Below are 72089 nucleotides of genomic sequence, written 5' to 3' on the forward strand. Positions count from 1 at the left end.
TGTTCTTATCATAAAAGAGTGTTGAATTTTGTCAAATGCTTTTTCCGCATCTGTTGAGAAGATCATATGGTCTTTGTTTTTGCTTCAATTTATGTGGTGAATTCAGTAAAAGAAATGACAAGGGAACTAAAATGGAATACACTAGAAAACATCTATTTAAGACAAAAGAAGACAATGATGAGAAGTAGAGAAATGAAAAAGACATATAGAAAACAATAGCAAATTGGTAGATGTAAATCCCATCTTATAAATAATTACAATAAATTAAAATGGATTATTAAATCCTCCAATCAAAAGAGAGAGATTGGCAGAATGGATTAGAAGAATGGAAAGAAAAATGATCCAACTACATGGTATCTACAGGAGACTTTAGATTCACAGACAGATAGGTTGAAAGCAAAAAGATAGAAAAAATACATAATGCAAGTAATAACCAAAAGAGTCAGAATAGTTATCCTAATATCAGTCAAAATAGACTTTAAGATAAAAGTTGTTACCAGAGATAAAGGACATTTTATCCTTTAGAGGTCAATCCAACAAAAAGAGTAACAATTATGTACACCTGTGCACATAACAACAGCACCCACAAATACATGAGGTAAAAATGGACAGAATTAAATATAGAAATACACATTTCAACAATAAAAGTTGGAGACTTCAATACCCCACTTTCAGTAATGGGTAGAACAACCACGCAGAAGATGAACAAAGAAACAAAAGACTAGAACAACACCAAACACAAACCTAACAGACATCTATACAAGAGTTCACCTACCAACAGCTGAAAACATATTCTCCTCAAGAACACGTGAAACACTCCCCGGGATAAACCATATGTTAGGCCATTTAAAAAGTCTCAATAAATGTAAAAGGATTGAAATTATACAAAATATTCTCTGAATGCATAGTAGAATAAAATTAGAATCCACAACAGAATGAAATTTGGCAAATATGTGGAAATGAAATAACAAATGTGTCAAAGAAGAAACACAAGGAAAATGAGAAAATGCTTTGACATTAATGAAAATGAAAACACAACATACCAAAACTTATGGATGCAGCAAAAGTAATGTTTAGAGTGAAAATTTATAGCTACAAATGCTTATATTTAAAAAAAGAAAGATCGTGAAATAATCATATAGCCTTTCATTTTAAGACAACAGGAAAAAAGGAGCAAAATAAATTCAAAGCAACCAAATGAAGAAAATAATAAAGATTATAAATAAAAACAAATGCAGCAGAGAAGAGCAAACAATAGAGAAAATCAACAAAAGCAAAAGTTGGTTATTTGAAATGATTGATAAAAATTTCAGTCTAGTTAGACTGACCAGGAAAAAAGAGAGAAGACTCACATTACTAAAATCAGGAATAAAAACAAGAATGTTACTACTTACCTTACAGACAGAAAAATAATTATAATAGAATACTATGAACAGTTGTATGGAAAAACTTAGATAAGCCAGATGAAATGGGCAAATTCATGGAAAGAAATGGACTACTAAAACTGACTTAAGAAATAGAAATTCTTAATAGTCACATAACAAGTCATAATCATACACAGTGGAATACTATTTGCCATAAAAAAGAATAAAAATCATATCACTTGCAGGAACATGTATGGAACTGAAGATTATTATGTTAAACAAATTAAGCCAGGCACAGAAAGACAAATATTACCTGTTCTCACTTGTATGTGGAGCTAAAAATTTTGATCTCATGGAGGTAGAGAGTAGAATGATAGATACTAGAGGCTGGGAAGGGTGTGTGAGTGGGGATGGGGATGAAGAGGGATTGATTAATGTGCACATATAGTTATATAGAAGGAATAATTTCTAATGTTTGATAGCAGAGTAGGATAACTGCATTTAACAACAAAATGTATTGTATATTTCAAATTAGCTAGAAAAGAGGACTTGGAATGACCCTAACATATAGAAATGATAAATATTTGAGATGATGGATATCCTAAATACCCTGACTTGATCATTACACATTCTATGCCTGTAGCAAAATATCACATGTACCTCAGAAATATGTATTAACACAAATATGTATCAATTAAATAAATAAATATTAAGTGTTCAAATCCATGAAGACAGGGTGTCTACTTATTTAGATCTTATTTAATTTTTTCAATGATTTATAATTTTCTATATATAAGTCTTGTGCTTTGTTAAGTTTATCCCTAGGAAATTTATTCTTTTATGACATTGTAAATGAAATTATCTTCTTAAATTTATTTTCAGAATATTTATTATTAGTGTATAGAAATACAACTGATTTTTGTATGTTGATCTTTCATCCTGCAACTTTGCTGAACTTGTTTGTTAGCTTTAAAAGTTTTCTTGTGTATTCCTTAGTGTTTCTTTTTTTTCAACCTTCAAGCAGAAGCTAACTAGAGGGGCTGATAACCGCAGCTTAGTGTTTCTTATATGCAAAATCAAGTCCTCTACAAATGGAATAGTCTTACTTCTTCTTTCTAATCTGGATGATTTTTATTTCTTCTTCTTGTCTGATTGTGCTGACTAAAATCTCCAGCACAATGCTGAATAGAAATGGATAGAGCAGACATTATTGTCTTGTTCCTTATATTATGGGGAAGAGTTTCAGCCATAAAAAAAATGAAGTACAGCTATTACAACATGGATAATCTTTGAATACACGCTAAGTGAAAGAAGCCAGACATAAAAGGTCACATATTGTATGATTCCATTTATATAAAATTTCTAGAATAAGCAATTTCATAGAGACAGAAAGTAGATTAGTTGTTATCAGGGGCTGAGGGAAGAGAGGAATGTGTAGTGACTGCTCACGGGTGTAGGATCTTTTTGGAGGGTGATGAACTATCTGGATTAGGTAGTGGTAATGGTTGCAATCTTACAAATATAACAAAAACCTTGTGACTATACTAAAACCACTAAATTTCACACTTTAAAAGGGGGAATTATATGGTATGTGAATTATATGTCAATTACAAATTAACAAACAGTTACCATGCTTGTGTTAGCCTATTCCTGGACTCTATTCCATCAATTCATGTGTCTACTTATAGGTCAATATCACACTGTCTTGATTTACAGTAGCTATATATAATTTCTTAAAATTGGATACAATGATGCCTCCAACTTCATTATTCACTTTCAAAGCTTTCTTTTAAAAATAGCTATTCTAGTTCTTTTGCTTTTCCATATAAATTTTATAATCAGCTCGTCGACATCTACAGAAAATCCTGTAGTTATTTGGTTGATAGTGTTGTTCAGTTCCTCCACGATATTGCTGATTTTCTGTCTGGTGATTCTATCAATTACTGTGAGAAGAGTGTAAAAATCTCTGACTACAACTGGTGATGTATCTACTTCTCCTTTCAGTCCTGTCAGTTCTGTTGTTTGGTGCATACACATTTTGGATTATAGATTCTCAGTGAATCGACCCTTCTATCATTATAATAGCCTACTTTGGCACTGGTAATTTTCTTTGCTATGCAGTCTACTTTTTTGTATATTAATAGAGCCACTTGAGTATTTTTTATTAATGTTCTCATGGTATATGCTTTTTAAAGGAAACTTTTAACTTTTAGAATAGTTTTGCACTCACAGAAAAATTGCAAAAATCATATAGAGTTCCCATATATCCCACATCCAATATCTCTATTATTAACATTTTGTATCAGCATGGCACATCTGTCACATGAATCAGTATGATACACTATTATTAACTAAAGTCCATACTTTATTCAAATCTCCTAAGTTTTTACCTAATGTCTTTTTTGTGTTCCAGTATTCAATCCAACATGCTACATTACATTTAGTTTTTGGGTTTTTTTCTCTCCTTCCTCCCTCATCCCCCTCCTACATTTAGTTGTAATGTAATGTAATGTCTCTTTAGGCTCTTCTTGGCTGTGACAGTTTTTCAGAATTTCTTTGACAACTTTTAGGGGTACTAGTCAGATATTTTGTAGAATGTCCCTCAACTGGGATTTGTCTAATGTTTTTCTCATGATTAGATGGAAGTCACGGGATTTGGAGAGAAAAAGTACAGAGGTAACATGCTAGTCTCTTCACATGTCAATGATACGTACTATCAACATGACTCACCACTATCGATGTTGCCTTTGATCACCCGGCTGAGATAGCATTTTTTTAGGTTTGTTTACTACACAGTTAGTCTTTCTACTCCCTTTCCATACTGTATTCTTTGCAAGTAAGATACTATGTGCAGCCCACACATAAGGAGTGGGGAATTATGTTCCACCTCCAGAGGGCAGAGTATCTACATAAATTATTTGTAATTCTTCACAGCATGTTTTCTATTATCCTTCATTTTTTTATTCAATCATTTATATAAGTATGGACTCATGAATATATATTTTATACTTTGGGTAATAATTTAATACTACATTATTTATTTTCTTTGTCAAATTGTTCCAGCTTTGGCTATTGGGAGCTCTTTCAGTGGGTGCCTGTATCTCTATGACATACTCTCATCACTTCCTTTTTTATAATTTCTTACATTCTGTCACTATTTGATGTGCCAGGCTCATCTTGTTGGCATATCTTTTTTAACCCTTTTACTTTCAACGTATCCATATTGCTATATTTGAAGTGAGTTTCTCATTGGGTCATATTCTCTTTGGGTTTATTCCATTTGGGGTTCAGTCAGGTTTCTTTCTTTTTTAATTTTTTTTTTTTTTAGCAAAGTGAGACCCCCATCTCTACTAAAAATAGAAAAAATTAGCCGGGTGCAGTGGCATGTGCTGTAGTCCCAGCTACTCAGGAGGCTGAAGCAGGAGGATCACTTGAGCCCAGGAGTGTGAGGTTGCAGTGAGCTACAATGATGCCACTGCACTCTACTTAGGGCAACAGAGTGAGACTCTATCTCAAAAAAAAAAAAAAGGAAACTGAACCCCCTTCCTTACTCCCCGCCTTCATATTAAAAAATAAATAAGGCCGGGCGCGGTGGCCCACACCTGTAATCCTAGCACTCTAGGAGGCTGAGGCGGGTGGATCGCTCAAGGTCAGGAGTTCGAGACCAGCCTCAGCAAGAGCGAGACCCCTGTCTCTACTAAAAATAGAAAGAAATTATCTGGCCAACTAAAAAATATATATAGAAAAAATTAGCCAGGCATGGTGGCACATGCCTGTAGTCCCAGCTACTGGGGAGGCTGAGGCAGGAGGATCACTTAAGCCCAGGAGTTTGAGGTTGCTGTGACCTAGGCTGACGCCACGGCACTCACTCTAGCCCAGGCAACACAGCGAGACTCTGTCTCAAAATAAATAAATAAATAAAATAAAATAAAATAAAATAATAAATAAATAAATAAATAAATAAAAATAAAAGATAACACATGAGCACCCAGGGACTCAGCTGGACACACGCTGCTGAAATGGCTGAGGTCAGTACTAAAGGGGCACCTGCGAGGCTGTAAACTGAGCCCACCTGTCTGAGCCAAGAGGAAGCAGGGGTGAGGGGTGAGACTGCACCTTCAGTCTGGCACCATGGGACGCCAAGTGCTCCACCCTGGGCCTGGACCACAGCTGCATGCAGGAGGTGGAGGGCGTGCACAGGGGCAGCAGCAACAGCTGGCTGCCTGCTGCCGGGCCTCTGGGCCAGCTGCCCCTTCAGAAAGGTGTTTCCTCAGTCCACATCTGCCAGGCCCAGATCCATCTTCAGCTGTGGGAGATCCCCGCCTGTGCTCTGCTCCCAAGGGGCCCAGCCCTCTTACAAGGCCTTGGGCTTCTGGCGGTTTAGGAACAGAGACAGGTGAGCCCATCTGCCTGCTTCTTCCCCCAACAAAGCTAATAAAAAAAGTATGTAGTCTCCAGTTTTTACATGTTAGCTCAAATGGTTTTAAATACCACCATGCAGGCCACACTGTACCACATAGCCGCAGGCTGGACCAGGCCTGTGGGCCACCAGAGGCAACATCTAACACAAGAACAGGAGGGGCACCAAGAGAGGGAAACAACCCAAATGTCTCTCAAGTGATGACCAAATAATCAAATTGTGGCCTGTCCATACAACGGAATATTATTCGGCCACAAAAACAACTGAAGTACCAGTATGTGCTGTGACCTAGTGTTGGGAGCCAGCTTAGCCTTGTACAAGCGCCATCTTAGGTCTTCTTCTTCCTCCTAGCATAGAGATAGAGCGCGAAGAAAGCCCGCGTAAAGTCTGCAACACCCCTCCCACTCCCTCTCCTCATATCACATCACCACCCTTCCTCCTATCAGCAGCTGCCACGAGTCCTCATTCCTACCCTCCCCCCGTTACAGTGCATATAAGCAGCCACCCAGCAATAAAATTTCGAGGCTTGATCAGAACTTTGTCTTGCCTCCATTCTGTGTGTCTCCTGTCTCTTTTTTCTCACCAGCAGCAGGTAGTCCTCCTCGCGCCCCTGCGTTGTATGTCCCGCTGGTCGGGACAACCTAGGTGAATCGTGAGCACATTAGCCTAAGTGAAAGAAACCATTTGTAAGACTACATTGTACGATTGCATTTATATGAAACATCCAGCCAGGAAAATGAACAGATACAGAAAGCAGATCAGTGGTTGCTGGGGGGATGGGAGGATGGAGAGATGACAGATAAAGGATGTGGGGATTACAAAGTGATGCAAAGGTTCTAAAATTGTGATGATGATCTACAAACCTATTGCTATGCTAAAAATCACTGAACTGTTCACATTAAATGGGTGAATTGTATGCTATGTGACTTATAGCTCAACAAAGTTGTCACAAAACTCATCTTTTTAAAGAACAGGAGCGGCAGGCAGGCTGGCAGCTCTCCAGAGGGAGGTCCCACCACTGCCCCCTCCCAGGGACCTGCCATGGCCACCTGCCTCCCTCCCAGCCACAGCAACTTCCCAACCCCACCCCCAGCAGCCACTGGAAACACCAATGCAGCAGGAAAATGAACTAACTCCTGGGCTTCTGCCCCCCTACGAACAACTCTGAAGAACATTCTGATCTAGTCGCTCCACTGCCAGTGGGACAACGTCTGTACTGAGCCTGGCCTCCGGCGCTCAGTCTCCCACCTCTCTGCGCATCCCGGGCTCTCAGGCCAGGCCACACTGCTCTGAGTCCCCCCCCAACCCCCCGCACCCCACGCTTGTTTACCTGTGTCAGTCCCTCTCCCCTGCCAGCCCTTCCTCCTGGCTGCCCTGCCCGGGCTCTTCTGGGGCATTATCTGAACCCACCACCTGGTGCAGCAAGATGTCCAGTGTAACCTGAGTGCCCGCCTGACCACGCTGTTCCCCACAGAGAGCCAGAGAGGACGCCCTGGCACGTCCTGGCCAAGCTCTGCACCATCGTGGAGGGGGAGGAGGGGCATCTTACGCCTCCTGGCCTGACCGCACCAGGCACCAGAGGGACAGCACTGAGCAGCAAGAACAGGGTCGGGACCAGGCCTCGGCCACCGCTCCTGGTCACCAGGCTGGTACCCGAGGCCGAACTGGGGGCCCACTCCGGCCACCGCCCGCCTAGTGAGAAGCCGGAGCAGTCCCCACTCACTGTCCACCAGCCATCGCAGAGAAGGAAGGGGGTGACCACCCCCAGCCCGCAGGCTCGGCCGGAACAGGGCAGTCACCCGACTCAGCAGTGGCTCGCAGGGCCCCAGGGCCAGCTGCAGCCTTGGCTTCTGCCTCAGACTCAGGGCCGCCTCAGGCTCGGGGCTGAAGCAGAAGCTGAAGAGGTGGATGTCGCGCGCCGGGGTCCTCTTGCCCAGAAGGTAGGCCTTCACGGGGGGCGACGCCAGGACCTCCAGCTGGGGAGTAGCAGCGCCTCTCAGTCGGGTTTCTCAATCTCCCTTTCCCACGAACTGCCTTTTTACTCTGTTGATTGTGCCCTTTTTTGCACAGAAGCTTTTACTTTTGAAGAAATCCAACGTGTCTATTATTACTTTTGTTGTCTGTGGCAAGAGGTCATTGCCAAACCCAATATCATGAAGTTTTTCCATGTTTTCTTCTAACAGTTTTATACTTTTAGCTCCTACAGTTAGGTCTTTAATCCATTTTGAGTTAATTTTTTTATGCAGTGTAAGATAAGCATCCAACTTCATTCTTTTGCAGGTTTTCCCACCACCATTTATTTCAGAGATTGTCCTTTCCCCATGGAATGGCGGGTCATCCTTGTTGAAAATCATTTGACCGTGTATGTGAAGGTTTGTCTCTGTGCTCTCTGTTCCATTCCATTGGTCTGTCTTTGTGTCTGTGCCACACTGTTTTGATTACTGTAGCCTGTAGTAAGCTTTAAAATCTGGAAGAGTTAAGATCTTCAAATTTGTTCTTTTTCAAGATTGGTTTGGCTTCAAATTTCATATGAGTTTTATTTTTATTTTTATTTTTTGAGACAGTCTTGCTCTGCTACCCAGGCTGGACTGCAGTGGTGTGATCATAGCTCATTGCAGCCTCCAACTCCTGGGCTCCGGCAATTCTCCCTCCTACCTCAGCCTCCCAAATAGCTAGGACTACAGGCACATGTCACCACACCTGGCTAAATTTTTTTTTTTTTTTTTTTGTAGAGATGGGGTCTTGATACATTACCTTGGCTGGTCTTAAACTCCTGGCCTCAAGTGATCTTCCTGCCTCAGTTTCCTGAATTCCTGGGATCAGAAGCATGAGCCACCATGCCTGGCCTCATATGAATTTCAGAAACATATTTTTCTAATTCTTCCAAAAAAAAAAATCCATGGGTATTACATTAAATCTGTAGATTGTTTTCAATAATATTGACATCTTAACAATATTGTCTTTCAATCCATGAACATGGGATGTTTTTCCATTTATTTGTCTTTAATTTCTTTCAGCAACATTTTGTAGGTTTCAACAAACAAGTCTTTTGCCTCCTTGTTTATTTCTAAGTAGTTTACTCTTTTTGACATTATTGTAAATGGAATTATTTTCCTAATTTCTGTTTTAGATTGGTCATTGTTAGTGTATAAAACAACTGATTTTTACATGTTGATTTTGTATCCTGCTACTTTGCTGAATTTTTTTATTGGTTTTAACAGGTTTTTGTGGACTCTTTAGGGTTTTCTACATATAAGATTATGTTGTCTCTGAACAGAGATAATTTTCTTTCTTCCTTTCCAGTTTGGATGCTATTTGTTTATTGATTGCCTAACTGCTTTGGCTAGGATTTCCAGTACTATGTTAAATAAAAATGGCAAAAATAGGTATCCTTGAGTTTTCTTTTTTTAAGCTGCCCAGGGAAAGCTCAAAACTTGACTTGTTCTTGATCACAGAGGGAAAAATTTCAGCCTCTCACCATTGAATATGATGTTAGCTGTGGACTTTTCATATTTGGTCTTTATTATGTGAGGTAGTGTCCTTCCATTCTGTTGATTGCCTTCTTCATTAAAGGGTGTTGAATTTTGTCAAAGTCTTTTTCTGTGTCGATTGAGATGATGATCTCCTTCAAGCATTTCTTCATAGGACAGCGGAATAACTCTCATATTACCATAATCATACTAGGCTTTCTGTGTGATGTGACGCACAAAATAACACTTCATAAAGCATTTGATAATTGTACAATGGTCTTATGTGTGGGAAAGGGAGTAAATTTTAGCCAAGTGAAAGTAATTAGTCAATCAAAAAGGCATTTGCTTTGAAACTTTCCTGGGGCATCAAACTAGCTAGTAAAACTTGACTAAGTGGAAGCTGATTTTTATGCTTAAAGAAGGATTTAGTATTTTTTACTTATTAAAAGTGGTATATACACATTTTTTTTTGCAAAGGGAAAATGTATTCATATGTTGCATGTTTGATCATCTTTTTTAAGCATTATAAACACACAGAAAGGGCACAAGTTAGAAGTCTGTAGCTGCTACCAACTCCCCAAAGCCCCCTCATGCCCCTTTCCAGGCACTTCCCCAAGGTTTACTATGTTCCTGATTTTTTATACCATAGATTCATTTTGTATTTTATATAAATGATACAGTATGTATTCTTTTATGTCTGGTTTCTTCACTCAACATTGTATTTGACATTCATCCATGTTGTTGTCAGTAGTGATACTTTGTTTACTCTTATTACCGTACAGTACTTCATTGGGTGAATATTCCACAATTTATTTATCCATTCTACCATAGATAGACATTTGGGTTGTTTTCATATTCGGTCTATTACAAAGAATGCTGCTCTGAATATTCTTGTATGACTCTGGTGAACATATATACACTCCTGTCAGGTTAAATTCCCAGGAGTGGAATTACTAGGTCATAGAGTGTGTGTGTTTGTGTGTGTACACACATGTATGTTCATCTTCAGTAGAAAAAAATACCAGTTTTTCAGTCATTGTAAGAACACTCTTATCAGCATTTATGAGAGTTGCTCCACATCTTTGTCAGCATTTGGTATTATCTATCTTTTGATTTAAACCATTCTGGTGGTTACAGTAATATTTTGTGTTTTGTTTTTTGTATTACAGTTTTAATTTGAAATTTCCTGATGACTAGAGAAGTTAAATACAGACCTTTTCAAAAGTTTATTGACCATTTAGGTATTTCCTTTTGTGAAGTGTCTGTTCTAGGTTTTGCCCATTTTTTTTTTTTTGTTGCCTGATGCTTCTTCATTGTTTTATAAGAATTCTTTATAAATTCTGGGCATGAGTCCTTTGTCAGATATATGTATTACAGTTCTCTTCTCCCTTTCTGAGGCTTTCCTATTCACTCTTTAATGGCATCTTTTCATGAACAGACGTTTTTACTATTGATGAAGTCTAATTTCTCATATTTGTTTTCTTTTAGTGCATTCTGTAACCTACGAAGAATCTTTACCTAACCCAAAGTCATTAAGATATTCTGTTTTCTTCTAAAAGCTTCATTATTTACTGTTCATATTTAGATCTGCAGTCCATCTGAATCAATTTTGTATATGGTGTGAAGCTTGGGGTCAATATGCATTTTTCCCCCATATGACGTCTAATAACCCAGCAGGATTTTTTGAAGACCATCCTTTTCCCCCTCCACTACTGTTATCTATCCTCACCACTTTTAGTAGCTGTAAAGTATTCCATTGTATGGCACTGCCAACTTATTCAGCTATTCTTCCATTGGGCATTGGGGTTATTTTCTGGTCTACTATCATCAAACAGGGTGAATACTTTGTATGGACATCAAGCCATTCTGCAATTGTTAACACAGAAGTGAATGAATAACTGAGTGAATGACTGACTTACGTATGAATGATGGGGTCTGGCTCTGTTGCCCAGGCTGGATTGCAGTGGTGTGAGCACAGCTCACTACAGCCTCCAACTCCTGGGCTCAAGAGATTCTTCCGTGTCAGCCTCCCAAGGGGCTGGGACTACAGGTGCACAACACCACTGGGCTGAAATTGTAAATCTATCTTGCATTTGTTTTATTATGTGTGAGTCTGAGCAACTTTTCAGAAGTTTAAGGGCTACTTTCATTTTTTGCCCTTTTTGGGCCAGAGTATGCCCTTTTTAAAAGCTCTGGGTACACGCTGCCAGATGACCTCCCAAGACAAGAGGCCCAACCCCGGGCCGTCCCTCTTCATCCTCACTGGGCCTGGGCCTCATAGTTAGAACAAGGCCCTGCGTGGTGTCGCAGCCGGCACGCAAGTGCGGAGCTCCCGGCCTGCCCGGGAAAGGCGCCCGCCCCCGCCTGCTGCGCGCGGGAGCGCTACTCGTCACGTGACGTCAGGCCGGCACGGAGAGGACGTACCGGGGGCCATTACTGGGTGGCCCTCGCCGCTGGCGCGCTCTCGGAGCGCGGACGACCTGGGCTGAATGAAACACCCTGCTGCGTGTCGGCGAGGGGCTACGCAAACGCGCAGCCGAGCCCCGAGCGCCCGCCCCTGACCGAACGCCGCGCGTTCTCTCGGTCACGTGGCCCTCGCGGCCCCGCCCCAGCCCTAGCGATTGGCCGAGGGCTTCGTTGCTAGGCAGCCGCGGCGGCGCGAGCTCCGCAAGGCGGTGGCTGCGCGGTGGGATTCGGGAGCTCGGGGGGCGGACCCGCGCGCGGGCCGGCATGGACCAGTACTGCATTCTGGGCCGCATCGGGGAGGGCGCCCACGGCGTCGTCTTCAAGGCCAAGCACGTGGAGGTGAGTCGGGACCGGGGTCGGCAGCCCGCTGGCAGTGCGCTCCCTCGTCCCGCTGCCTAGCGCTGCAGACTGCTGCGGTTTCCTACCCTTTTTACATTCAACACGGTTTTTAAGACCGAGCCATTTCCTGGACCGCCGCCGGACACCGCCGCCTCCGCTCACGGCCCTGTTTGCCCGAGGGCGGGGCTCCTCTTAGGCCTGCGAGGAGTGCGGAGTGCCCTGGCCGAGCCCGGCCTGCGTTTCTCTCGCCCCCCGCCGCCTTTGTCTCCCCCTCGCTCTCTCTTTCCCAGCCGGGTGGGCTGGCAGTGTCTTAGTTCTTTCCTGCAGACTGGCGAGATAGTTGCCCTCAAGAAAGTGGCCCTGCGGCGGCTGGAGGATGGCATCCCCAACCAGGCCCTGCGGGAGATCAAGGCTCTGCAGGAGACCGAGGACAGTCCTTACGTGAGTGCGGAAGCGGCGTTGTGAGGCATCGGTTCTCGCCCTCCTTCCCGCTCCCTCATGCCTCTTTTACCCGCTTACCCTTCCCTCTGTCACTCACCCACTCTGCTCGTCCATCTGCCTCCTGACGCCGACTTTTGCCCTTTTTTGCCCACTTGTTCACCCTCATTAACCTAATTTCTTCATTCCTTACTTATTCACTCTCTCATTTACCCACTTATTTATGTACTCATTCATTCATTCACTAACTTAGTTTTTTCTTGAAATATTTAGTGATTTCTAATAATGATAAGTAGCACCTGTTGAGCTCCTAGTGTGTTCTGCAGGCCACGGTAAACGCTTTATGTAAGCATGTCACACTGACTCCTCTTTACTGATCTGAAGGCAGATTTCAGGATCTCCTTTTCTTAGGCAAGGGTAGGAGGTTAAGTCAACAGCTCAAGGGCCCTCAGCTGGCCAGTGGAGTCCTTGTCCCAGGTCTGATTGAGGAATCCAGACATTCTTCCCTTGGGGCCTCCAGTAGGCCCTACCTTGTGCAGGGCACTGGTGACACAGAGAGGAACCAGCTCCAGCCAGGCTCCTAAGAACTTAAGTGTGGTAATGTTGACAGAGACGTCAGGGCCAACCTAGTGTGGTTTGTGCTGTGACGGGGTACCAGGGGGGGCTGTGGGAACGAGGGACATCTTTCACTCCCAGCGTCAGTACTCTCTTATGGTGCTCGCTCTCTGATCCATGCCAGAGTAGGGAACATGTGCAACTCCCTGGAAAGTGACAAGGGTGGGTCTCTGCCATCCTCTGACTTACATTCCTTGTCTTCTGGAGATGTTCATGATATATTTGGTGACAAAACCATGTTATACAGCTCTGTGACATCTGGGTTCTGTTTGAAAATATTATCTACATGTGTATCTCTGTGTACCCCACCTGCTGTAAAGCTTCATGGAATACACTCTAAGACTGATTGTAGGTAGTGGGATTTTTCTTTTTTTCTTTCTTTCTTTATAATTTTGTGTCTTATCTGAACATAAGCTTGTGTTTTGATCTGTAAAATGATTGTGTACTACCTGAGAAATCAGAGCTAATTTTCAAGGAAAATAAAAGGGCTTCCAGATAGCATGTGTGGGATAGGTGGAGAGAGATCCATAAAGAGGCTGGTGACATGGTCCCCACATCTGGTGGATCAGATCAGTAATCCTGATCTTTAAAACATCCTCCACATTTGCCCCCAGCCCAGGTCATTGTCACCACTCATCAGAAAAACAGCAGCAGCCTCTCTGCTGCTCTCCCCAGCCACAGAGGGCTCTGTGAGAAATGTGAATAAAATCACCCACTCCCCTGCTCAAATAGCCCTGTTGACTTCTCTTCACACTTAGAGCACCATCACCGTGTGCCCACCTCCCACCAGCCTCTCATTTCTGTCATTCAACACAAATTCTTAGGCATCTCTCCAGTGCCCAGCACCGGGCTAGGCCCTGGGAGCACAGGACAGAGCAGACACATCCTTCCCCAAAAGGACCTCACATTCTGTGTCCCTCCGACTTCCTTCTGTGCTGACCTCAGGGCCTTGCACTTGCTGTTCCCCCTGCCCGTAGCTTCTTCCTATATTTCTACATAACTGGCTTCTTGTCTAGCCCTTCCCTGACCCCACTGCATCTAAATAAATTATCCATTTCTCCGCCCACTCAGAATCGCACTACTCTCTTGTATTTCTATCCTGTGCTTATCAGAACCTGAACATATCCCATTCATTCATGTATTTGTGAATCATTTGTTCCCTGTGTTGTGAGTTCCTTAGAGTCCTTAGTCTCCCAGCTCACTGCTCTGTGCAGCCTGGCCGCTCTGACAGTGGTGGCTTTTGTGTGTGTGATCTGTCTCCAGCTGCCCCAGCACTGGGGAAGAAGTGATTCCTGGTGCCCTTCCCTTGGTGCTGGGATTTAATGGCTCTAGAGGAAACAGGAAATCTGTGCTCGTGTGCGTCCAGCCACATGATTTTCAGGTGGGTGGGCTGGGTTAGGGGACCAGATACTGCCACTAAGTGACCTTTAGGCCTTCTTCCTAAATGTTCGTGGAGTTAGAGTGGGGGTCTGCGCTGTCTCAGGAGAGCAGAGCAACGTGAACACTGAGCTCTCTAGTTCTGAGCTCAGGTCCCATGTCACCTTCTCTGCCTGCTTGGTCCTCTGTCAGGGCACTGACTGGGAGTCCTGGGGTCACAGAGAGGGTCTGGGGCTAACAGGGTGTCCTTCCCTCAGGTGGTGCAGCTCAAAGCTGTGTTCCCGCATGGCGCAGGCCTTGTGCTGGCCTTTGAGTTCATGCTGTCAGATCTGGCTGAGGTGGTGCGCCATGCCCAGAGGCCGCTGGCCCAGGCACACGTCAAGAGCTACTTGCAGATGCTGCTCAAGGGTGTTGCCTTCTGCCATGCAAACAACATCGTGCATCGGGTCAGTGCCAGCATGGGCCACGGGTGGGACCTGGGGGGCTGACTCAGCTTGAGGGTGGGGGACAGAGCTGGTCAGGGCTTTCAGGTAAATAGCTGGGCCATGGCACTGGAGGGAGTGGGGACAGCGGCTGACCTGGGCGGTCAGCCTGCCAAGCTTCCCCTGTCCCAAGGCCCTCTGTGAGATTTGAGAGACTGATGCCTTTCTTGATATCCCTAGGACCTGAAACCTGCCAATCTGCTCATCAGCTCCTCAGGCCAGCTCAAGATAGCGGACTTTGGCCTGGCCCGAATCTTTTCCCCAGATGGCAGCCGCCTCTACACACACCAGGTGGCCACCAGGTAGGAAAGGCTGGATCTCTTCCAGCTCTCTCACTGGGAAAGAGATGCTCTGAGCCTTCTGTCCAGACATTGCTTGTGGGGCTGGTGTTGAGCTGGGGTAACCTTCTGGGGCATTCTCCTCTCAGCCCTGTGGCCTGGCTGTGACCACCAGTCCTCTTCCTCCCAGGTGGTACCGAGCCCCTGAACTCCTGTATGGTGCCTGCCAGTATGACCAGGGTGTCGACCTGTGGTGAGACCCCTGTGGTGGGGATGGGGTGATGTGGGTCTTAGATTCCTGCCAGGTCTCCCAGGTAGTAGATGTCTTTTTTCCCTGATGGGAGCTCTAGGTTGAGGGTGTCTTCCATGACTGGGGTATTCTGAACACTTTGGGGTTGGTGTTCCTCACCATGATGTTTTTGGGGTCAGGTGGAATGAAAATGGTGGTCCCAGGTGCGAAGCCTCTGGGCTGGGTGGGGAGGTGATCTGAGGTTTAAGGTAGGGAGGGTCTGAGCTGGTCTGTTCCGGGGTTAGAGGCTCAGATGTGATATCTCTGAGTGGTCAGAGGCCTGTGTTCCTGGATGTGAAGGCTCTGAGCCTTTTTTGGGGGGAAGTATGGTTGGTAGTGCCCACAGGTCTGAGTTGTCGGAGGCTCTGAGAAGTCTCAGAACTGTTGGGGCTTTGACTGTTTGGGGACTGTGCCCCTGGAAGTGAAACTCCAGAGGGCTTTGCCCTGGAGTGAGGCTTTGGGGCTGCTGTGGGGAGGTCTGCGTGCCTCGGTGGGAGATCTTTGAGCTGCTTGGCGCTCTGTGTCCGTAGGGCCGTGGGCTGCATCATGGGGGAGCTGCTGAATGGGTCCCCCCTTTTCCCGGGCGAGAACGACATTGAACAGCTTTGCTGTGTGCTTCGCATCTTGGGCACCCCCAGCCCCAAAGTCTGGCCGGTTTGCAGGGGCCCTTTGTGGGGAGGGAATGGGGGCAGGTTTACTAAACTTCCCAACAGCGAGTGACTGTTCCCTCCCCCTGTATCTTCTTTCTCCTGGCCCCAACCCTCCTGGACCCACAGGACCACTATTCTGGCCTAATTCAGAGGTTCCTCTTTTTTGCCATACTTCGGGGGGTTGGGGGCAGGCCTGTCCTCTGCCTTTTCCCACTCCAGCACACACATGCACAGTGTCTGGGCACAGAGCCGGCATCTGAGGGTGAGGGGATGGATGAAGGAATGTAGGAGAGGATAAGTGAATGAATGATGCCAGGGGTGGGAGTGGGGAGAGGGGAGCAAGGTGTGAGCGTGGGCGTATGTTAGGGACTGAGAGCTGGTGGCAGAGGGAGTATCGAGTGCTCGCTCTTACGTGCCTCCTCCTGTGCTCCCCCACCCAGGAGATCACTGAGCTGCCCGACTACAAGAAGATCTCCTTTAAGGAGCAGGCGCCCGTGCCCCTGGAGGAGGTGCTGCCAGATGCCTCTCCTCAGGCCTTGGACCTGCTGGGGCAGTTCCTCCTCTACCCTCCTCGCCAGCGCATCGCAGCCTCCCAGGTAGGGTGAGAGAGCACGGGCTCTGCTTCTTCAGCTCCCCTCCACTGCCCTGGCGTACTTTGTACTTGGTGGCCACATGATCCCATCAAGTCAGCAACCGTCAGAACCTGTGATGGGCAGGGACCAGAACCAGGCGTCTGGGATGCCTATGCTGCTCCCAGATCCCTGGGGACAGAGGCCTCAGAGCAGTCGTGCCTCTTGTGAGCAGACCCCGCTGGACATCCCCGGCGTTCCCCGAGGGGCTGGGGGCGGCTTTGGAGGATCATGCCCACCTTACAGGAGAGCGCGTGTCTGGGTGTGCTGGGTCCTGGGCTGCCGTAGACCACGTGGCAGATTCAACAAGAGAGTTACTGGGGAGTTGTTCCTTCAGTCCTTTAGTAAGTATTTCCTGAGTATGCGGCACATGCTGGGCATCGTTCTGGACCCTGGTACAGGTGGTGAACAAGCTGACCTGTGGTGAGGTAGCTCCAGGCCTAAAAGGTTATAGGAGGGCATGCCCTGGGCTGTGGGAGCCCCAGGAGGGAGGGCAGGGCTGACTGTGGGATCAAGCGAGGCTTTCTGGTGGAGGGCAGGTTTAGGCACCAGGAGGTGTTTGAGGAAGTGTTCACTGAAGAGAAAAATGGTGAGCAGCAGCAGGAGGGGAGGACTCGGGTTGCAGCTGGAAGGCCAGTGGGGGTGATGAGCACCACGAGCCACGGGCTGATGCGTGTCAAGGCCTCAGCCCTCAGGCCTGCCTGTGTCCTCGCCACACTCAGCACCAGCAGCCTGTGTTTATGCGTGCCACCTCAGTGCCCGCCGTCACCAGCTCCTGTGGGCCCTGCCTCCACAGCGCATCCAGGCCTCCTGACCGCTTCTCTCCTGGGTTTCCTCCCAGAACCTGTATCTCCCTCATCCCATTTAATCTCTTCTCCACCTGGTAGAGAGAGGGACCTTGTCCAAGCAGAGCAGAACACACCCATCCCCTGCCCGGGCCCTCCTGTGGCTCCGTGTCACTCAGAGGAAAAGCCAGGGTCTTTCCTGTGGCCCAAGGTGCTGCATGCTCAAGTGCTGTCACCTCTTGACCCTGCCTCCTCTTGTGCCCTGTGGTCACTCTTCTTCAGGCCCACGGCCTCCTGCATGTCCTGGAATACACCAGGACACCCTCTGGGGTCTGTGTACTTCTGTCCCTGCTCTGGAGCCTCATGCCCTGCTCACTCACCTCTCTTAGGTCTTTGCTCAAATGTCACTCAGGTGGCCTTCCCTTACCACTCTTCAAATCTGCGGTCTCACCAGTATTTCTCATTCCCCCTCTTGCTTTCTCTTTTCCACAGAGTTCCGACTACTGTATCATTATTTGACTGCTGTGTGTTTTACTTCGTCTTGTTTATTATCCCCCCCCCCCACCTATGTTGAAAAGGCACTGCTTTTTAACCACTGTGTCCCCAGCCTCTGGAACAGCGCTTCAGACATAGTGGATACTCAGGAAAGGTTTGCTGAGCCAGCCGAATGCATGAGTAGCTAAAGCAGTGAGTCAGCCAGTTGCCTTTGGCCTGAGGCTGGGGACAGGGAGGTGACTGGTTTCCTTCTGCTGTCCCTTACTTGCCACCCCCAGGCCCTTTTGCATCAGTACTTCTTCACGGCTCCTCTGCCTGCCCACCCATCTGAGCTGCCGATTCCTCAGCGCCCAGGGGGACTGGCCCCCAAGGCCCACCCAGGACCCCCGCATGTCCATGACTTCCACGTGGACCGGCCTCTTGAGGAGTCACTGTTGAATCCAGAGCTGATTCGGCCCTTTATTCTGAAGGGGTGAGACACTGGCCTTGGTCCTATCTGCTTGCCCCTCAGGATCACCCAAGCCACTTGTTCCTCTGCCACCTGCCTGAGTCAGCCCTCCAAGGCCTCCCCATGGCCACACTGGGCCCACTCCACACCTCATCCTGCTCCTTAGCCTCGTGAGGGCTGGTCTCAAGGAGACAGAAGTCACACTCCCAGCCAAGGTGATGAGGATGCCCAGACCAGCAGAGGAGCCCCACAGCCTGTCCTGTGTTCAGTGAGCGTCACATCTGTGTGCTGCTGACTTAACCATCAGAAACAGTGAGCTCCACTGCTGTTCAGGGCCTGCCCACGCAGAATGGCGATGCCTGCCTTGGTGCTAAGTTTCCCAGGCTCTGGCTCCTGGTCAAGGACATTCCTGTTAGAACTGGTGCAGAGAGTAATATGTCCTCCTGTTAGAAACTCAAGTGGGAAGAAAGGTTTGGTTTGGTTTGGTTTTATTCTGAGAGACATTAAACACTGGTTCAGGATCTGAGATTTACTATAGAAACCCAAGTGGCTCTGCCTTATGTCTGCTCCTCCTCCATTCCTATCAAGGGAAATGGCAGAGGTGGCATCATCTCATGACACTCGTTTTTTGGGGGTCACAGCCACAGGGCTTCCTGTGTCCTTCACGTGACTGAGCACTCATTTGGAAGTGAGGTGAACACAAGTGGAGGCCCAGGGGTGGCTAGTGTTGGGGGGCCAGCAGGAGACCCTCCGCCCAGGAGGCTGACATTCCAGCACACACTCCCTCGGGACGAGGGTGAGCGGAAGCAGCGTGTCAATAAGGAAACAAGCCCTCCTGCAGTTAATTTATTAATTTTATCAATCCCAATATAATCTCAGCCAGCTTTTGCCTTATTTTATAATAATTTGATAAAATGATTCTAAAAAATCCATGGAAATGCAAAGGGTCAAGAGAAGGAAGCAGAAGCAGAGAAGATGGAAGGACGACACCAAAACTTACCATAATGTTATGTTATAATTAGGGCAGTGTGATGTTGGTTCAGGGACAGATAAAAACATACAGACTAGAAAAATGTATTCTTAGCAATCCTTTGTTGTTAAAATGTTTGTTTTATGCTTCATGTGGATAAACTCCCTGCGCACTGAGGATACAGAGGTAACTAACACTGCTACAGCCACTGGCCTCCAAGCACTTAGTGGGATGACAAAACACAATAAACCTGGTTTTGCTTTCAGGACAGTCTGATGTTTTCATGCTCTGGCCTGTTTATTTCTCCAGCCACATCTTCTGCAGATTCTAAGCTCCAGTCAAGCCTAGTTATTTTCTGGTAGATCTCACCTCTACATAAATGGCAGCCTGTACCTAAGCTTGATGTGTTTGAAAACAGTTTAAATAAGATATGGTCAACTGATATAATGCTCTTTTGGTAGTTATCAATTGATGCCTTAAATTATTTGTACAAAAACTTGCAAACAATGTACACTGTACAACGATAACAAGGCACATGAGGCAATAAGAACATAAACAGCACAAACAACAGAAAACAGACTACAGATATTCCAGATAGTGGATGCACCAGATACAGACTTTACTGTTAATAGAACTATACTCTGGACTGGGTGCAGTGGGTGACTCCTGTAATCCTGGCAATCCGGGAGGCTGAGGCAGGAGGATCACTTGAGGTCAGGAGTTTGAAACCAGCCTGTGCAAGAGCGAGACCAGTTTATAGAAAAATTAGCCAGGCATAGTGGCATGTGCCTGTAGTCCCAGCTACTCGGGAATCTAAGGCAGAAGGATCACTTGAGCCCAGGAGTGTGAGGTTGCAGGAGCTATGATCGTGCCACTGCACTCTATCCTGAGCAACAGAGTGAGACCCTCTCTCAAAAAAAAAAAAAATACGAAAAACAAAATTAAAAGAACTGTACTTTGGGCTGGGCACTGTGGTTCAGGCCTGTCATCGCAGCACTGTGGGAGGCCAAGGTGGGAGGATTGCTTGAGTCCGGGAGTTGATCTGTCTGGGCAACATAGCAAGACCATATCTCTACAAAAAATAACAAATATTAGCTGGGTGTGGTGGTGCATGCCTGTAGTCCTGGCTACTCAGGAAGCAGGAGAATCGCTTGAGCCCAGGAGTTGGAGGTTGCAATGAGCTATATGATTGTGTCACTGCACTCCAGCCTGGGTGATAGAGTGAGACTCTGTCTCTTTAAAAAACAAAAAAACCAACAAAAAAAACTATGTACATCCAGGATGCTTAGTAATTACAAAGTTAAAGAGCATACAACTTCCAAAACTATAAGGAAAAATGGAATAATAAAAATACCTGATACAACAGAGGCTACAAATATGTAGCACATAGTAAAATGATAGTTTTAACTAAAGATATTAGTAATTTAGATATAAATACAACAAATGTTCTAGCTGAGACAAAGCTTATCTTGATTAAAAAAAATGAAGCTATGTGGTATTTCCAAGAGACAAATCTAAAACATGCATACCAAAAATTTGGTGTAGTTATTTGATATCAAACAATAGATTTTAAAGTAAATAGCATTACTAGGGGTAAACACATATAATTCTTTTTTGTTTGTTGTTTTTACCTCACAGTCCTGCTTTACTTTTAAAACACATTCAATTCTAGTGATAAGATACTCAATTCATTTGTGAATTTTTCTAAATTTGTATGTACCTAATAATATGGTCTCAAATATATTAGAATTGAATAGAGCTTAAAAGACTAAGGATATTAGGAATAATTATATGCTTATAAATTTGACATTTTGGTAAAATGGGCAAAGTCATAGAAACATTCAACTTTTTAAAAGCAAAAAAACAAGTGTCTTAAAACTGTTAAAGAAAGTGATCCTAAGTCAGTGAAAAGATCTCAAAAGAAAAGAAATTGGATCTTTTCATGATGTAATCTCAAGGCCCAGATAGCTTCGCTGCTAAATTCTACCAATCATTTAATAAAGAGAAATTGCCAAGATCCCAGAGAAGAGAAAGCCCACTCAGCTTATTTTGTGACATCACCCATAATCTTGATACTAAAATTCAACAAGGATATTAGAAAAAGGAAAATTATATGAGTACAGAGTACCTGAAACATAGGAAAATGTCTTCGTGACTTGGTAGTAGTCGCTTGAAGTAATGAAAGAAAATCTATTAACAGAATTTTTGCCCAGCAAATATATCTTTCAAAAATAAAGGAAAAATAAAGACTTTTTCAGACATGTAAAAGCTGAAGGAATTTGCCACTAGCTGACTCACACTAGAAGATGGTAGAAATAAAATGATACCAGATGGAAATCTGCATCTACACAAAGGAATTAAGAGTAGCAGAAATAACTAATTGGGCAAATACTGATTTTTTTCGTATCTAAATATTTGGTAAGATTCTCCAGTGAAACCATCTGGGCTTGTAAAGTTCATCAAAAACCAGGAAAGTCTCAGAAGTTGTCATAGTGAAGAGGAACATAGACAGGACAACTAAATATATATTAAACAACTCAAATAGGATATGGGTCAAAGAGGAAGTCTTGAGGAGGAGAGGGACTCGAGGAGAGGGGATCTGAAAGTCATTGTTAAGGTCAGGGTGACCATGAATGCTAGGTGAAGGTGGGGGCCAATGTGAGGGCAAAGCCAGGCTAAAGGCAGGGAACAGGGTCACACTCAAGTTCAGGGTGAGGGTGAGAACCAGGGAGAGTAAGGGCAAATGTAACCCCCAGAGCAAAGACTAGGTTGAAGGCAAGGGTCAAGTTCAGGTCAAGGCTGAGGGCCAGGGCAAAGGCCAGGCCAGGGGAAGGTGAGGTCAACTACCAAGGCTTTGCAGCAAGCTGGAGACCTGCAAGCTCAACATTCCAGGGCCAGACTGAAGGCAAAGGAGAGATCCTGAGCAAGAATGAGGGTGATGGCAAGGGCTAGGGCAGGTGCTATAGTATGAGTGTTTGTCCCCTCTGAAACTCAGGTTGAAACCTAACCCTCGATGTGGCAGTATTGAGAGGTGGGGCATCTAAGAGGTGATTGGGTCATGAGGGTTCTGCCCTCATGTATGGCTATGGATTAATGGGTTAATGGATTAATGAGTTATCATGGGAGTGGGACTGATGTATTTATGAGGAAGAGAGACCTGAGCTAGCACATTTAGCCCCCCTGCCATGTGATGCCTTGTGTCACCTTGGGATGCTTCAGAGGGTCCACACAAGCAAGAAGGCTCTCACCAGATGCAGCCCCTCGACCTTGGACTTCTCAGTTTCTGTAAGAAATAAATTCTTTTTCTTTATAAATCACCCAGTTTCAGGTTTTCTGTTACAAGCAACAGAGAACAGATGAAGACAGCAGGGCAGAGGTGAGGGTAAGTGCAAGGACCAAGGCCAGGGCAATGACCAGGGCCAGTGCTGAGATCAAACAAAAGGCCAGGGCCAGCGGCAGGCCTGAACCAGGTGTAGGTGAGGGTCAGCATTATGGCCAAGGCTGTAACTAGGGCAGGAGCCAGCGTGAAGGTGAAGGACAAGGACAAGGCTGGGGAGATGGCCAGTGGCAGGGACAGGCACAGTGAGCCTTAGAACCTGGGCGGTGCCCTCAGTGTGAGGTTCAGGCCTGGTGAAACTACAGTGAAGGCCAGGGCCAGCGTCAGGGTCAGGCGAGGGCTGGAACAAGGACAAAAGCTAGGTGGCGGATGCTGGTGATGTCCAGGGCAAGAGTCAGGGCAAGGCTGAGGAACAGGGTTAGGGTAAAGGTCAAAGGTCAGGATGAGATGGAGGAAAGGGCCTGTTTATTGGCGAGGGGGAGGTCAAGGGGTAGGGCCGGCAGGTTAAGGGGAGGCTCAAGGCCACCCTAGGGTCCAGGGGAAGGCCAGTACAAGGGCGAGGATCAGAGCGAGGCTTAGGGCAAAGGTGAAGAAAGGTGAAGGTGAGGAACAGGAACTGGGAACTGGCAGGTGTGTGCCAGTATACGAGGCGGGCCAGCGTGGGGGCAGGGGCAAGCTGGCAGTCAGGGACAAGCCGGGCGGCCAACTACTTAACAGGGAGTCAGCCAAACGAGGCCGGGCGGGGCTGGCCCTGCGTGGCGAAAGAACCGAGGGGTGGCGGCCCCGCGCGCGGGAAGCGCGGCAGGGTGGGTGGGGTTTGGCCACGCAGGGCGGGAGCGCCGTGGGCCTTGCGGCCGCAAATGCAGCGGGCCGTGCGGGGCGGAGGCGCGGCGGGGTGGGCGGGCCGCGTCGTGCGTGGCGGAAGCGCGGCGGGGTGAGCGGGCCCGGCCGTGCGGGGCGGAGGCGCGGCGGCGTGGGTGGGCCGGGCCGTGCGTGGCGGAAGCGCGGCGGGGTGAGCGGGGCGGGCCGTGCGGGGCGGAGGCGCGGCGGGCTGGAGGGGTTTGGCCGCGCGGGGCGGCAGCGCAGTGGGCCTTGCGGACGCCAGCGCGGCCGGACGCACGCAGGCGGCGAGACGGAGCCGCTGCCGGGTCCGCACGAGCTGCCGCGCGTTCTCATTCCCGGAGGCCCGAGACCTGCTCTCCGCAGCGCAGGGGAGCGAGGTAACGCGCTCTGCCCAGGGCCGGAGGCCGGGCCTGGGCTCAGTGTCGCCGGCGTGTCCAAGGCCAGGCGCTTCTCCCCTGGGGCCTCAGTTTCCCCATCGGTGAGGGGAGGGATTCGGGCTGCTGTGAATCCGTGAGGTTGCAGAGGGCGCTCGGCCCCCAAGGGCGGTGACCGCCGCGGCGTCAGGCGGTGCAGTCCGTCCCTCCTGAGCCCCGGGGGTGGCCGCCGGTGAACAAGGTAAGATGCACTGTCGCTGCCCTCAGGGTCCACCCCTCAGATTGGCTGAGGGGGCATCATTTTTCTTTCCACTCCCGCCTTTTGGAAAATTCTGGAACATCGTTTCTCGGGGCTTTTTGCTTTCCCTGAGCCTGCAAAACCATGCTCCGTTTTCTCCCCGTGATGCCTCCTCAATCCTGCCATCTCAGAGGTGTCCTCCCCGGTCGCTTGCGCACCGCCCTTCGCGTCGCCGTTCCCTTCCTGGCTGTGCTCAAGTACCTGCTGAGGGAATCAATGTCGTCTGCGCCGCTGCGCCACCCCCGCGCGTTACAGGTACGCTGGACTTCCTCCAGGGACGCGGCACAGCTGTAATTAAATGATTATCTGTAAAATGTATTTGTTTAGTATTTGTTTTTTTCAGGTAGAGTCATTCGTAAGACAGGGATTTTTTGTCTTTTCCATCACTGTCTCTGGAGCCCCGTATATGACTTGATATTTAGCGTCCCTTTAGTAAATATTTTTTGAGTAAATGAATTTTTAAAGGAACTTAAAATGCGTTATTATCTCACTTTACAAAAATATTAACAATCAGATCCTTATTGGAATACCATAATTATAATTTTAAAATCAAGTAAAATATTGGGTTTTCATCTTTTCATCCCCATTTTTATGGTAAGGAAAGTGAATATCACACAGTGATTCGCCTAAGGTCACCCACTGAGTCATGCGCAGGGCTGGAATTAGATCCTTGGCTGTTTTCATAGCAGTAGGCTAGGGGTAGTTTGGGGGCAGAGTTTGGCAGGGAGGTGCCTCACATCTTTTGGCAGCACCAACTTCTTTGGGTCCTAGTTTTCCCATAGGTACAGTGAGATCAGTAATCCCTCCTCACGGTGTCATTGTGAAGGCCAGGATCCAACAGAAGGATCCTCACAGATAGGTAGCATTTATTTTGTAGAGTATGTTATTAATACATATTATAATTCTTTATTTGGGAAATAAAATTACAGTTGGGTTTTGAACTAGGAACTACAGAAAAGGAAAATTCACAGATCTTCTTGCCTGATTTGATTTTGCAGAATATAAATTTTACATTCCTACTTTGTGCTAGCAAATGAGACAGGTGAGGGCTGTTGAAATGGGAGTCATTGCTTCTGCCAGGGCTTGGAAAGCCACATTTCTGGGATGGACTGCTGAAGCACTGGACTACTGAAAGCTCTAGAGAGTTACCCACTAAAACTCTGTGGGCTCCAGAATCCAGGGCAGTTTATCTAGAGAGGCCAGGAAGTTCCAGGAGGGAGGGAGAGGTTGGCACCCTGATCCCCATTTCACAGAACTGTCCTGAGCCTGTTGCAGATACTTCTGCAGAGAGCAGTTGTGGGAACAGGGCCTGCATAGTACCCGCCCAACAGGCTGGTCACATTCCACCATCTTGACCACATGCTCTTGGCAAGTGCCACAGTTTATTTACTGCATTACAGCAGCTTTCCTGGGAGGCCTCCTTCTCTGCTCTCATTTTCAATGCTTCCTTCTCACAGCAGCCAGAGCTATCTTCCTAAAGCACGATTTGACCTTGCCATTCCTCCATTCAAAATCCCCAAGCAGTTTCTCACTATCTTTGCCATTACGCATCTCCAGCTCCCTTTCCCATTCCTCTCCATCCAGGACCCTAGGTTCTCATTAAGGCAAATTACTAACTCATCTTTTTTCCCACTTAGGAATGTTTGCCTGGTTCTTCTGTCTGTCCCAGTGCTTCAGCTGTTCTCTTAGAGGACAGCTACTCTTGTTTGGGACTTGATCAGTTATCAATTCTCTGTGCCCCTCTGCCTTCCACCATTCACCCCCATTGATTTGGTCATTCTCTCCTTTCTTTGTCATTATTTGATTGTTTTTAACTGTCTCTGATTGCCTAGGGTAAGTTTTTTTGTGTGCAGGGACTGGGTCTGATTTAGCTCTTTGTGCCTTCCACAGGGCCTGGCAGGCTAGATGCTAATTGCCTTTTGACTGACCAGATACTCTCTTTGTCTTCCTCCTTGTTCCAGGTCTGGAATGAGGTTTCAAGGACCAAGGAAGTGTGGAGGTGAGTGAAGGAAGAGCCAAAGGTGGTTCCCCAAAGAAGAACACCTCACGAGGGAGAGCTGGGTGCATTGGATTCTTTTGAGCACTTTGCATTTCTGGCTCCATTGAATACATAAGAAAGGATTAGCCACAGCCCCTACCAGCAGGAAATGTTTCCCTGGTTAGGGATATAAGATTCTTTTCTCCTGAACATGGAGATACAGAGATTTTTTTTTCCTCCCCTTACAGCACTGGTTGTGCGCAGAAGTTTTTTTTTTTTTTTTTTTAAAGAAAGATCTTGCTCTGTTGCCCAGGCTGGAACCTGAAACTCCTACCTCAGCCTCAGCTAGGACTACAGGTGCAGCCCACCACAGCCAACTAATTCTTAAAAAAATTTTTTGTAGAGACAAGGTTTTGCTATATTGCCCAGGCTGGTCTCGAACTCCTGACCTCAAGTGGTCTTCCCACCTTGACCTCCCAAAGTTCTGGGGTTATAGGTGTGAGCCACCATGCCTAGCCTCACAGACAATTTGTAAAAAGCCCTTCACGCCCCTCTGTCCCACTGCTCCTTCATTCATCCCCCTCATCCCCACCCCAGACACCCTGGTTTTCTTCCATGTGGTGAAGGGATTTGGATTTTTCCCCAAGGTGTGAAAGGAGGTTGAAGGAGGAAGAGGAGACTGAGGGTCTGCTGGTGGTGGTGGCAGGGCTGGGAGACAGAAGAAAGATGGAAGGGAAGAGGGGGCGGGGGCGGGGGTGTGTCAGGCAAAGAGGGGCCTGGTCAGCCAGCCGGCACAGCTCTGCTAGGAGGCCGGGCCGGCTCCTGCAGCCCATGCATCCTGTGTGACAAGACACAGGTAGATTGCTTTCTCGGGAACTCCTTGGCAGCCACCAACACAGAGAACACACACTGACACGCATGTGCACAAAGATCTGAGCTAGGTTGTGGCAGTTAAGTGGGGGAAGGAGGAGGGGGAAACTGTCTCCTCAGGAAGGCCTAAAAGGGAAAAGGAATTCCCAGCAAGATCCCCCCCAGGGGCTGATAATTTTCAGGGACTTTTTGGCAGAAATAAAAGATTTTATAAAACAAATGGAAGATTGATATAAGGTAGGGTTACCAAATGCAGGGGCAGAAATGGACAGCAAATGAAGGCAGCGGGCTAATGGAAGACAAATCAACAGAAATATGATCAAACTGCTTTTAATTCAGCTTTAGCATAACAGCATAGCAATGTAAGTATGATATTATTAATAGAACTCATAAAGATAAAATGGAAAGAAATTAAAGTTGAAAATAAACATTTTAATCACTAAATTATTAAATTTTTCTTTCTTACTCATTTTTCCTTTGGAACCTGACATCTTTTCTTTTGTACCAAGATAGGACTGTAAGGAGCTGGAAAAAAGGAACTGTCGGATCTTCAACCTCTTGCTAAATACAGTATAGCCTGATTGTCAACTCGGAGCTATATTTAATTTTAATCACTCATGATGGAAAACAGCTGTTCACCTATGTTCTTCAAAACATGGAGGAAGTCTTTGTTTTTGCTTTTAGGTTTACTATGCCTTGGGATATTTGAGAATTCTGGAATGTTGATCTTGCCATATTTAGTTTTCAGCCTCATATAGCATTGCTCTGGTTGCTTTTTATTAATTTTTATTACTAATATTAGTTGGAAAACAGTATTAATCTATTTAGTCAGTTTTGAAGTAAGAGTTTTTATTGGAATTAGGTGTTTTCAATTTGGGGAATGTAGTCTAGGTATAACATTTAGTTCTGGAAATTGATGTTTCTCTAGATAGCTGGACAAGATTATGTCTTGCCAAATGTGTTTTTCAAAGAAATTGTTTCATTAGGAATAAATAAATTGGCTCATGGATTGTTGTATCTATTTGTGGAAGCCCTTGCAGAGGAATATTCACATGTTTAAATGGGTGGGATGCTGATTCCAGTCCTAGTCTTCATTATTTTTGTTGGTAAGCCAGTCTAGGACCTTTTTCATTTGAGTGAAATGTGTATTTTTTTAAGTAGTAAAAAAAAAAATTCTCTTTAGCACATCATATTACCTCCATGCAGTGTCATATGTTTCCATGCTGTGCTTCCAGGTTCCTTGTGCAAATTCTTCAGCTGTCTGCAAGCCAAGTCACAAATGGATTTCAGTTCATTAACATTTCATAGTGTTTGATGTTGAATTCTTTAACATAGCATCACTTGCAAGGTTGACCCATGTGCTTGTAAAAACACTGGGTTTGGCTGGGTGTGGTGGCTCATGCCTGTAATCCTAGCACTCTGGGAGGGTGAGGTGGGAGGATAGCTTGAGCTCAGGAGTTCAAGCAAACGCAAGACCCCATCTCTACTACAAATAGAAAAATTAGCCAGGCATCGTGGTGCACGCCTGTAGTCCCAGCTACTCTGGAAGCTGAGGCAGGAGGATCACTTGAGCCCAGGAATTAGAGGTTGCAGTGACTTATGATGATACCACTGCATTCTAGCCAGGGTGACAGAGCTAGACTGTCTCAAAAAAGGAGAAACCACGGGGTTTATGTTTCTTAAGCTCAGACAACAGCATTCCAAGGGCATCATCACTTGTGGTCACATGCATGTGTTATGTCCCAAAGCTGTGCCTGTTGTGGGTACCATGTCCAAAAGCCCATTGAATTTTCATGGACACAGTGAATAAACATAGTTAACCATGTCATATATTTTTAATCTGTAGTATATAATTTCAGTTGAAAATGCAACAAGTTACTATTTTGAACGCTTCATGACCTTTTGAACCCTGTCATTTCTTCAACACTCTAAGCATTAGCTTTTTGGTTAAAATTGCAAATGATTTATTTAAAGTAGATCATTTTTGTTGTGTGCAGTAGATTGTTTTATTGTTAGCTGCTATCTGTGAAAGGTTTTGGTGCCAAAATACTTTTTCACTGGATACATCATTGTATTTCAGAGGCACGGCACATACTTTATTCATAGTCATACTTTAACCGTGTTGATGTCCACCTTTTTTTGTTCCTTTTCTTTGGTCCAATCATTTGGTTTTTTATCTCTTTCCTGAATACTGGTTACAGTTCTCACTGTGGTTTGGCGTATACTGCCCTTATACATGAAGAAATAGATTTCACTTCCACAGAGAAATGTGCCTCCTCCCCCTTTTCTTAAAACACATTATCATCTTGATCTAGCTTTTATTTTCAAACTGGTTAGACTGAAATATGGTATGAGGAGAAAAAACAACTCAAACTGTGTTTTCCTCTCCTGTCACACCACAACAGTCAACACAGAGTGCTGCTGTGACCAGATGTGTGTGAGTTTCTCCCCACCACAGCAGGTGAGCAGTTCTGCAGGGGGCACCGACAGCGTGTCCTCCAATTCAGTTCTGACCCTGCCTACCTGGAGAGAGATCCCACAGGTTGAGGGCTCAGTCCCCAAGGCTGTCCCCCCACCCAGTCTGGGCCTCCAGAACTTCTGACCAGCTGCTTTCAAGTTCAGGTTCCCATGACCACCTCTTTTGGTTGGATTAATTTGCTAAAGCTGCTCACAGAACTTAGGGAAACACTGGTTTATTATGAAGGGTATTTAAAGCAGCAGTCCCCAACCTTTTTGCCACCAGGGACTGGTTTCGTGAAAGACAGTTTGTCCACAGGTGGGGGAGGGGGTGGAGGCAGACGGAACTCAGGTGGTGATGCATGGATGCGCCGCCTGGTTCCCAACAGGCCACACACTGGTGCCGGCCACAGCCTAGGGGGTTGGGAACCACAGTTTTAAAGGATACAAATAAGATGAAGAGATATACATAGAGCAAGGTCTGGAAGGATCCCAACTACAGGAGCTTCTGTCTGCGTGGAGCTGGGATGTTCCACCCTCCCAGCATGTGGATGAGCTCTTGCTCCCCTTCCTATAAGCCTCCATGTGTTTAGCTCTCTGGAAGCTCCCTGAACCCAGTCTTCTTGGGCCTTTTATGGAGACTTCATTGGATAAACATGATCGAAGCATGGACAACCTTGTTGGACAAAAAGGGTAAGATCTAATACTAACAGACTTGAATAGGGAAACCCAGCAAGGCCTGTCTGTTCAGATTCTTCTTGGCCCCTCTGTGCAGCACTCTTTTTCTCCAGGGCAGGGGGCAAGACCCCCTTTGGAATGAAGGTCTTACTGCCCGAATCGGATTGGATTACTGCTTTGGGAAAGGAGGACAAGAGAAGGTCAGAGAGAGTCTGCTTTCCCAAGGCCTGCTTCTGAGGTCTAAAGTGCTCTAACATAATGACTAACAAGGGCTATGGGAGTTAATGAGCCAGGAACTGTGGACAAATGTATATATATATTTATCATAATATATATATGATGTATGTATTCTTAATATATATGAATACCAGAAATATTGCACTTTCCTCTTATATCAACTAAAAGTAAATCAACAACATAAGGCTGCTGATACAAAGCAACTGACATTCAACCTCAGAGTGTGGGAGATGAAGGAAGTGATGACCATGGTGAATCATCCTTGTCTAAGGTACACCTCTATGTGGCTCTAGACAGATTTTTCCAGGTGGGAATTTGGGTTCAGTATTTTGCTGGACTCTCTGTTTTTATCTAATTTTTATGTAAAAATCTCATAATTTTTAAGTGTTGGCAGCTAGTTCCCGTGGGCCAGTTCTACGCAGTCCAAATGAAATAATCTGGGGACAGTTCTGCCCACAGACTGTTGTGTGCTACTTCTGGTAGAAAGACCAAAGACTCAGCAAGCGCAGTAGCCCTTTGTCCCACGTGGGCACTGGAATTCTCAGCGTGTTAGAAGCTCTCCAGTGCCTAGCCTGAACCAAAGATGTTCAGTGAATGTACAAGTGTGATGGTAGAGACAAACTTTGTGTTGTTCTTGTTCAAAACATGGAGCTGTGAAACAGTTATTTCCTATCTGACCTCATTTTCCTCTTATTGATATATGAGTGCTGGGCTGTGGCCAGAGGATGCCACATAAATGCTGAAAGTCTCTGTCCATGAAGCCTCCCTAACCCTCTCCAGCCAGATGTCCGGTCTCCTTGTGCTCAACTCCTGTAGCACCAGGGGCTGTTCCTTTTTTCTGAAACTTAACAGTTCTCCCTGAGTTTTAGTTCTGTTTATCCTCCTTATCACCAGCTGAGAGTGCCTATAGGGCCAGGCCTCTAATTCACTTTGGTGCCCACAGATTAGGTGGGTATTCAATAATTGTTTACAGCCTGGGTGAGTTAACATTTTATCAACAACTTTGCAAGAGATGTGCTGGCATAAAATTGATAATAGCCACATAGAAGTTAAGAATTCAGGCTCTTGGAAAATGGCAGAGTAATGACCTCTGAAAATTTTCTCCACAAAAGCAATGAGAAAACTGGCAAATATGGTCAAAATCAATTTTTTCAGAACTCTGAAAATAACCAAAGGTTTGCAGCAATCTGAGAAGTCTTTATTCAAGAAAAATGACTGAATCTCAGCAAGAGTGACCCTATTCCCATAACCCCTCTCTAGCTCTGTGTTAGTTTTGCGTATCAACAGCTCACAATCACAGTGAAAATTGAGCCTGGCAGTCACTGGAGGGTGAAGAATGGGATTGGAGATGCTTGAAAGCCTGTTCCTAGAGAATTGTCATCATTTGACCTGTCTGGTGTTTCTTGGAGGTCCCCATTTGCAAGGCTGGCTTTCTTTGATGTGACATGGCATTCACCCAGTGCAAAAACAAAACAAAAACCATTTACTTTGGGGTAATTTGTTGAAACAATTACAGACATCTGATTAATTTGTGGCTGCCTGATCTGATCGATAACAGTTGGGAAAAGAATAGGCTAACCAAAAACTTGAAAAGCTGGAGAATGAGATGCCCTTAAGGGTTTTGAAAAACTCGTAACACATTCTTAAGATGTAAGGGGCCACATGCATGCCCAGGGCTGTGTGCAAGCTCAGGATGGTTAACCTTAAGGGTCTGCACAAGCAGGAAGTGAAAGCTAAGGTGGAGTCATCACCTGCTCTGCTGAGTATCGAAGGTGAGCACAACCTACACACACGGCCCCATGGCAAAGACTGGGAGACATACTGGTTCCAGGCATTTAAGGAAATCTCTGTATAGTCATTAGTAAGCACTAATCTAACTGAGCAGAAATTGCAGTGGCCACAAATAACAAAGAATATAGATTTCTCAGAATTAGTTCAGAGACATCACTAAATAAACACAGTAACACCACAAAAACAGCAAACCAGGGGTGATCTGATTTCCAGAGTTGCCACATAATATGATTTAAAATGTTCAGTTTTTAGCAAAAGTTATGAGACATGCAAAGAAATATGAAAGTGTGGTCAATACACAGGAAACAAGGTAACCAATAGAAACTGTTCTGAGGAACCCCAGGAATTGGAATTACTAGACTTTAAATCATTTATTTAGAATATGTTGAAAGAACTCAAACCATATGTAAAAAACTAAAGGGAAGTATGAGGACAATGTCTCAACCAATATAGAATATCAATAAACAAATAGAAATCATAAAAAATAACTATAGAAATTCTGGAGTTGAAAAGTACGTAAATGAAAAAATCAGTAAAGGGGCTCAATAACAGATTTGACCAGGCAGAAGAATCTGTTTTCTTTGTTGTTTAGACAGAGTCTGCTCTGTCACCCTGGGTAGAATGCAGTGGCTCACCTGCAACCTCAAACTGCTGGGCTCAAGGGATCCTCCCACCTCAGCTTCCCGAATAGCTGGGACTACAGGCGCGTGCCATGATGCCCTGCTAATTTTTCTAGTTTTAGTAGAGATGGGGTCTTGCTCTTGCTCAGGCTGGTCTTGAACTCCTGAGCTCAAGTGGTCCACCTGCCTCGGCCTCCCAAAGTGCAAGGATTACAAGCACGAGCCACTGTACCCAGCCAGAAGAAAGAATCTGTGAATGTGAAATTAGGTCAATCGAGATTATCCAGTGTGAGCAATAGTGAATATAAAGAATGAAATATAAACAGTGCTGGCTGGACAAGGTGGCTCATGCTTGTCATCCTAGTACTCTGGGAGGTTGAGGTGGGAGGATCGCTTGAGCCCAGGAGTTGGAGGCTGGAGAGAGTTATGATCACATCACTGCACTCCAGCCTGGGCGACAGAGCAAGACCTTGTCTCAAAAAATAAAAAAAAAACAGTACCTAGGAGACCTGTGGGATGCTATCAAGCATAACAACACATAATAGAAGTTCCAGAATGAGAGGGAAAGAAGATAGAATACAGATGGTCCCAGATTTACAATGGTTGACTTTTGATATTTTGACTTTACGATGATTCGAAAGTGATACGTGTTCAGTAGAAACCATACTTCTGTCAATAAATGATGTGAGATATTAAACACTGCATTGTAAAATAGGCTTTGTGTTAGATCATTTTGCCCAACTGTAGGCTAATATAAGTATTCTGAGCACATTTAAGGTAGGCTAGCTTAAGGTATGATGTTTGGTAGATTAGGTGTAATAAGTGCATTTCCATTTACCATATTTTCAATTTATAATAGGTTTATTGGGATGTAAGCCCATTGTAAGTTGAGGAGCATCTGTATTTGAAGAAGTAGTCGCTGAAAACTTCCCAAATTTGATGAAAAACATTAATTTACACATTCAAAAGCTCAATGGGCTGCAAGTAAGTAAAAATAAGATAAACAAAGATTTTTGCACTAAGATACGCTGTAATAAAATTGTCAAAAGCCCAAGACAGACTTGACAGTAGCAAAAGAGGAGCAGCTCCAGTATAAAGGGACTCTGATGAGATTAACAACTAATTTCTCATCAAAACCATAGCTGTCAGAAGGTTGTGGGGATGACATCTTCCAAGTGCTGAAAGAAAAAGATTATCACTAAGAATCCACATCTAGGAAAACCTTCCAAAGTGAAGAAATTAAGATTTTCTTATATTAACAAAAGCTAAGAGAGTTTACTGCTGGTAGACTTGCCTTATGATAAATACTAAAAGTCTATAAGAAATACTAAAAGAAAATGAAAGAACACTAGACAGTAACTTGAATCCATGTGAGGAGGTAGTACCAATAAAGGTAACTATAGGCATATATCAAAGGTAGTATAAATGTATTTAATGTTTGCAACTCTTTTTTCTCCTAACTGATTTAAAAGTCAAATGTATAAAGCAATAAGTATAAATCTCTGTTGATGGCCACATAGTATATAAAGTTGTAATTTGTATGACAATGACAGCAGAAATGAGGCAGGGAGGAAATGGGGCTATATATGAGCAAAGACTTTGTTGATATACTATTGATTGTTAGTATTAATCAAAACTAGAATTTTCTTTGTTTTGTTTTGTTTTTTTTTTAGACAGAGTCTTACTCTGTTGCCCAGGCTAGAGTGCCGTGGCGTCAGCCTAGCTCACAGCAACCTCAAACTCCTGGGCTCAAATGATTCTTCTGCCTCAGGCTCCCGAGTAGCTGGGACCACAGGCATGCGCCACCATGCCCGGCTAATTTTTTTCTATGTATTTTTTTAGCTGTCCAGATCATTTCTTTATATATTTTTTAGTAGAGACAGTATCGCTCTTGCTCAGGCTGGTCTCGAACTCCTGACCTCGAGCGATCCTCCCGCCTCAGCCTCCCAAAGTGCTAGGATTACAGGCGTGAGCCAGCGTGCCCGGCAGGGTCTTTTTTCTTTATTAATTTGGCCACTCTATGCCTTTTAATTGGAGAATTGAGTCCATTTATATTCAGTGTTGTTATTCATAAGTAAGGACTTAATACTGCTATTTTGTTGCTTGTCTTCTGGTTGTTTTGTAACTCTTCTCTTCCTTTCTTCCTTTCTATTTATCTTCCTTTGTGGTTAAGTGATTTTTCTCTGGTAGTGTTTTAATCCATTGCTTTTTATTTTTAGTGAATCTGTTACAATGTTTTGCATTATAGTTACCACGAGACTTATAAAAAACATCACATAGGTATAAGAATTTATTTTAAACAGATGAAAACTTAGATCATGAAGAAAATAATATTCCCAAAGAAAACATGGGGAAAAAAACCTCTGCACTTTAACTCCATACCCCCCACATTTTGATTTTATGTTGTTTGAAGTTACATATATTCATAATACCTATCTCTTAACAGGTTGCTATAGCTATTATATTATTGTTTTGATAGATTTATCTTTTTGGATTTATAGTAGAGTTATCAGTGGATTGAGCACCACAATCATAGTATTAGAGTATTCTGGGTTTGTCTGTGTACTTAATTTTACCACTGGGTTTTAGACTTTTAAGTGCTTTCTATTTGCATGCTAATGTTTTTTTCTTTCTGATCAAAGAATTCTCTTTCATATTTCTTGTAAGAGGATCAGGTAGTGATGAATTCTCTCAGCTTTTATTTGTCTGGGAAAGACATTCTCTCTTATTCATATTTGAATGATAGTTTTGCTGAATACAGCTGTTCTTGGATGGCAGTTTTTTCTTCCAGCACTTTGAAAATGCCATTGCACTCTCTCCTGGCCTGTATGGCTTCTGTTAAGTCTGTTGCCAGACAAATTGGAGGTCCTTTATGTTATTTGCTTCTTTTCACTTACTGCTTTTAGGATCCTCTCTTTTTCTCAACCTTTGAGAGTTTGATTATTATACACCTTAGAGTGGTCTTATTTGGGTCGAGGTGCAGTGAGCTTTGATCACACCACTGCACTCCAGCCTGAGCAACACAGTAGATAATACTGTATAGATGAAGAACAACTATATTTCTCCTCTGAGAATGGCAGACCATTGGAGTTTACACTATTTGCAAAGGAAACTAAAATAGGGGAGGGAAAATATATATAAAATCTACTTGATAACATCAGAGAGCTAAAGAGACAGTGGATAATTTCTAGGGTAAAATTCGAGAGATGGCAGTTCTCAGACCTTCCCATACCTGAATATTTAACTTTCTCAAGTTTTAGAAAATGTCTTGTTATTATTTCTTTGAATGATCTTCCTACCCCTTGCTCTCACTGAACTCCTTCTTGAACACCAATAATTCTTAGGTTTGGTCTTTTGAGATAATTTTTTTTATATCTTTTAGGTAGTCCTTGTTCCTTTTTAGTCTTTTCTCTTTTTTCTACTCTGGCTGAATTTTTAAAATAGCCTATCTTTGAGCTCACTGATTCTTTCCTCTCCTTGATCGATTCTAGTATTGAGGGCCTCTGGTGAATTTTTTAGTGTAGCAAATATGTTTCTCTGTTCCAAGGTTTCTGCTTGATTTTTTAAGTTGTTATTTCAATCTTTTTGTTATATTTCTTTTAAATTTCTGAATTGACTTTGTGTGTTATCTTAGAGATCACTGAGTTTCCTCAAAACTGCTATTTTGAATTCCTGGTCAGACAGTTCACATATCACTGTCTCATTAGGGTCAATGATTGGTTCCATGCTTTGCCTGTTTGGGGAGGTCATATTTCCCTGTTGGCTGTTGTTTCTTGTGGATGTATGTCTATGTTTTTGCATTGAAAGATTAGTTTTATTCCAGTCTTCTGTCTGCTTTATTTGGATTTTTATTAGATATTTTTGCTTAGAGATTCTGTGTAATTTATCTGTTGATTTCCTTCCTTTTTTTACCCTCTAGGTTGCTGCCTACTTTTCAGCACTAGATAGCACCTTAAGCCAGGTTATGCCTTGATTCTAGTAAACAATCAGAGTGCCACGCATTCTGAATAGGGGAAGCCCCAAGAAGGATATCCTGGTAGTGTGGGGAGGCTGGCTAGGTGTTCATGCCTAGGGAACCTATGAAACAAACCTCCTAAGCGTGCTGCTGAACAACCATTCTTACTTGGCATCTCCTTTGGCTGATTTACAGAGCAGAGTTTCTAAGGCTGGAGACGGTGGTCCCTCTTCCCGACTTTGTCTTTGGCTGTCCTCAGGGATATTTCTGCCTTCAGGCACTCCTAATGCTTCCTGTGGGTTGAAGTAGAGACAGGTCTTCTGCCAGGAAATCCAAGATGGTGGGGAAGCTTGTTGTCCACCTCAGTCTCAATTTTCTAGTATAGAAAGCAAGAATCAAGGGGAAATTTTCCATGTGCTTGGTGCTGGGCAGATTAGGGGGCAGGGGTGTTTCAGATATGGAAATCTGATTCTTCTACCATGTGCTTGGAGGTTTTTCACTTCTCTGTGGCCCTAGGAACTGTCTCCTCATATTTGAGTTCTGGGATATTGCTGGTAATAATCTCAGTGCTATATATTTGTTTTTGTTTTTTGTGGATGGGGGTGTGAAGCCAGCTTGCTTCTACACCACCATTTTAGAACCAGAAGTCTCCAAGAGCAATTCATTTGTTTATTTTTATTCATTTATTTATTTTAAAAATATGGAATGCTTCACAAATTTGCATGTCATCATTGCATAAGAGCCATGCTATCTTCTCTGTATTGTTCTAATTTTAGCATATGTGCTGCCAAAGCATGCACATCCAGGAAGAATTTAATATTTAAACAAAACTAATTCTGTTAAGGAGGGGAACTTAGCTCAGCAATCAGAAAAAGTAATACCAGCTGGATGTGGTGGCTCATGCCTGTAATCCTAGCATCTTGAGTGGTTGAGTTAGGAGATTTCTTGAGCCCAAGAGTTCGAGACCAGCCTGGGCAACATAGACCCTGTCTCTACAAAAAATAAAAAAAAAATTAGCTGGGTGCAGTGGTGCATACCTGTAGTCCCTGCTGCCCAGGAGGCTGATGCAGGAAGATTGCTTGAGCCCAGAAGTTCGAAGCTGTAATGAGATATGATCATGCTACTGTACTCCAGACTGGGTGATGAAGCAAGACCCTGTCTGCTAAAAAGAAAACATAAATTCTTGTAAAAAATTAGCCAGGTGTGGTGGTGTAGTCCTGGACACTCTGAAGGCTGAGGTGGGAGATTTTCTTGAGCCCAGGAGTTCAAGGCTGCAGTGAAGGCCGGGTGCGGTGGCTCACGCCTGTAATCCTAGCACTCTGGGAGGCTGAGGCGGGTGGATCGCTTGAGGTCAGGAGCTCGAGACCAGCCTGAGCAAGACCCCGTCTCTACTAAAAATAGAAAGAAATTATCTGGCCAACTAAAAATATATATAGAAAAAATTAGCCAGGCATGGTGGCACATGCCTGTAGTCCCAGCTACTCGGGAGGCTGAGGCAGTAGGATTGCTTAAGCCCAGGAGTTTGAGGTTGCTGTGAGCTAGGCTGACGCCACGGCACTCACTCTAGCCAGGGCAACAGTGTGAGACTCTGACTCAAAAAAAAAAAAAAAAAAAAAAAAAAAGGCTGCAGTGAGCTATGATCATACCACTGCACTTCAGCCTGGGTAACAGAGCAAGACCCTGTCTCAAAGAAAAAAAGTAAGACCTAATAAGACAGATTTAATGTAAACAACTTTATAGTTGTTAAAAAGACTTTAGAATAAGTATAATTAATATCTACAGAGAAATTTGACAAAATGCTGTATAGGTGAAGAAGAAACAACTATAGTTCTCCTCTGGGAATGATAGACCATGGAATTCACACCACTTGGGAAGGACAACTAAAAAAGTTAGGGGAGGAAATATGTCAGAAATCTACTTGATAACATCAGAGAGCTAAAAAGAGTGAACAATTTTACTCAAGATTCAAGAGATGGCAAAAATCAAAGTGGTGAGTACTATCACTAAGGGCTGTCCCTGTAGACATTTACTCCAAGACAGCTGACAGGCTGAGCAAATCTTTCATAGCCTACAGGACAAAAGTTGGATTGCAGGGCCACCAAGGATGGGAAACCTGTGAGTCCTCATATAAGTGAGATTAGCAAGTATGGGAACTGAAGGGTAAGGGTGGATCATAAGGAAAACAGCTCTTGTACAGGCTGCAGCTCAGCACCCCTGGGTACCGGTAGGAGTCAGTGAAAATCGTTTCTGGAGAAAGACAGCATCACCTTACACCTCACGTTATTTTCATTTTCAAATAAAACATTGAGCCTACACTTAAAACCAGGTACATGAGAAGATAAGACAATGTGAACTAGAACTGGCAGGATGAACAGCGGACAATGTAAAGAGCCACAGGGGCTTTAGGTATTACAGATAGTAGATGCACACATTATGAAACCTATAGTTGCTATGTTCAGGGAGATAAATTTCAGCAGAGAACTTAAAGCTATAAAAACCATAACAGATCTAGAATAGGAAAATTCACTAACAGGTTATGAGCTCAGTGGATGGATTTAATGAAAGGGCAGATGACTGAATCAGGCAGTGATTGGAGTAGGTAGGGGCAAGGGAAGCTTGTGGGCCCCCAGCAATGTGCTGTTTCTTAATTTGGATGATGACATGAATATTTGCTTTGTTATAACTTATTCAGCTCTATACTTAGGTTGTATGCAATTTTTCATATGTGTCTTAAGAATATAAAAGAGAATTAGTGAACTGGAAGAGAAATCAAAAGAAACTATCTAGAATTAACCATAGGGATACCAAAAGTGGTAAATGTGGAAAAGAGGGTAAGAGAAATAGAGTAGGGTTTCTCAGGTTTTAGTGAGCACAGGAATCACCTGGAGATCTTGTCTGAGTGCAGATTCTGATTCAGGAGGTTCTTGGTTCTTGGGAATGCCTCAGATTCTGACTTTAATAAGCTTCTAGGTAACACTGATGCTGCTCCCCATAGACTATGTGGTCCACAGGGCTATAAAGGAATCACAAAAAATTCCAGTATTTGTTTAATTAGTATCTTAGGGGTAGAGTAGGGATGCACAGGGCAGAAGAAACGGAGAGAGATACTAGCAGATACTTTTCCAAAATAGGCTGAAGACAGGAAATCAAGAGGGCCTACAACCCCAAGAAGAATAAATAAAAATAAATCTACATATGAACCCATCAGAGTGAATTAAGATAACTGAAGATTAAGAAAAAAATCTTAATAGCAACCAGAGAAAATAAAACTACCTTTCAAGGCTGCTTAACAGCAACAGTAGAAGCTAGATGACGGAATGGTATCTCTAAAGATAGAACTGCCAGCTGAGAATTCTATAGCTAGAAAAAATGTCTTTCAAGGATGAAAACATGGAGAATTTACAACAACCAGACCACCACTTAAAAAGAAATACTATGGGACTTCTTCAGGCAGGAAGAAAATGATCACAGATGAAACTTCAGAGAGGCAAGAAAAATTGAAGAATAACAATATTAAGTAAAAGAAAATCTACATGAATACTGATTTTGTAAAATAGTAATAATAGTACATTATGGACTTTATATATGGAAATAAAATGTGTGACATTTGCATTTAAGCTAGAAGAGTATTATGAGCAATTAAAAAGTTCTAAGATCCTTGAATTGTCCAGGAAGATTAAATGTACCAATTAATAGTATCCTTTTATAAGTCAGGGATGCACATTGTACTCTCTAGTATAACTCAAAAAAGGATAGTAAAAGAGCTTATAGCTTCTAAATTGTAAGAGGAAAGTAAATGTGTCTGGTGGTTGCCCCACGGGAGCAGAGTTGACCCTGACCCCAAAGTTGGTTTTGAGGTTAAGACTGGTGATTCCACAGGGCGGGCTCCCTGGAGGCAAGTGTGAAAATGGCTTGAGAGAACACGGAGTGACTGACTTAGGCTTCTCTTGGGTCTAGGGAGGGTGGAGGTTGGGTGAGGGAGGGTGTCGAACCTGGGCCAGGTTTATGTGGCTTGAACTGCCCTGCCGGTGTGCGGCTTCCTCATCAGCTTGCCCTGCCGTGGAACAGGAGGGGAAGAGAACGGGGTGGGCTTAAAAGCTGTCGGTTGTCAGACATCAGAAATGGAGCCAGACTCTTTATTATAATTCACTCTGATGTTTGATGGCTGAAATGTGCATGTTTTATTTAATCGAATTTGAACTTGTTTAATTATTATGGTGCTGTAGGAGGTCTGCATTCTAAGGCTGGTAACCGAGGTGCAAGTTCTGTGGAAATACTTGTTCAAGAGCCCAACACTGTGTATTCGGAAAGGTGAAATGCTTTTTTGTCTCTTTCGTTAGTGTCTGAATATATGAGGGGCGGATGAGGAGTGTCTTGGTGAGGCCTTGTCTTCTGACTTAGTGTGTGCAGAGATGGGAGTGACCTTTCCATACAGCAGGCAAGAGAATGCCAGAGGGCTTCACCCCCAGGGGGAAACCTTGAATGAGGAATTGTTTCTGCCATTGGCGGCCACACAGCTGGACCTTTGGCAGTGGCTCAAGGGTCTGTAAATATGCGCAGATGAGGCTGGTTGTTGGCCAGGGCATCCAGGGCTCAGATGATGCCTGACGTTCAGGCTTTGGGTCCCATCCTTTCATCGGGACCTTCCCGTTAAGGGATCAGCGGCAGCAGCCCTTCAGTGGGTGCCGTCCGGAAAGTACATGCAGGCCCTTCCTGGCTTATGCAGGTTCTCAGGGAGCCTCTCAGGTAGCCAGCGTGTCCTGGAGAGGGGTGGCCTTTTCATTGCCATTACTTCTGGCAAGGGACAGCACAAAGGAAGCTGCTTCCTCCGGATGGCTCAGGTCTGCCCTTATCCTGAAGGTGTCATTTATGTTTTAGCAAGGAGGCCTCTGTGGCTGTGCCAGGCCTGCAGGTGCTGCCTACATGAGCCAAGGCACAACGTGCAACTGGGCACAGAGAGTCACAGGCTCAAGAACTGTGAGAGCCTCGGTCACTAGAAGGGCCCAGTATGTGGCCAGCCATTTTCACTCTGATGGTACGCAGCGTGGAGCCAAGAAGGACAGTGGCTGCCTCGGGTGGTCTAGGGACCCAAGGAGGCCTGAGAGGAGGTTGCTGAAGCCTTTGTGATGGAGTCTCGGGGGGGCACTGGCAGGATGCCTGTTGTATTGCAGTGTGGGCAATGTCTACAGCCTTTTGTTATAAAAAGTACCATTTGGAATGGTATCTTTTTCCCCCACAAATTTTATGGTGGCTGATATGTGGATAACACCTTAAAATTCATCAATGTTGACTGTGTGGCCTCCAAAACCCAAAAAGGCCTGCATGGTGCTGCTCGTGTTTTAACATTGTGGGTGCTTAGAGGATTGCTTTGCGGATGTCTGTTTCCGTTGTTTCCTCCCCTGGAATCTTTTATCTGTCTTTTAGTTTCTCTCTTTCTTCCTTCCTCTCTTTCTTTCTTCCCTTCCTTTCCTTCTTTCCTTCTTTTCTTTCATGGTTACCTGATACACCTTGAGGAGTAGGGACTCTCTACTCTGCTCATATTTATAAGTTTCTTCCTCCAGAGAGTCCCAAATAACTGTCGTCAGGGCTAGGGCCCCCACCCCTTGTGGCAGTTGTTACCTTGTCAGTTGTGGGGGCCTGGGCCTGAGCTGGGATGGGGCAGCCCGTCAGCATGTTGGTGAGCCGTGGAACTCGGTGGGGTCCCAAGTCTTTGTTGGTCATTTTACAGTTGACCAACAGGGTGATGCTGTTCTTTGGCCCTTTAAGAAGGGGGATGAGGAAGGGAGGTCCATAAAACATTGGTGCTGCTTTTCAAAAGGTCTATGCCTCTGAGTGCCATGGGTGTTTTTCCCTATAACCCTGAAAATCAGAATCTTTGTTGCTATGGAGATACTAAGCAGCAGCAACAGCTAAGGCATTTGTGGGGTCCTAGTGAGCCACCTGCTTTCAGGAGTGAGGGCCTGAGTACTTCGCTGGGTGGCTGGTCTTCCTCACACCGGCAACTGCCTGGTGGGCCCATATGTTGCACAGGGCATCGGTCTTTACACTGAGTGCTCTCTGGAACAGAGACCAGAGCCAAGTTGAGACACACGCCAGTGGTCCCAGGGCGAGAGCCACTCCTTGAGCCTAGTTGAGACTGCTGGAATCCAGACACATGATTCCACGTAAGGCACACAGGTTAGTCCGAGCCAAGAACATGATCCAAGGTCATTTTTAAAGAGGATTCTCCCATACTCTGGTTTCTCTTCAGATCGTATATGTCTTTCGCGTTTTAAAAAGGATTCTCGGCCGGGCGCGGTGGCTCACGCCTGTAATCCTAGCACTCTGGGAGGCCGAGGCGGGCGGATTGTTAGAGCTCAGGAGTTGGAGACCAGCCTGAGCAAGAGCGAGACCCCGTCTCTACTAAACATAGAAAGAAATTATATGGACAGCTAAAAACATATATAGAAAAATTAGCCGGGTATGGTGGCGCATGCCTGTAGTCCCAGCTACTCGGGAGGCTGAGGCAAGAGGATTGCCTGAGCCCAGGAGTTTGAGGTTGCTATGAGCTAGGTGGACGCCACAGCACTCTAGCCCGGGCAACAGAGTAAGACTCTGTCTCAAAAAAAAAGGAAAAAAAAAAAAAAAAGGATTCTTCTGTTCATAAATGCCAGTCATTGAAACCTAGGTCACTTAAGTCTGTACCAGTGGCTTTGTGGGACTCAGCACATACAGAACCAAGCAGCACAGCACAAGGTGCCTGCTTGCCAGCTGGCATCAAGCCCAATGAACAAGCCAAAGCAAGAGAAGTGTGAGGTGCATCACCTGGTCACTCCACTCTCTGTGCCAGTTTCCTTGTGGTTGCCCTGCAGGTGGACAGGGCAGGATCAACCTTTCCTCTCCAAATTTGGCTCAGATTTAGAGACTGCTGACTTTCCACATGCACCAATAGGGTAGAAAAGCTTTATTACTCACATAATGAGCCTTTCTTGGATAAAGCAGGACAGGCTCCCAAACAGATCCAAAAATGGCTTGAGAAAGCATGTAGGGATGACTGGCTTTGACTTTTTTTTTTTGAGAGACAGGGTCTCACCATGTTGCCCAGGCTAGACTACAGTGGCTGTTCACAGGTGTGATCATAGATCACTGCGGCCTCAAACTCTTGGTCTCACACAATCCTTCCACGTCAGCCTCCCAAGTAGCTGGGACTACAGGTGCACACCACCGCACCCGGCTTGGCTTTTGTAGGGATTAGGAGATGAGGCAGAGGTGGGTTCTCCTGCATGGGCCAGGGTTTGTGTGATTTGAACTTCCCCACTCATGCCAAAGGAGGGATCCTGTGGGCTTTCTTATCAGCCTTCCCAAAATGTAGGGTAGAACTGGGAGAGAGAAGTGTAGGGCTTGGAAGCTGTTAGCAGTCAAACATCAAAAATGGAGTCAGACTCTATTACAAAATGGTAAAACAAAGAAACAAAAAACAATCCTAAAGAAGTCCAGAAAAGCATGAAATGGAACATAAAACAATTAATAGAAATCCCATAATATGAAGGTATATACATAACCCCATTATATCAGTAATTAATTACATGTATATGGCCTAAATATGCCACTTAAAAGGCCAAGATTTTAAATTAGATTTTTATTTTTTTCTCTTTTTTTTATGGTCAAGATCAGAAGTGATAAACTAGATTTTTAAAAAGGCAGCACAAGAGATGTGTGGTGGGTTGAGATGTCCTCCTAAAAGTTCATGTCCACCTGGAACCTCAGAATGTGACCTTATTTGGAAATGGGATATTCGGAGATGTATTTAGTTAAGGATCTCAAGATGCAGTCATCCCGGATTTAGGTTGGGCGCTAAATCCAATGACTAGTGTCCTTACAAGAAAAGGAGAGAACACAGACACGCAGGGGAGAAGGCCATGTGAAGACAGAGGCAGAGACTGCAGTAAAGCTGCCACGAGCCAGGGAAAGCCCACAGTCTTCAGAGGGGGTCCATCCCTGCTGACACCTTGATTGTGGACTTTAGGTGTCCAGAACCGTAAGAGAATACATTTTATTGTTTTAAGCTACTCAGTTTGTGGTACTTTGTTACAGCAGCCCTAGGAAAGGAATACAAGATTCGTGTAAAACAACATTTAAGGAAGGTTAGAATTAAAAGGATGGAAAACAATTCATTAGTTCTTAATAGTATACTGGAGATGCTAACCAAAAGAAAACTGATATAGCTACTAATATTAGACAAAGAAGATTTTAGGATAAAAAGCATTACTAGATACTAGGGGACATTTCATAATAATAATTAGATTAACATCCCAGAAAGATATAGCAGTCTAATTTCTAACCTCCCAGGAAAACATAACAATCTAATTTTGGATGCATTTTAAAATATGGCCTAAAAAATATAGAGAGCAAAATTTATAGAATTACAAGAAGAAATGGTTAAATCTACAGACATTATGAGAAATTTCTGATATATGGCTAAAGAGAGATGATCTGGTAGACCTAGTATTACAGGGGTGATCCCTTTAGAAGGCAGAGCATTTTCTCAGGCTGCTTGTGGAAGAGGAAGTCAGGTCTGCGGCCTGAGAGGGGGTCAGTCAGTGTGGATCCACCGCTGGCTGCGATGTTACAGAAGAGCCTGTGAGAAGGCCAGTGGCAGTGACCTGAGGGCAGCCTAGACACCCAGAGTGATCCTGGGCCAGCAGCAAGCAAGAAAACCTCCTTCTGCCACCACCTTAATGAGCTCGGAGGAAGAATCTTCCCTAGAGCTTCCTCAAGAGCCCAGCACTCTGACACCTCGACTTCAGCTTTGTATGATTTCTTCTCTGACCCACGGGTTATTTAGAAGTTTTATAATACACTTAGGTCTGTGGCTAAATTTTATTTTTGGTGTATGGTAAGGGTTGGGGTTCATGTTTTTCCAAATGGATATCCAAAATTTGAAGGAGAGCCTGCCTTTCCTCGTGGAATTACTCTGGAGCTTCATCAGAAATTTTACTGGCTGTGTTATATGTAGATTGATTTCTATTGCTTTGTATGTCTATCCTTAATAACAGTAACACATTGTCTTGTTTGCTGCAGATTTGTAGTATATCGTGACCTCCATTTGCTGTTTTCAAAAATATATGTGTTTCCGTAAAATTTTCAGATCAACTTGTCAGTTTCTACCAAACTGCTTCTGATTACATTGGATCTAAATATTGATTTGGAGATCACTGATATCTTAGTATTATAAGCCATGAATATAATACATTTATCTCAGTTTATATAGGTCTTCATTTATTTCTCTCAACAAAGTTTTATAGTTTTAAGTGAACAAGGTTTGCACATATTATGTTAAAATTATTCATTAGGGTATTTTTTTTTTGAGACAGGATCTTGTTCTATTGCCCAAGGCTAGAGTGCAATGGTGTCATTATGGTTCACTGCAATCTCAGACTCCTGGGCTCAACATCGTCTTGCCTCAGCCTCCCAAGTAGCTGGGACTACAGGCATGTGCCACCATGCCCAGCTAATTTTTGTATTTTTTGTAGAGATGGGGTCTCGCTCATGCTCAGGCTGGTCTCAAACTCTAGGCCTCAAGCAGTCCTCCTGCCTTGGCCTCCCAAAGTGCTAGGATTATAGGCATGAGCCACTATGCCTGGCTTCTTTACTATTTTTATACTATTTCAAGTATCATTGTTTTAAAATTTAATTTTCTCATTTTCCTTTGCTAATATATAACACATAGAAATATACAAATAATAGCATATATGGAAATGTATAGTTTTGTATTTAGTATACAGAGAAATTGCTATACATACTATATACAGCATATACAGAAATCATTTCTGTGTAAATATGTATGGAAATATAATTGATTTTTGTATATTGGCCTTATATCCAGCAACCTTGGTACATTCACTTATTAATTCTAGTGGGGTTTTTTTGTAGATTACTAGAAAACTATCATAGGTGCCACCATGCCCAGCTAATTTTTGTATTTTTTGTAGAGATGGGGTCTCACTCTTGCTCATGCTGGTCTCGAACTCCTGAGCTCAAACGATCCACCCACCTTGGCCTCCCAGACTGCTAGGATTACAGGCATGAGCCACCACGCCCGGCCTGCACTCACACTTTAAAGGGACCCCTCAAGGAGGTAACTGGCTTGGAAGGAGGATTAATAAACCACTGAACGATTAAAATTTGTACAATTTTGCTAAGAAATACTTATATCCTCGATGTTCCCACTATTGGATGGACCTCTTTGGTCAGTAGAAAACCTTAGGAAACAAGCCTAATGCTTTCACACTGTTGGTGGGTGCCACTCCATGGGAACCAATTAGCCTTCCCCTATCTGGTAGAGTTGGTAAATATGCCACTATACTGGCTAAGGCAAGGCACTGAAGGGTGACAGTCTGTCAGAGCTGATTTAGATAAGAGGTGCTGATTCCATTTCACCTTTCAATTCCCTGGTATGGCTTGTGCTTAAAGCCACTCCTAATGAGTGGAGGCTAACTGTAGAATATAGAAAGCTAAACAAAGCTGTTCTCTTTATAAGAGCATCTCTACCAGATATTGTCACCTTAATTGATAACACTTAAAAAAAAGTGGGTAAATGATTTGGAGTTACTTACTGTATAGACTTGGCTAACATGTTCTATTCACTAAAAATTTTGCAGGAGAGTCACCCACAATTTGGCCTATACTTTTGAGGGTCAACAGTACACCTTTACCTGAATGCCTGTATGGTACTGAAATAGTCCTGATATTTACACATGGACTTTGCCGACAGGACTTAGATGCCTACCCGACACTTCCCCAAGAAACGGTGATTTGGAATCGTATCAATGACATCATTCTCACTGGTACTGATCAAGATTCTGTCTCACAAGGACATTACAACCGTTAGCAACCACCTCACTGAGAGGAGATGGACAATTGCCCCGTGTATGGTACAAAACCCCTACCAGCCTGTTAAAGTGTTAGTCTATTTGGAACTCAGAAGGGTGAACTATTCCAAATTTGGTAAAAGATAAGATCCTAACACTCCAACCCCCCACATCAGTAAAGGGGTCTAACCAACATCTGGATTCTGGCACCAGTACATTCCTCCCTCTGATATTTTCCCTTATCTATCCAGCCACTTGTAACTTTTCCACCTTTCAGTTATCAAAACTGAAGCCCTTACTGTCCACAGCCAATTTACCTTATAAACCAAGACTCCTATTATGCCCTAAGTAATGGAAAAAGCTCATTGTAAAACATAGACCTCCTTAGTAAAATGGACATAGTATCTATAGAATCAAGCTACATTCCATCCTACTGGAGTGTCACACTCCATGAGGAAATAGACACATACCCTGCCACTGAGGTTAATTTGCCAAACCCCTGAAAATTCCTCTGCCTCTTACCTAATGGGGACAGGAGGGAGGATGGTCAACACTCTCAAAACAAGAAAACTAATGGTCTTTCTTTACTGATGTAGTGAGCATAGAGCATAGGGTTTAAGGGAGGTGATACTCCAATTTCCATATGTGCAATACTCCCAGCGATAGTGTATGCCCTTGAAAAAATTTTTCTAAGTTTTATATTTTCACAGACTCCTGGTTAGTAGCTAATGAGCTAACTATCTGGTTGGGACTTTGGCAATGTCAGGACTAGAAAATATAACACCAAGATATTTGGGGCAAAAAGATGTGGGGAGAAAATCATTACATTGGCTCCTGTTCTGCCCACCTTGATATACCACACCTTGGCTCATATCAGATAAGACATGGAAGAGGCACAGTAGAACACCAAAGCTAATAAATTACCCAAAACATCAGAGTAGGGAAGCCTCTTGAAAGGACAGGGTCTCAAGAGTTTGGGACGAGTCACCCTACTACCAGTGGGCACACAAGAGGAGGGGTCAGCACATTTGGGCATGGTTGGATTACAAAAATGGGTTGTTAACAGAGCAGTCAACACAGCAGAGAGGCATTTACACAAAGCCATTAGGGACTATACCACATGATAGAAGTCTAGGCACTGAGCCCACTGCCTGGGAGGAGAAATTCACAGAAGAGAAGGGCGACATAAGAACTGGCAAATAAACTTCACTGGGCCTCACCTTGCAGCAGTGGGAGCCAAAGGAATATGGTTTAACAATGGTAGATACCTATGCAGGTCATCTGTTTTCTTACCCATGTGAAGCATGAACCTCTGCTAATGTCACTGATAGGTTAACAAAACAGTTTCACAGCCTTTGGGCATGCCACAAGTTATACAGTCAGATCAAGGCTCTCACTTTACCACAAAGCAAATGCAACAATGGGCATTACAAAATAATATTACTAAATAACAGCAGTAGTATCATAGAAAGACATAATAGGCCTTGAAAACAAGGGCTACTGAGAGAACATAGAGGACAATGGTGCCCCAAGTCATCAAAAATGCTGCTCATAGTCCTGATTACATTACAGTAACTCCACATCAGCCTAGGGCATAACTATACCATATTTAAATTCAGAACAGATGAAGGGACCACCAGCAGAAATGCTCTGTCCTCTACTGGTGACAACACTGGAAACTACATAATTATAATTTTTATGGATACAGGAGTACTGACATAGCTGCCCACAGCCAAGGAACCACTCAGTACTTTTACATTCACTTTCTCCCTCACAGAAAATCCAGAGTCTAACCACCTCTCCATTGATCCTGATGCCCACATACCCTCCTCCACTAAAGATGCTGTGGAACAAACTTGGACCTGCTCCCAACACCCAGCGGGTGGAACTAAGTTACTCTCGAACTGGGTAACACCACTTGGGTTATCCTCAGGAGACAATCAGCTCCCCTCCTGCTGGCCATGGATGACCTCCAACTTCAACCTTCACTCTGTTGCTGTGCCCCCTCTTTATCTTAGAAATTTCCACCCTAGCCATTGTCAACTACATGTTCATTGGTGGGTCACCCCAGTCCTGGTCATCTGCACCCTACTGCTGACAGCAATGTGCACATGCACATCACAGAGAAGAACACAGCATGGGTCAAATTGAGGCAATGGGCCAGCTGGTGGCTACCTGGGTTGGTCAGTCAGCAGCAAGGCTGGTGGTCCTCCCTCATCTCTGTGGCTGCCAGCAACAACCCTTTGGGCCAGGCACACTCTGCAAGCCTACCTGTGACTCACAGGTGCCTTCTAATCCTGAGGGCCAACTCTTACTTCAAATCAGATGAAATTCACTATTGTTAAATAGTGCCATTAAACCAACAGAGCAAGGGCCACATTCTTTTGAGTCTCATGCATCTCTGGATGCATCCAGAGATTGTATGCATCCAATATCACAAACCAGATGCTCATGATTGGTGCAAACAAATTAAACACTGTAATCCAGAGGCAATACCAATGAGAGAAAATTATACCTCTTACTAATCCCTCAGATGATAATAGATGAAAATCTTGCCAACAATGTACACCTTTACAAGTATTGGTCTCTTTTCCTATTCATTATAATGATGTCTCTTCTCTTCTAGTATAAGCCCCACTTATGGAGGTGGAAAGAAATTGCACTAACCAAGTAGCCAAGGGCATGTTACCATGAATCTCCTCCTGGCTGTTAACCAATATATAAGTAATATTACCTGGGCTAAGCATGTCTAAGAAACCAGAGATTACAACCAGCTTAGAAATTCTCTCTAACCTAACCTTCCCACAATACCAATTGTAAGTTTTACATAACACTCATGGAAGCAAGTTCTACCACAACTGCAATGCTGGCTGCCCACAGAAAATAGTAACTGTTGGGTGTTACAGCAAAGACAACTCTTATGAAAAACACATTTCATCAGATTGATGAAGGAATCTACTGCTCTCTGCATGTGAGTTTCTCCACCCAATTTTCTCTATCCAATTACTTGCTTACAGCTATTACAAAATTTGCTGGGCCTACCACTGTTACCATTAATAAAGTCTTAGGAAGTATTTGAGGGAAATTGCTACTCAGTGTTACTGTGCTGGGGGTTTGATAAAAAACATTCATATCCCACCTTACAGAACAAAGAAACGATAATGGAAAGACTGGTGGTGAAGCTATCCTGGCAGGAAATTTATTGGTGGTGCAGTCACAGCACCACCTCCCAAGGGGCCACCCCTGAAGCTACTAAAGCTGTACAAACTGTCTAGAAAAGTTTCCCCTAGAATGGAGGTGATGGAGCAGGTGGTCTCATAATGATTCACTGCCTTATTACCTTGTAACAAATAGGGACATAAATGGGCCAGATGTATAAAACAATTGATGTTTATTTTTTAAATAACTTGGCCCACCCATGAGAATCCCATGTATGAGTGGCCCATAGTTTAAGATCTAATTTGGTGCACAGCTAAATTAATTTTTTTGCAAATTGCCAAAAGCACCTGTGAAACCTATCCCATGCCCATGGAAACACACCAATGCTACTTCCCTATCAGCAATCAGCAGGAAATTCAATCACCAATGCACACCAATCTGAGTAGGAAGGACCATTCAATTTTCCACCAAACCAAACATGTATGTGGCCTTAGCCACAGAAATACATAGCCATATATATCTAACTGCATGCTGAGATTGATTCTGACAACCTGATCTTGGTACACATAGCCTAACACCTCTCCCCTGGCAATACTCTTCCATAAACTTTTCTTAACAAGATGAGCCTAGTCCCCTAACCGTCGACATCCAACAACATTGACATTCCACAAATTTGTGTTAGGCTCATCTCACACAGTTACATAGGAAGTTTTGGGATGAGCCCATACCAACTGAGTTGATCTAGATGCTGAATACAAGGTAGATAACTCACAAACTTGTTTGACTGTAGTACTGTATGCTCCTATTCACACCATTTGGAATTGCACTAAGTCATACAAACTTACCTTCAAAGAATACAATGCAGGCAGCAGGGGGACCCTGGTGGCCTGAAAGAACCAAATGGCTTCCCCATCACAAACTTCCCCAGTCCAACCCTGGACAACATTTTTTGTACTAGAGTTTGGCTCAACAATCCAGTAGATTTTTACTCAGCAGTGGAACCCCACTTCAACCCCCCAAATACTTGTCGTCACAAACCACACTAGCCACAAATTTCCAATTCCATAAAGAATTTTCCCAATAGTCCTCCTGGTACTAATAACCCTAGGATTACTAACCTGGGGACAGTAGCAACAGCACATATGTGGCACATAACACAACAATTAAAAAAACCACATACAACCATGTCCCCAAGGAATTATCCACACAAACTAAACAAATGGCCCAAGGACTGAAACTCTTGGTGCAATCTCAGTGTACTTTAGGGACTGTGGTATTAGATAACTGCAGAGCCCTAGATCACTAATTGGCTACTGGGGGCAGAGGGAGGTCCATGTACTAGCTGACACGTCTTTCTGCATGTGGGTAGAATAATACTAACCAGGTTTTACCAATAGCCAAGGACATGTATCAAAGGGGCCATGATATCACTCTATTGACTAAGCAGACTGAACAAGTCAAAAGCTTCTCCTTTTTTTATCCATTCTCCTGCTTTCCCCCACTAAGTGAACTAACTGGCTGCAAACAGGCTTTGAAATTCTAGTTTGTGCACTTGTAGAATTCTATTCTTTAGAATGCTTAATTACTGGCTTCAGACTCAGGCATTGAGAAATAATGTACAATTTAGATTATAAAACAACATAGGGCTATGGAGATGTGTTATTACATTAAGGAGCCAAAAAATGGCCCAAGAATATTGGCCCCTATGTTGTTTACTTCTTTTTTAGCAGGCTGAAACTATTAGCTCAAAGCCTCCTGCCATCAAACTCAAATTTTCACATCCAACTGCATTAATTATAACCCAAATAAATATTTTTTTAGCCAGTTAGAGCCTTCCTGCTTTGCATACCCCAAAAAACTATAGGCAGTGTCTGCTAGTCATAGATAAAACAAACCCTGGGGACATAAAAGACCTCAAACTATGGCTGCTCTTCAGAGCTCTCCAACCCAGACACTCCCTATTACGGGTTGAGTTGTGTCCCTTAAAATTTATATGTTGAAGCCCTAACCCCTAGAACCTCAGAATGTGACTGTATTTGGAAATGATGTCTGTAAGAAGGTAGTTAAGTTAAAATGGGGTCCTTAGAGTGGGCCCTAATCCAATCTGACCAAGTCCTTATAAGAAGAGGAGATTATGACACAAACACAGAGGGAAGACCATGTGACAACATGGGGCGAAGACAGCCATCTGCAAACCAAGGAGAGAGGCCTCAAGAAAAACCAACCCTGCTGACAACTTGATCTCAGACTTCCAGCCTCCAGACTGTGAGAAATTAAGTTTTTATTGGTTAAGCAGCCTAGTTTGTGGTATTTTGTTATGAGCAGCATTGCCTAGACACATAAGGCCCCTCTCTGATTCTCCTACCCTCCAGCTGCTCCCTTGCCCTGTCCCTTCTGGGTTCTGGGTGGTAGTCTCCAGCCACTACCTCTAAAAGGTTTCCTACGGAGAGGGACTTTCCCTCCATGGCAGCTCATCAAAGCAACACCCACATAAAGATCACTGTGTCTACTGCCACCTTATGGTCATGTCTTTTCCTAGCCTCACACTCATCATGTTGTATCCACAGCTGTATCTTATGCATACTTCTATCTGTATCTACCTATGTCATCTTTTCTTGGATGTACTGAGACACATTTCTGCAGCTGGTGGTTGACGTCTAGTGAAGCAGGGTTTCATATCTGAGATCTAAAAGTAATAACTCATACTATGAGTGTTGAGAGAGTGGCCACAAAGCCACTGATTAACCCAAAAGATCCAGTTCTTGCCTGTTCCCAGAAATAAAACAACTCAACATAATGAGTGCCTACAATGTGTTAGATGCTGTGCTAACAGATTTATACATGATATCACAGGAAGACATCAAATAGTCTTCTGAGTTAAATACTATTATTCCCATTTTACAGTTGGAAAATCTAAGCAACTTAAGGGATATAAATGTTAGGCAACTTGCCTAGTATCAAACAGCAATATCCAGCAGAATTTGATTTGGAATCCAGCTCTATTTGACTGAAGAGCCTAAAAAAGTAATAAAGACATGCAACTTAATTTCAAGGGCTTTTAAGAAATTAGTTGTATTTACTCTGCAAGTCACCCAGCATATATGTGTGTGTGTATATATATAAATATATATAAATAAAATGAGAGACTGCTAAGAATATAATGTACTTAAATAACAAGTATCTTTAAATATTTAAACATGAGTGCAGTAGATATGTCATGGCTAAATAGGAATATATATCTAAGCCCCTAAAGTCATCTTGCTTATGCATTCAGATTGTTGGATCTTTTCTCTAGGATGCTGCAAACACATTTTAAAGTATAACCATGGAGTTTAGTATCAAGGAACTTAAAGTTGGAAAGGCCTTTGGAGATTATCTAGTACAGTTCTTACATTATAGCCTCAGAAAATACTAATCACCATGAATGGAAATGGATTTGCCTAGAGATCCTGGATGTTAGTAGAAGATCTAGGAACAGAACCTGAGCTCTATTATACAGTGATAAAAATAATAATAAAAATAGTAATAATTATAATAAGAGCTATTATAATTTTCAGGGTGGCTGTAATATGCCCTGCATATATATTATCCTATTTAATCTTTAAAACAATATTTTAGTATAGGTATTATTAACTCCATCTTGAATAAAAGAAAAGTTTCTACATCCAGGATCACACAGGTAAATACATGGCAAAACCTAGATTCAAATTAAGTTCTCTTATGGACTCATAATTCTGTGCTTCCCCCACTATTATATTATTTTCATCTTAGTTTTAGCATTTATTTATTAATGTTATTAATTTATTTATTAATATTTATTCATGCTATTAAAACTATAGAAAAATAATTGAAAATGATATCAATGAAAACAAGATTAAGGCAAATATGTATTTCATGATCAATGTCAGAAAGATCTCTAAATAGCTAAGCTTTATTCTTGTCTCAAGGAAAGTTTGCAAGAAAATAATGTGTGCACTGAATATCACCACCTCAAGTTCTAAAGAAATGGGATTATCTGGAAAAATCCAGAGCTTATTCCCTTTTGTAGGAGATATCAGTTGATTTTTTTGTAGACATTCCATTTGTATCCTCAATGTATAGTCTTTTTTCTGTTTCGGCTTGTCCCGGTAGTTGCTTATACTATTTCTTCGGTCATGTATAGATAACAGAATGAGATATGCTCTGTATTGAACCTTTTAGATGAACTCCTCACCTATGGTGGCATGACGCCAGTTGTCCTGTGGAGCTTTACCAAAAACTTCTTCAGGGCTTCTTTTTCTTTATCTATCTCCCTGAGCTGGACATCTAAAGCCTTCTGGAGTTTTTGAATGTGAATCCTGGTCCTCTTCTCCTCTCCAAGGTTGTTCACAAGAGCCTTCCGTATGTACATGTTGTCTCCTGGTTTGAAAGTGCTCTTCCTCCTTACGCAGCCCATGCCACCCTTGTTCAAAATCTGGCTGAGGAGGTTAAAGACAGAACAATAAGGCTGCCTATAAATGTCTCAGTAAAATGATTCTCCTGTGGTTTGGAATATTAGAACCACAGCACCATGGGAACAGAGCCTCACAGAATCTTGCAGCTGAGTGGCATCAGAGAAGCACTTGACAGACTACAATGGCCATCAGGATGCCCACCCTACTGCCATCGTGTTTTTCTACTTAGGCTGAATGGTAAGTATCCTTAGGTCCTCTTAATCAGGACCAGAATGTTTATGGAGAGAAAAAGTAAGTTGAACCAATAATTTGGTTTAGTTTTAGAATGATTCTTTATTCCCTTAAGTGTTACTTAAGTTGCTAAATAATTGAGATTGTGTCATTTGTCTAAGTTTAGGGTTAGACTTAAATTGGATAAGAACTTTTTCATAAAGTTTTCATATAAGAACAGGAAAGAGGAAATATACACACATCTATTCATTTTCATAAAAAGAAGAAATATAAACTAAATATTAATGAGATTATAGAGAAGGGAAGAGGCAAGGAGGATAGGATGGGGCAATAGGAGTAAGGTCGGAGCAACAGGAAGAGGGACACTTTTTTAAGTATATGTATTTTTTTGAGACAAGGTCTGGCTCTGTTGTCCTGGCTAGAGTGCAGTGGTGTCATTATAGCTCACTGTAACCTCAAACTCCTGGGCTCAAGGGATCCTCCTGCCTCAGCCTCCTGAGAAGATGGGACTATAGGCATGCGCCACTATACCTGGCTTATTTTTCTACTTTTTGTAGAGACAGGGTCACACTATGTTACTCAGGCTGGACTTCTGGTCTCAAGTGATCCTCGCACCTTGGCCTCCCCTTTTAATTATTCTTACATTTATAAATATGCTAATTGTTCATGTGCTCAAAAATAATTATATTCAAGGAGGACTGGGGGAGGTGGTATCCCAAACTAATCTATGTGTACTGAGCAAAGAAGTCAATATATTGTAGATAAGGAGGGCCAGGTTCTTTCTGTTGGAGAAAGAGCTACAAAAAACGAGGAAGGCTATAATATACCCTGTGGTGATGAACTAGAATTGGAGGTATCAGTATGAATTTATGATTCTATGAATCAGTATAAATCCATAGTTCTATGAATCAGTATAAATTTGTGGTTATATAAATTAGTATGAATTTATGGTTATAGGAGTTGGTAGGAATCTGTAGTTCTATAAATCAGTATAAATCCATGATTACATGAATAAGTATGAATCAATGGTTCTATGAATCAGTCTCTGGACTTCAAAGATAGATACCTTACACACTTGAGATGTTGTGACTCTCTCCATCAGAGATTGAGCCCCATTTATTCATGGCTTCAAAACTGTCCCTGGAAAATGCAAAAGACAGGTTTTTTTATGTCTCCTCTTTGGGTTTTATCTATGACTCACCTAAGTCTTGATTCTGTTATTTTATTCCCTTTAAACTCATTATAGGCAGACACATGTAAAATTCTTCCAGTCCTCTTTAATCAGGAGTAGAAAATCTGAGCATTGTGAAATGTTCTTAATATATAGGAAGGCATATTTTTCTTCTGATAGGAGAATTTTATTAATTTTCAACTGTCAACTATGGCCTTTAGAAATCACTAAAAGATTTAGCAAAACTAACATAATGAGCAGCACTTTATTGTTTACAACAACATAATGGCAGGAAAGGATTATCACTGCTATTTTACATGTGAAGAAACTGAGGCTCAGAAAGTTGAAGAACTCTGTTTGAAACTGAGCTAGAAGTGGGGCCAAGATGGTGGACTAGAAACAGCCTGTGCATGACACTCTCAAGAAGAGGACTGAAAGTTGTAAATGGATGTTCACCTATAGATGGATTGTCTTAGAGCATTGTGAATCATCAGAAAAGTGACTGGAGACACCAAAGTGAAGGAGACTAAACTGGGGTGAACTGCTTGACAGGATCAGAGGTACCTGGGGAATCCCCCTGCATGTGGGGAAGTGACAGAGGAGAGAACCCTGGAGCTCCATACTCCCCCTACAGACACTAAAGCCAGAGCTGTGAGAGGGCTCCTCCACCACTGCAGGCCTCCGGACTAAAGCAGGGAGCTGCCTGGAGACTGTGCAGCATCACTGCACTGGGCAGCAGGTACAGCAGGGTCCCCACACCAACAAAGAAACACTGGATTTAAACAAAACTCTAGAACAAATGGACCTAACAGAAACTTACAGAACATTCTACCCCCAAACTGCAGAATATACATTCTTCTCATTAGCACATGGAACATTTTCTAAGACAGATCTTATGTTAGGACACAAAACAAATCTCAGTAAATTTTTAAAAATCTATATTATGCCATATATCTTCACAGACCACAGTGGAATAAAATTAGATTAATTCCAAGAGGAACTCTCAAAACTATACAAATGTATATAAATTAAATAACCTGCTGCTGAATGATCCCTGGCTCAATGACAAAAATCAAGATTTAAATCAAAAGATTTTTTGGATTGTATAGCAAAAGTGAGACATGCTACCAAAATCTCTGGGCTACAGAAAAAGCACTGCTAAGAGGGAATTTCATAGCACTAAATGCCTACATTGAAAAGACAGAAACATCACAAATTAACACCTTAATAACTAGGGGGGAAAAAAAAAAGAAGAAGAAGCCAAACCCAAACCCAGCAGAAGAAAAAAATTGACAAAGATCAGAGCAGAACTAAATGAAATTGAAATGAAAAATACAAAGAATCAATGAAATGACAAGTTGGTTCTTTGAAAAGGTAAACAAAATTGATAGACCACTAGCTAAATTAACCAGAAATAGAAGAGAAAGGATTCAAGCAAACTCAAATCAGAAATGAAAAATGAGACATTACAGCTGATACCACAGAAATACAAAATATCATCTGAGACTACTATGAAAACCTCTATGCACACAAACTAGAAAATCTAGAGGAAATGGATAAATTTTTGGAATCACACAACTTCCCAAACTTGAATTAAGAAGAAATAGAAATCCTGAATAGACCAATAACAGTAGTGAGATAGAAATAAAAAAGCTCCCAACAACAAAAAAAGCCCAGGGCCAGATCGATCTATAACTGAATTCTACCAGACCTCCAAGGAAGAACTGGCACCTATTCTACTGAAACTGTTCATAACATTGAGAAAGAGGGAGTTCTCCTTAACTCATTCTATGAAGCCGGTATCATCCTGATACCAAAGCCAGGAAAGGATACAATAACAAAAGAAAATTATAGAACAAAATCCCTCATGAACATAGATACAAAAATACTCAAGAAAATACCACCAAACCGAATCCAACAGCACATCAAAAAGATAATCCATCACAATCAAGGGGGTTTTATCCAGGGATACAAGGATGGTTCAACATACATAAATCAATAAATGTTATTTACCACATAAACAGAAATAAAAACAAATACCACAAAATCATTTTAATATATGCAGAAAAAGCATTTGGTAACACCTAGCACCATTTTATGATAAAACCCCTCAGCAAACTAGGTACAGAAGAAATATACCTCAAAATAATAAAAGCCATATATGACAAACCCACAGCCAATAGCATATCATACTGAATTGGGAAAAGCTAAAAGCATTCCCCCTAAGATCTGGAACAAGGCAAGGATGCCACTGTCACCACTTCTATTCAACATAGTACTGGAAGTTCTAGCCACAGCAATCAGCCAAGAGTAAGAAATAAAGGGCATCCAAATTAGGAAAGAGGAGATCAAACTATCCCTGTTTGCTGACAATATCATCTTACACTCAGAAAACTCTAAAGACTCCTCCAAAAGACTTCTAGAATTGACAAATACAATTAAGTAAAGTCTCAGGTTACAAAATTGATGTATACAAATCTTTAGAATTTCTACTAAAAACAGTCAGGATGAGAGTCAAATCAAGAACTCAATACCACTTACAATAGCTAAAAAGAAAATAAAATATCTAAGAATATACCTGCCGGGCGTGGTGACTCACGCCTGTAATCCTAGCCCTCTGGGAGGCCGAGGCGGGTGGATCGCTCGAGGTCAGGAGTTCAAGACCAGCCTGAGCGAGACCCCGTCTCTACTAAAAATAGAAATAAAAATTATCTGGACAACTAAAAATATATATTAAAAAAATTAGCCGGGCATGGTGGCTCATGCCTGTAGTCCCAGCTACTTGGGAGGCTGAGGCAGTAGGATTGGTTAAGCCCAGGAGTTTGAGGTTGCCATGAGATAGGCTGACCCCACGGCACTCACTCTAGCCCGGGCAACAAGGTGAGACTCTGTCTCAAAAAAAAAAAAAAAAAAAAGGAATATAGCTAAACAAGGAGGTGAAAGATCTCTACAAAAAGAACTACAAAACACTGGTGAAAAAAATCAGAGATAAAACAAGCAAATGGAAAAACATCCCATGCCCATGGATTAAAAGAAACAACATCATTAAAATGCCAATACTACTCAAAGTGATTTACAGAATTCAATGCAATTCCCATCAAAATACCAATGACATTTTTCACAGATCTAGAAAAAACAATCCTAAACTTCATATGGAATCAGAAAAGAGCCTGAATAGCCAGAGCAATCCTAAGCATAAAGAACAAATCTGGAAGCATCACATTATCTGACTTCAAATTATACTACAAGGCTATAGCAACCAAAACAGCATGGTACTGGTATAAAGGTAGACACACAGACCAGTGGAAGAGAATAGAGAATCCAGGAATAAAGCCATATACTAAGAGCTACAACCAACTGATTTTTAACAAAGCAGACAAAAACATACACTTGGGAAAGGACATCCTATTCAATAAATGGTGCTGGGAAAAATGGATAGCCACAAGCAGAAGAATGAAACTGGATCTTACCTCTTGCCATATGCAAAAATTAACTCAAGATAGATTAAATACTTAAATATATGACCTGTAACCATAAAAATTCTAGAAGAAAACACAGAAAAAATTCTTCTGGACATAAGCCTAGGCAAAGAATTATATGATTAAGACCCAAAAGCAAATACAGCAACAACAAAAATAAATGGGACTTAATAATTTTCTGCACAGCAGAGGAAATAATCAACAGAGTAAATAGACAACCTACATAATGGGAGAAAATATTCACAAACGATATGTCCAACAAATGACTAACATCCAGACTCTACAAAGAACTCAAATCAGCAAGAAAAGTGGGAAAAAGACACAGATTTTTCCTCAGAAGAAGATAGACAAATGACCAATGTATGAAAAAAAGCTCAACATCACTAATCATCAGGGAAATGTAGAATGTTTATTGCAGCACAATTCATAATAGCAAAGATATGAAATCAACCTAAGTGCCCATCAATTCATGAGTGGGTGAAGAAAATGTGGTGTGTATTAAATCTATGCTATGGAGTACCATTCAGCCATGAAAAGGAATGAAATAATGTCATTTGCAGCAACTTGGATGGAAGGAACTAGAGACTATTATCCCAAGTGAAGTATCTCAGGAATGGAAAAACAAAGACTATATATTCTCACTTATAAGTGGGATCTAAACAATCTATCAGGTATAGCACACACTAGTCTGGTGATGGGTGCACTAAAAGCCTGACTTTAGCATTGCACAATTCACTCCTATAACAAAAAACACTTGTACCACCTTAATCTATTCAAATAAAAAAAACTGAGCTAGAAGTATTGACGACAGGAGAACTGCCAAACTCTTGGCACAAAACAACTCTGTCCAAACCTCTACACTAAGAGATGATTAAACTCTAGTGTGGCTTCTAGCAGGTTGAGGCCACATCTTTAGGACGACCCCTGTAGTCTCATTAAAATGGCTGCCTGAGAAAGTTCAAGGCTGCCAGGAGAATTGACTGTTCTAGTCAACACCTGACATAGGTTCCTGACCTCCCTTTCTTAGAGGAGTTACTGAAAAGGGTAAAAAGAAAAAATATATACTTACAATTGTAAACATGTATCTCCTACAACTCAGGGGTGTCTTTCTCAAGGATCTGTTCCTTTGAAATATAATCATGAGGAAGGATAAGGCCTCTGTCTTCCAGTGTCTGTGGGAGGACAGACTCCTAACTTTGATAACTGCCAGCTCGCACACATGGCTGCCTCATCACATTTACACTGACCAACCCTTTGTAGTTTTTCACTGCCCTGGCTGTACTGAGTCCCAGCTCATGCCCTCCCTACTCCCTCATTCTCTCTTTACAACACCCAGGCACTTTTGCACAAGTGGGAATGGAGCTCAGCTATTCCCCCTACTATCAGTAGTTACTGAATAAAATCTTTTTTCACTTCCTTATGTCCAGCTGTGTTTATCTTTGACAGGTATAATTGAAACCCTGTTCCTCAGCCATCTAACTCTACTTGACTCCTTATAGTCACTATCCTGTCTCTCGTAAAAGATTAGGGTTCTTCATATCCCATAGTCCATAAATGAGGCAACTTTTGGGTATGTAGCAGAATCTGCTTGTCCTAGAAGGGATCTGTCCAAACTCTGGGGTTCCTCACTCCATATCCCAACCCAAACCTGGCTCAGCTACAGTTCTGCCCTATTCTGTGACACTTTGAGGGACAGGAATCTGAGCTGAGCAAGGCCAAGTGCTGGAACTATGATCTTGTGAGGTATCTCAGGAATGGAAAAACAAACTCAGCTTCAGACTGGTCTGTGTGCAGTGGGCCCAGATTAGAGCCATACGGCTGGGTTAGTTAGACTATGTTTCTAGGACCTCAGGGGTTTTGTGCTGGATCTTCAGGGGGTCAGGGCACTGCTAGAACACAATCCAGCTGTGTTAAACATCAGGCCAGGGCTCTTTGCCAGCAGAGTACAGGGAGACAGCTGGGTAGGAGAGGAAAACTCTTGGTCAGAAGTATGCATGCTGTAACATTTGGAACTGAAGGTGACTAAAGGTGACTCATTACGGGCTCCACAAAAAAAATCTAAGGATGGCTTTGGACCTCCGTAGAGCATGAACCTGAAGGTTCAACTCAATCTTTTCTAGTTCTTATTGGGCCGAGATATTCCACCTGATGTACAAAGTTCCATGTTGAACAAGAAAATAAATTTTAAAATAATGTTTTAAATGTTGAACAGATAAGAAGGGTCTAAGATCTCTGTGGACTTATTTTAAACCACTGCCTCTGTAGAAAGCAAGTAGAATTGGGTGGAGACTTCATGAATGGGAAAAAACACAGTAGTCACTCAGTGGGCCAAAGGGAGGTTGAACCCTGAGGAATGCCAGTCAAAGCAGCTTGCGCAACCTCTCTCAATACTATATTTTCCATGTCCAAATGGCAGTACAGAAACAGAAATGAGAGAGTAACAGTGAATTCCACAGCAGAGAAGGGTAGAATGAGGTGGAAAGAATGATGTATGGCAGGAGGATGGGAACCAAGATCATAGATTCCAAACAGGTACCAGGGAACACCTTTCAACAATTCCCGATGTATGAATCAGGGGCAGATATGGCAGCTAAAAGGGGTCCAGATAGCCTGGACAATCTCTACCTTGGGTAATCATTGGTATGGAAAACAGATGGGTGTCACCTCCTGTGGAAATATTCTTCACAGACCTGATATAGATGTGAATTATGTCCTGAGATTGGCTCCTCTGAGACACCCTGACCACTGCCCAGCTTTGGCAGACATTTGGACAGAAGCCATGGACTGGGAGGATCTAGGCTGCTCTCTCACAAGCCATGAAATCTAATATTTGCTGTTCTTCACCTGCATCCTAGTCTCATGGCCTGTGTCTCCTGACCAGGGAACCGTTCTTTTCCCACAAGCCACCAGCAATTCCATTATTGGGCATATACCCAGAAGAACAAAAGTCATTCTTTAACAAAGACACCTGTACCCGAATGTTTATAGCAGCACAATTCACAATCGCAAAGATGTGGAAACAACCCAAGTGCCCATCAATCCACGAATGGATTAGTAAACTGTGGTATATGTATACCATGGAGTACTACTCAGCTATAAGAAATAACGATGATACGACATCTCTTTGGTTCTCCTGGAGAGAGCTGGAACCCATTATACTAAGTGAAGTATCCAAAGAATGGAAAAACAAGCATCACATGTACTCACCAGAAAACTGGTTTCCCTGATCATCACCTAAATGTACATCAGGGAAGGATACCAATTGGATATCAGACTGGGATGGGGGGGGTGGGGGCAGGGGATGGGTGTATGCCTACATGACGAGTGCATTGCGCACCCTCTGGGGAATGGTCATGCTTGAGGGTGCAGACCCGGGGAGGTGGGGGGGGGAGGGGATCGAGGTATGAATACATGGCGAGTGCCAGGCGCACTGTCTGGAGAGTGGGAGCGGACGCGCTTGGGACTCTGACTCGGGGGGATGGGCGGGACAGGGACAATGTATATGACCTGAACTTATGTACCCCCATGATGAGCTGAAATAAAAATAAAAATAAAAATAAAAATAAAAAAAAATAAATAATAAAAAAAAATAAATAAATAAAATTGAGAAAAAGTTAAAAAAAAAAAAAAAAGAAACATGGGCGATGGAAAGAAGTACATCTGACAGTGCGTCTCAGGATCTACAGCCTTGTTCTTTGTCATCTTCCTTTGTTCTCTGTGACCTCATTCAAGTGCTTTCAAGAAAGAGTTGTTAATGTCAGGCCATTTGATCTCTGGGCTCCAGCTTGGACCACTGCTCCCTGCTCACCGTGCCTGCCTCATTTGTCCTTATTCTTCAAACTAGACCTAACGATGACTTTCTTAGAAGACTTTCTCCATGGAACCCACACTTATATTTAATAATTAATTCTCCTTGTTAAACTCTCACACAGCACCTTCTGTTTTTCCTTTATAAAACCCATCATATATTGTGATTGTATGCATGTTTGTGATTATTAATTTGTTTCCTTCTCTTTCACCACAAACTTCATGATGGCAAAACTAACGTTTTTTTTTTTTTTTTTTTTTTTTTGTGGTCTGGAATTCCAGCACATAGCTTAGTACCAAACTAGGCTTAAAAAGTCTATAATAATCAAGGTACATACATAATATTTTAACTGAGCCTCAGATGGGAAACAATGTGCCTGAGGTCACTCAGCACATAAGTCACTCAGCACATAAGTCGACAGGTAGATGATGTAAACATGTTTGTCACTCATTTTGAGGACAAGTGTGAGAACCACATCTGGGAAGTGCTGTGATCATGCTTCCTAAACATAAAGGTGGCAAGGGGAAATGTTATAAAATAATATAACAAACCTAATCATCCCAAGAGTGATAGGCCCATACATCCTTGAGATCCAAGCAAGGCTAATTTGATTAGTCTGACTTTGTGAAGTAGGATTTACATCTCTAACTGTAGTTTTCTAAATATCACTTAAAATCCCATGGTTGTGTATATTTGATACACATTTTTTGTTTGGGTCCTAGATATGTGATAATATAAATTTTTAAGGGGATAAAAAATTTTAATTCTCTTATGTTATGCTCCATAGCATAATTATAAACGTTCTCAGAAAAATATACAAATTTAAAACTTTTAAATAATCTTGATCAATGAAAATATTCAGTTTTAACTTTTCCATTTATCTGTCAATTAAGTAGTTTTAGAAAATAGAGAATTTTAACCTTCTCTGAATAGCCTCAGCACAAACAGAATGCGATCGGAAGGTGAAAATCCTCTGTCATAATTGATGAACTGGAGAACCTTTCAAATCAGACAAAACTCAGAACTCCAAGCAGAAGTATGACTTCGGCACCTTTATTATCTGAGAGCAATCAGGAGTTGTCACTTCTGAGATTGAAAACACAGCAATGCCCTATTGCATATGTTTACGTATTCAAACCTAAATCACAGAGGAGCCGGACTGAGCACAGGCATGGCAGCTTTTCCAAGATTAGATTTACCTTTGTCCAGTCTTTGCTTTACGTGGTTGGTAATAGAACAAATCACTTGCTTGTTTCCCCAGCAGTGATTATGTCCCTTCTGTCTGCAGCTACATCTCCAAAGCCAGACATGCTAAATGTACAGTGTGTGGTGTCAAACAACTGGACACAGTTTTCTGGTAATGTGCTCTTTGACGTGGTATGGCAACAAATGGAGTAAATCTTGCCTCATCATTCTAGGTGTACTAGATTCCGGTTGGCAAGTCCAGAATAAGTACATGAGCCCTATTAGGAAAAGACTAACTTTACTGTCTCCTATGGTTCAGAAACCAACACACATTTCACCTGGCATTGTGGAGTAAGAGTAGTGACAAGCCCATCCATCTTTCCTAATCTTCAGCAGAGCATAAGTTATTTTGGAGGTAAAGATAGAAAATACATACACCAGTAAAAAATTTTAAACTAAACAATGCAAGAGTATGCTGGGGAAAATCATGAATTCAGATTGTGGCTAGTTTGAGATGAAAACCTGAATCTTTCAGGGTTAATTCCTGCAAGCAATTAAAATCATCTGTGGATAACTTATACAAAAATGGAATTTATTCAAATAGACACAGAACTAAAAGTAGTAGGAAGATAGAAGAATGGGTTTATAAAAAAGGGTAAAAACCAAAAGAGCTCCAGAAACAAGGTAATATAGGAAATCCACGTATAGCTAAGCCACACAGTTTGCATATCACTACACTGTTGCAGTGAGGAAAGCTTCCAAGTTGAAGAGTTAGTACATGTGGATGGGATGAGAGGAGAGGAGACCATGTCAAACATTATAAAAGGAAAGCCCTTAGTCAGCAAGGAGTTTGATATGTTTCAGGAACTTTCACAAAGCCAGAGTAGCTCCAGTAAATGATGGAGAAAGTGTATGTCAAGATAAGGACGAAAGTCAGAATGTGTCAAGTCATGCAGAAGATTGTAGGATAAAATCTACATTTTTATCCTTAAGATAAACAGCAAAGAAAATATATTGAGTATTTCTTACAAGGGAGAGAAAGAATTAGTCTGTGCATGTGTGTTTTAAGTTCATCCTTACTGATATTTGGAGAATGGATTTAAAAGCACAACAGTGAAAAAAGAAAAACCCCCAAGCAAAGCATTTTTAGAGAGTATATTCAATAATAGTAGGTGTGGCCTAGAAAGAAATTAGTGGAATTATTCCCAAACTGCAGTTTTCATAGAACAGGAGATACAAAAAGAAGAGCTTGTGGTCTGTGAAACTGTAAAAATTCTTAGGTTAAAAAGGGAACTACAAAAATTTTCAAAAGCTATTACAATTTGTTTTCCTCACAATCTAATGCCTTAAGACTACAGTGAAAACTTTCTACTAAAAAGCATTTAAAATTTTTGGTTAAAAAATAATAAACAAACTTTTATAAACCCATGGTTAAGCTGCTAGGAATAGAAAGAAAATCCTCAAAGGCTACAAATATGAAAATGTGAATCCATGAAAATAAGCAAAAACTGAAGAATGCATTTTACTTCAGTGCCTACAGCAGAACTTTAAAAAACAACAGTACAAACAGACACAGTACAAACATTAGAGGCCTATGTGAGACTGGAATTGAAATCAGAGATCTGCATGGATTCAGGTGGCCCAGAAAGTTGTCACCTTTTATAGATGAATGAGAAACATTCCCTCCTGAGACTTGCCAACAACTGGCACATGTCCCAGCAAGGCCCCAGTAGGGTACAGATGGTACACTCCAGGCAATGGAGGAGGGTTTAATACAGGAAATATTAACTGTGTGAGTGGGGGAAGGAAAAGCACAAGCAAGGGATAGTGACATACCTAGGGCTCATAACTATAGAGCTGTTGCTAACCCAAGACCAAGGTGACAAGTGACAGAAAGGGCTCTGACAATGTAGAAGGTAAACAACATTGTGGAGAAGATTACCTTTGAGAGGAACCAAGACCTCCTCTAAGAGACAGAGTCAGCCTAAGGCAACCCTCCTGGTCAGTTCAACCCAAATGTAAATTATTAGGGCATGCCAGTTTCTTGCCATCCTGTTCCTCAGGTCCCATCAGGGTTGATGATACCACAGGATACTGTTGGACCTCTGTGATGTTACTGCAGGATGTCAAGATAATCAAGGTCCCTGTGAACTCTACGGTGACAGCAGAAAAGTTAACATAGACTCTGGCAAGGCAACCAATGTCCACTTCTATTTTTCCATGAAAAAGCCAACAGCTCACAAGCCACCTTCTTAGTGGGAGTGAAAAAGAATGCAATCACCAGCTCAAGACCACATACCAAGTGCCAGAGTTTGGTAGATACCGTCTAGCAAAGACATAACATTCAGCACAGCAGCTACCAATTTAGGCTACCAGTGTTTAAGGATACAGCAGTCCACTGTCATCCAATACCATCCTTCTGGTTTTGCAAGGCTCACATAGGCGACTGAAAAAAGAATATGATGGAGACTACCACTACCGCATCTTTTATGACTCGTCTGGCATTAATCTCTAAAATTCCTCCCAAAATGCATTATTCCTTGTGAATTATTATTTTGGCTAAGATAGTTTCCAGGGTTTCCACTTGGTTCCTTCTATCACAATAGGTCCTACTCCCCAAGTCAAAGGATCTGTGTGAGAATTCTGCCACATCTACCCCACGTCTATTCCTGCTATACATGATGGAGTTGGGGCTATAGTCACCGATTAGGTTTGTGGATTCTTTCATATTACTGTGAAATGGGTTTGAGCCCAAACTTCCTTTCTCTTCTGTCTCCATAAGACCCCAACCCCACTTTAACTGGATAACCATGATTTTCTGTTCCCTTGAGTGTCATCTGAGACTTCAGTTCTAAGAGTCCTCAAAGACTCTTCATACTCCCCTTTCTCCAGTGCACAGTAACCCTGCCAAACAGCTAAGGGAACCTTTGGGAAATAGAATACTTGTTTTATACATATATACATACACTTGTGCTGGTATTAGAATGTTTCACTTCAAACAGATTCAACAGGCCCCTCAATGATTGGTTTATTGCCTGTAAACTGACATGAATTTCTGTACTGTGGGAGGAGCCAGGATCATGCAATTTCAGAAACCCTAGTGTGCTTTACATGTGCCTTGCCCCTAGGGACACCACGACATAGTAGCCACTGTTACAGAACCTACAGGTCAAGAAACTATAGGCACAGGGTAACCACTATTGCATAGTTGCATATTTTGTAATTAAATCCGTCTTCTCTAGTAACTATGTGCTGCCACCTGGTCTCTGCCATTCTGGAATTTCTACATCTCCATTGCTATTGCCATGGCAGTGTCCCTCACTGTCGATTCTGCAGAGTCACCATCAAATATCTCAAAGATGTTAGGACTCCTTAACAGAGCATTCCTTACTGCTTTTAAGAAAGGAGACACCTGGTTGCTTTGGCCAATAGAATGCAGCAGATGTGATGGTGCATCAGTTTGGAATCCAGACTTAAGGAGTCCCGTGTGCTTCCTTCTCTGTCTTGGAACCCGCCCAGCTGCCACATGAACAGGATCAGGCCTCTTGGAGGATGACAGACCACCTGGAGGAGGCAGGAGATGAGTCCCCTCGGCTACAACCAACCTAAACCAGCCAGCCTCGGCCAACCACATGACTGACCACAGTAGCACCACCAGGCCTATTCAGAACCAGCCCGACCTGGCCCAGCTCATCAGAGCCACTCAAGAGCCATCAAGTGTTTGAGGTAGTTGATTACACAGTGATAGCTAATTCATTTTAATAGTACAAAGCCCTAGTAAATATATGCTACCGCAGGCCAAGAGTCATTCCCCACTCTCCTTATTCGGCAGTGATGGAGTCCTAAGTTCTCATAACGATGATGGGTATTGCAGGGAACTTCCTCCAACAAATACCATCTCCTCCTCAGAATAGGACCACAGGTAAACTGACTTGGTCCAGGGAACTAGTCGATGATGACTTGGTCCAGGGAACTAGTCGATGATGTCCAAAACTGCATGGACCCTGATGCTTATAGAGTTTTAGGGGGAACCTCTTTAAGCAAATAATACAAAAGTATAAATACAAAATTATCTCTCTGAGTGAACATTATAAGTAGAAAATAAATCACAATGAATTACATACTTAAGAAGGCCGAAAAATACCACAGAAACATCAAAAAGTACAAAAACCACTATATTTATATTAAGTAACAAACTGATACACTCTTTAATATATTTTCTATGTATCAGTGGCTGCTTAATCTTTGATTAGCTCTCACTATTTATTTATTTCCTTATTAGAGACAGGGTCTTACTCTGTTGCCCAGGCTGGAGTGCAGTGGCACAATCGTAGCTCACTGTAAACTTGGTGATTGGTTTTCATGTGAAAGTAAACTCAAACTTTTCTTTTCTCTAGAGGAAACAGATTCTTTCCATATCATGCTCGACTGCAGTTCACTTCCAGTTATTATGGGTGGCATGGAAAAATTTCATTACCTTCACAGCTCATTATTGGTAAAGTCATGTAAAATTTTAGAAGTGTTGTCAATTTAAGAAAAGCCCTATCAAATTCATTTCATATACGAGCTACAAGATACCAGGGAATTTCTCATAAATGGCACATTTTTCTCTCTTTTAATATGAAACTGTTAGACTTCATTATGATGGCAAATGTCAGATACCCTAAGATAAGGTCCATTATGTTGGGTTTATAAAACATGTGACTTCACAGGCAAATGGACTCACCGTAGTATTTCTACAGGTATTAACCCTACAGACATAGGCATTCTGAGGTGTGTGCACGTGTATCTGTTCTGCATTAACAAATATATTCCTAGGGGTGCAGGCACGATGGCTGACTAGAGACATTGGTCGCCAAATCGTCTCAGAAAGAAGGAAAAGTTTTAGTTGAAAAAAGCAGAGCTCAGGTGTAATTCTGAGGGACAAGTGCCAGAACCTACCTGAGATTCCATGGGAAGACGTTGCAGAGCAAAACAAGAAGGAGTACTCTCAAGGAAAGCAGGATAAACTGCAGGCAGATGCCTACATACCGACAGCTCTTCTCAAAAGGAACACTCTGAAATCACAGAGAAGTGATGTGGGATATTCAAAGTGAAGGAGAATGTGACCGGGTGATACATTCGACAAGGCTGAAGGTAACTGTAGGGAGGCGTCTAAGCGCTGGGAAGATTAGGAGGATAGAGCACTGGGTGCTTCTAATTATAAGCAGGAGAGTTCCCAGCAATGAACAGGTACCCTGCAGACCTATTATCTCTGAGTCGAGAAAAGAGGTTCCAGATGAGAAGAAACCAGCAAAAGGACCTGGGCAACACGAAAAAACAAAACAGTTCAACACCCCAAGGGATCCACAATGGAGCTATAGTAGTAAACTCCAACCACAAGGAAAATGCATGAATGACAGAAATGGAATTAAGAATATGGATGGGAAATAAGATGAAGAGAAAGTTGAAAACCAACAAAGAGACGCCAAAGAAATATTTTAGTAAATTAATGAAAAAGTCACTAAAAGCTACACAACATAAGAAAGGATATAATAGAATTTAAAGAAATGAAAGGGTCATTTAGGGAATTTCAAAACAGCAGAAAGCTTCAGCAACAGACTAAACCAAGTCTCTCAAGCTAACCCATACATTTAAGGAGGCAGAGAAGAGAATTAAAAAGGCAGAACAATCACTTAGAGACATATGGGGCCATGCAAAGCAAACTAACATGTAAAGTATAGGTACCCCTAAGGGAGAAGAAAAAGGACGTAAAAGCATGGAAAATCTATTTGAGGGAATTATTCAGGAAAACTGCCCTGGTATTGTCAGAGATCCAGACATGGAGAGACAAGATGGCCACTGAACACCAGGAACATTCATAGCAACTAGGACATCTCAAAGACACATAGTAATCATCCTGGCCAAAATAAAAATGAAGGAGAAAATTCTGCAAGCAGCACGGTATAAGCAACTGACCTACAAAGGAAAAACCATTAGGCTAACAGCAAACTTCTCAGCAGAAACTTTAAAAGTCAGAAGGGGGTGGGGCCCAATCTTCAATCTTCTTAAGCAGAACAACTGCCAACTTAGAGTTTTGTATTCTGCAAAACTAACTTTCACAATTGATGGAAAAATTAAGTCTTTTCCACAAAGCCAACACTGAGGGAATCTGTCATGACCAGATCTTCCCTGCAGGAAATACTCAGAAGCACATTATATACAAATCAGCACAATAGATACCCACCAGTGTAAAATCACCCCAAAAAGCTAAAGCTCACAACTCACAGAAAACAATATCACAAAAGGGAAAACAAAGTAATAAGGCACTATGCAACAGATAAACAGAACAGGATCCCACCTATCAATTCTTTCTCTCAACGTTAATGGTTTAAATGAACCAGTCAAAAGACATGGGCTAGCTGAATGGATGAAAACACACAACCCAAGTATCTGCTGTCTCCAGGAGACACATCTAAACCACAAGGACACACATGGGCTCAATGTGAAAGGATGGGAAAAAATATTCCACACAAATGGAAACCAAAAGAGAGCACGTGTAGCCATTCTCATATCAGACAGAATTGACTTTAAATCAACAATAGTAAAGAAAGACAAAGATGGTCATTATATAATGGTAAAGGGGGAAATTCAACAAGAAGACATAACAATACTACATATATGTGTACCTAACACAGGAGCTCCGAGATACATAAAAAAAACTGTACTAGAGCTAAGGAAAGAAACAAATATTAAATGGTAGCATTGTAATCCAAGGACTTCAACACCTCACTGTCAGAGCTGACAAATCATCAAAGCAGAAAATAAATAAATAAATATT

At 42.9% G+C, this 72089-nt stretch overlaps 1 protein-coding gene, 1 long non-coding RNA gene and 1 other non-coding gene across 5 annotated transcripts; 2 read left to right on the plus strand and 1 right to left on the minus strand.

Moving 5' to 3' along the window:
* Positions 1-11844: 11844 nt before the first annotated feature.
* Positions 11845-19780, plus strand: CDK20 (cyclin dependent kinase 20). 3 transcript variants are annotated; one of them, XM_045562378.1, is made up of 9 exons: positions 11857-12059; positions 12387-12500; positions 14747-14935; positions 15152-15273; positions 15440-15502; positions 16069-16192; positions 16629-16784; positions 18376-18569; positions 18712-19780. In XM_045562378.1, exons 1-9 carry the CDS (start codon positions 11985-11987, stop codon positions 18815-18817), a joined length of 1143 nt encoding a protein of 380 aa, XP_045418334.1. In that variant the 5' UTR covers positions 11857-11984; the 3' UTR covers positions 18818-19780. The 3 variants fall into 3 exon arrangements, with proteins under 3 accessions (XP_045418335.1, XP_045418336.1, XP_045418334.1); XM_045562379.1 differs by lacking the exons at positions 18376-18569; positions 18712-19780 and adding an exon at positions 17064-17195 and having other exon boundaries at positions 11845-12059; XM_045562380.1 differs by lacking the exons at positions 15440-15502; positions 16069-16192 and having other exon boundaries at positions 11854-12059; positions 18376-18804.
* Positions 19781-23899: 4119 nt separating this feature from the next.
* Positions 23900-28515, plus strand: LOC123645870. The gene is made up of 3 exons (XR_006737730.1): positions 23900-24622; positions 26329-26366; positions 27725-28515. It is a non-coding gene; the product is annotated as an uncharacterized LOC123645870 (long non-coding RNA).
* Positions 28516-37647: 9132 nt separating this feature from the next.
* Positions 37648-37749, minus strand: LOC123646738. The gene has a single exon (XR_006737998.1). It is a non-coding gene; the product is annotated as a U6 spliceosomal RNA (small nuclear RNA).
* Positions 37750-72089: the final 34340 nt, after the last annotated feature.

The sequence above is a fragment of the Lemur catta genome, chromosome 10, assembly GCF_020740605.2.
Source record: "Lemur catta isolate mLemCat1 chromosome 10, mLemCat1.pri, whole genome shotgun sequence".
Lineage (NCBI taxonomy): Eukaryota > Metazoa > Chordata > Mammalia > Primates > Lemuridae > Lemur > Lemur catta.

Bases quoted from the DNA above. Each gene is read 5' to 3' on its own strand.
- CDK20 (XM_045562378.1), top strand. From the start codon at position 11,985: ATGGACCAGTACTGCATTCTGGGCCGCATCGGGGAGGGCGCCCACGGC. The intron at 15,503-16,068 runs GTGAGACCCCTG...CTGTGTCCGTAG, and splicing joins GACCAGGGTGTCGACCTGTG to GGCCGTGGGCTGCATCATGG. The intron at 16,193-16,628 runs GTTTGCAGGGGC...TCCCCCACCCAG, and splicing joins CCAGCCCCAAAGTCTGGCCG to GAGATCACTGAGCTGCCCGA.